Genomic DNA, 51,841 nt, shown 5'->3' with positions numbered 1-51,841 from the left:
TGGGGTGGGGGTACCATGAGGGCACTGAGCCAGGGAGGGCCGGCCCTGGGCAGTGGAGCACCCGGGGTGAGTGTCTGTGCAGAGGGGAGGTCGGAGGTCACCTACCTCACTTTGGTCCCTCTCTCTCACCAGCTCAATCAGTAACCGTCCATTGATGCTTGCTAAATGCTTCGTAGTATGCCCTGCTACGGGTGACACAGTCCCACTCCCCTCAGAAGGTAACACACTAACTGGGGAGGCTACATAAGTCCAGGCCATTGAAGATTTAAGTAACAGTTTGTGATTATTATAGAGGCGATGTCACAGGCTGCTCACAGTTACCAAAGAATGGCACTTGCAACACATCTCAAATGAACTCACTTAAGGGTAGGCTGGTCTGGGGAGGCAGCGTCCATGAACTGAGCCTTGAAGGATGGGTATAATTTGATGAGTACTAGCGGGATGGGACGGAGAAGGCAATGGCACCCCACTCCAGTACTCTTGCCTGGAAAATCCCGTGGATGGAGGAACCTGGTAGGCTGCAGTCCATGGGGTCGCATAGGCGTAACTGGACATGACTGAAGTGACTTAACAGCAGCAGCAGCAGCGGGGTGGGAAGAGCATTGTGGTTGAGTAGAAGGAAGAAAAAAGTACAGAGATAGGCAACTCTGACAGAAGCACGTGCAAAGGTTGGTGAATCCATCCGTTTGACTGGAGCAATACAAGGGGCCAGGGGAGCAGTGGGAGGTGAATGGGGAAGAAGGCTAGGACGTGATGGGGAAGTGCAAAATACTCCTGGAACAACTGCCCTGAGCCATCAAGTGCTCCCCCATCCCTCCTCCAGGACCCCTGGATTGCCTTGTGAGTCAGACAATAAAGGGTTAATGCCCAGCCGCTAAGAACAGATTGGAGGTTAAGGATTTTGAGTATCACCCCCATTTGTAGGCAGTGAGGAGCCCCAAGAGACTTTTTGGCAGAGGAAGAATAGAGCTGGTGCCTTGGCAGGTTGGAGGGGGTGACTCAGATCACACTGGGGGGCTGCTGATATGTCCAGGGAAGGGGATAAGTTCTGGGGGAGGCTGCACAAGGCTGGAGGCTCTCTGCAAGTGTGGAAGAATGCTGGATTGGAGAGATGTGGCAAATCACACCAGACTTGAGGCAATGAGGACGGGGCAGGGTCAAGTGAACGCAGCCAGCAGATGGCTCTGAAATGTCAAGCTTAGAAGGTCAGGACAATAACAGAAATAGGCAAGTCATGACGGCCTTTTTGTCTGGAATGGTTTTGTGTGTTGGAAGACTTCCAAAAATCCATTTTTGATAGAGGGACAATCTTTGAGGGCCTGACAAGCATCTAGGTAGAACTATCCAGCAGAAATGTGAGCCAGAAGCCGAGAAGAGTAGGGGCTGGGCCCCTAGATTCCATACCCAACCCGAAGAGCCTCACTGGAGCCAGGATGGCTGAGGCTCGTGGGGTGCCCACAGTGAATGTAGATGTGGAGCTAGCAAGGGCACAGAGGGTACGGAGGAAAGGGAAGTAGTGTCATGTGCTGCGAGGGCTCACAAGGGGCCAAGAACTATGAAGAAAAAATTTGACATCACCTCCAGGGTATCAGTGACTTCAGACGAAGAGCTCTATGGGGTTTGGGTGAGGGGGCAGGGCCACTCCTAACCCATGTGGCACCTTTCCGTAAAGTTGTTTTCAAAGGTGACCCTTTCTCAAGATGTTTTGCTCTCCACCACCAGGAAATTGTCATCATAAGCTGATTTTATTAGAAAAAGGGACATTAATGCCAAGTGCTGGAGACATGGAAGAAATACACCCGCACAACCATACAAGGTTCCCTCCCAGGGTGGAGAAGGGGGAGATTAAGAGGTGACAGAGCATGATAATGGGCTTGGCAGTGACCAGAAGGAGAGAGAGAAGGGCAACCAGGGGAGGTAGTGAGGTCAAGTGGCTGGTTTCGTGTCAAGGACACAGCAAAGGTCCTGAGGCACCAATTCACAGTAACCACATTCACTAGATCCTATCACTGTTTCCAAGGCTGACATAGTAGAGCTCTCAGCCTTGCTCCCAAACCTGGCAGGAGAGACAAAGGCAAAGTCATAGAAGAGAGAGGGGAGGGGATCAAGGCCCCCAGCTGAGGGGTGGACTTTAAGAGTTAACTGGCTGACCGCCTTCTCAGAAAGAGGAAAGGTGGAAGGAAGGCATGTGGAGGGATAGAAAGGACAGGGGGTCACAGGTTCACACTCCATCTTCGTGGAGGAGGAGTCAGGGTGAAGTGAGAAGGCTGGCCATCCAGGACCTCGGCCCACTGGAGGAGGTCGACTGCAGCCATAGAGGGAGTGGGCGGGTGGGCAGACCTGTGAGGGGAACAGAAAGCAGGCTGACCAGCAAGGAGGCTCGAGCAGGGACGGAGGCAGACCCCGAGCATGTGGTTACCCGACGTCCCCTGCACCACCTGCCAGCAGTGAAATGGCAGGGGCGAAATTAATCAAGAGGGAAGCCAGGATTTGGGATGCAGAGCAAGGTGGCCGTGAAGGCTAGAATTACAGCCAAAGCCCTGGGTGCAAACATCCATTATTTAGTCCCCTTCCCCTGGGGGCCTTGTGGCTGAGTCTGACCCTGGAGGGGTGCAAAGCACTCTGGGGAGATTAAGGATCTGGCCTGCTAGCAAATGACTGGTGGGCAATGAGGCTGAGCCCAAGAAGACCTCAGTCTAGCCTGCGGGGCTGCTCCACAGGGCTGAATTCCTTCCCTCTCTTCAGGGTTTTATCCCACATGGCTTTCTCTTTGTCCCCTGCAATTCCGTCTTCCCCAACAAACACACCCATCAAAGCTGTCCTCCCCAGACCTACCCCAGCTCTGTGACATCTCTCCGGATTTCGGGGCTCCAACCTGTACCCCATAGTCTCAGAACAACCGAATCTTGGCTTGTACAAAGGGAAATGGGAGAATGCTTTCCCTCAAAACAGAAAATTCCCCATCTCTGTGGCTGACCCCCAAAGAGACACACACCCTTGAAGACCTCACAGCTACACCCCCATCCTCACCAAAGAAACAGAGATACAGACGCACAAGTACACACAAATACATACAGAGCTATTCACATATGGGATAGTAAATACTCTGCAGAAGGAACGAAGACGGTGGAATACAGCCAGGTGAAAAGACTCTTCTCATGAAGCCCCTACCCCAGCCCTGGTTACAAACATCTCAGAAGGTTTGCCTCCATCAGCAAGTCAGCCCATTACCCCAACAAGAGCATATCCCCTAATACTCTTGAAAGCCATGGTCTGACACCAGGGATGCTCCAACTGGGCCTGTCTTGGCCATGGTGACACCAGGCAGGGGTGGGGCATGGGGTCTGGTGTATTGACACCCTGCTGAAATGTAAGGGCTGGTGTGCTGCTTCGGTCAGTCTCTCTTAGAGGAAGTCCGTGTACAAATGCTGCTCAACCTTGCCTGGCAGTCACATTTCCCCGACCCCCTCCATTTACATGTCATGAGGCTCCATCTTAATGAGGGAAGTGGGGTTGAATGGGGAGATGGAGGCTGGGGTTGGGGATCTAGTCAGCAGGCTCCCAGGTGTGCTTATATTAGGCTCAGCCGTAAACAGGGACCCTGAGCTTGAGGAGAGCTCAAGTTCAGCCACTGGGGTCAGCCCAACAGTGGGGCGGCTGGGAGGAGAGAAAGTCTGGTTTCCCAGAAGGCTTGGGTTGTGGGAAGCCCTTGAAACTACCTGGCTTGGAAGTGGCTGAAGGTGAGCTTGCTCCCTCAGGAGTTCCCTCAGGGTCTCTTCAGAAACCAGCAGGCCCTCCATGGGGGCCCCAGTCATCATGCCCTGCACATAGGATGAGGACCTCAGTGGCCCTTCCTTGACCCCAGGGGCTGCAGTGGCACTGGAAGTTCTGATGAAGGCTGCAATGACAGTCCCAGGGGCCTGAGAGCTGGGCCCCGCTGGGCCAGCTCCCATGACTGAGGGTGGTGCCGGATTGGTCGGACGGTTGGCCCCAGCCAGAAGCTGGGGGAGGCCACTGAGAATCAGCGGAGCCCCCGGTGCTGCCACCTGGTTCTCTTGGAAACTGGTGTTCAGGGGGAAGGAGGTCTGCAGAGTGAAGGTGTCCTTGAAGGTGGAAGCAGGTGGAACACTCTGGAGAACGAGCTGGGTTGAAGCAGTAGTACTGGCAGGAGGCCCGTTGGTCAGCACTGTGGTCAGCGGGATGGTCTGCAGGGTCAAGGCCGAGCCCGACCTGACGGGGGCCACTCCTAGGTGGATGTTGCTGGGCACGGAAGAAGTACTGAGGAGAAGCAGAAAGCACATTTGGTTCAGGGAGGAGGCGTGGAAGGAGGGCACTGGGGGAATGGAGCAGAAGGTGTTTCAGCCACTGTTTGTTGGGGCCTTAGCTTGGGTCAGGGATCATTCTAAATGGTTCGCATGTGGGATTTCACTCCATCTTCTGATCAGCCCATGAGTTGAATAAGGTTAACAATCTGATTTTCCTGCATGAGGAAACAGGCACAGAGAGGTTATGTAGCTTGCCCTAGACCACACAGCCAGCAACAGGGACACATCTAGGCTTTCTGCCTCCAGAGATTGTGTTTATCACCGCTGTAGTGTACTGACATCCCTCTTCAGAAGAGCATCCCCGTGGCCCACATCAGCATAGTAATAGGTACACACGTATAACCCAGACAAAGGCCAGACTTTTCAGGGAAAATTGGAGGAGCCTTAGTGTGGACGAGTAGTAACAAGAGCTTTCCTGGTGGGCTTGGGAGGGCCTGAGGAAGGCAGAAGGGCACCTTCTCTGCTGCCTCTTTTCTGGAGTAGAGGAGACTTGTGGGGATGGGCCCAGGAGTGGAGGTTCTTGGGGAGTGCCCTGGGGTAATAGGAGTAGCCCCAGCTGGCAACAGAAGACGCCCCAGGTCAATGGCTGGCTTGGCCATTTGTTATTTTGGTGTGTGACCTCAGTCAAGTCACTTTTCCCTCTTTTAAGCCACGAGTGTCCCACTGGATTCCCAGGGATGCTGTGAGGGTCCCGGGAGTAAGAGACAGAGCAGAGCTTTGCAAGAAGCTGAAAATGTCCCCATCCCTAGGGGAAGACTCAGAACGACCTGGGCGCCCTTACCTCACAGCTTTGGTGACTTTGGCCTGGCTCTCTGGTGGAGAGACAAGCATGGCGGAGGTAGTGGGGATCTCTTCGTCTACAGACAATCCCAATTCCAGACTCGCAGATGGCTGGAGACCAACATGCTGCACCTTCGGCTTTTCCCAAGAAGTGTCACCCTTGCCCTGCGGGACAGCTCTAGACGAGACCCGGGAACTGGCTCTCCGGGAGCTGCCGCCAGAGGAGGTGGAGGGAGCAGAGGCCTGAGGGGATGTGGCTGTGACCTCGCTTCTCTCATCCTCGTCTTCGATCACCACCAGGTCCTTGGGCATTTCCTTAAACTGGTACACCAGCCTCTGCCCTTCCACTTTGGCCAGGATGCCTCGTTGGTAGTAATATCTGGGCAGAGAGCGGGGAGTGTCAGGAACATAGTGCCCTCCAGGGCCGGTGGGGGGGATGCAGATGGGCGCCCTGGGCAAGGGAAGGGGCACTTTGGACTTAGAAGGCTTTTATGAAGTTTCTGAGATCTCCCTCTGATGACTCAAAGGGTCCATGAAAGGGGATTTCCAATGCTGACCCTCATGCTGCTTTGGGACAGAGGATGGGGTGAGTGAAGGATGGGAGGGGGTGGAGGATGGGGGTTCAGCCATCCCCCAGCCTGAGAGACCGACTGTGGCTAAGTCAGACCCATCTTCCTCAGTCCCTGGCTTGCAGAATGTGAAGGAAGCCCTTCTTGGGGATGGCCCTGAAATTCTCTTTCCACTCTAAAAAGAGAAAAGGCTAGGACAGAAACACAAGAAGGGGACTGTCCCTCCCAGATAGGACCTGGGAAATGGGCTGGGGGGCAAGCAAATGGGAGAGTCACAGGAGACTTGCGGGAATGGGCCCAGGAATTCGCTCCACAGAAGAGTGTCTAGATGACCCACGCAGGAGGAGCAAGGTACTTACTCATCACCCACACAGAGCCTGATGATCTTCTCAGGGAAAGTTGGAGGCCCCTTAGCAAGGGGCTCCTGGGACAGAGGAAGAAGCTTGGGGAGCCCTCTGGGCAGGGGCTCCTACCTGAGTGCCCGGCCCATCGTCTCATAGTTCATGTCAGGCTTGTTCTTCTGCTTCCCCCACAGCTTGGACACTGCTTTAGAATCCACCAGCTTGAAGATGCCTTTCTCTCGCTGGGTCCACTTGATGTACTTGGGGCAGGTGTTCCGGTCTTGCAGAAGTGCGAGGAGGAATTCCCACAGGTAGATGGTGCTGCCTACAGAGCAGCAGGGTGGTGATGGGGTGCCCAGACCCCACCCACCCCCGCCGGCTCCCTTCCCACCTCACCCACCTCCCCACTGTACCTTTGCCATCCTTCGATTTCTTCCGAATGGGGATGCTGAGGTCAGTGACGGGTGAGGTACTGCGGTTGCCCTTGGTCTTCCGAACTGAGGGTGGGGGGAAGGTGGGAGTGGGCTGAGGCTACAGGGCTGGGCTCCCGAGACAGAGGGCCCAGGTGCTTACCAACTGAGGGGCACCCGGCGAAAAGGAAGAGGCAGGTTGCCTCGGGGCTGGAGGCCTGGGGTCACACTCCACAGGCATCGCACTCAGGTAGCTCCACCCACCCAAGGGCCCACCTGCATTTCAGGCCCCAAACAATGTGGGGCCATGGAGTGCTAGCAATGAGTCACCTTTACAAGCACAGAATCTGCCTCACCTAATTTTTGAAACAAAATGGCAGTCTGAAGGCGTGCCTGTTGTGCAGATAAGTGTGGCACCAGGCTTTGGCTGCCATACTGACACGGCAGTATCGACCAGCCATCATCTGAGTAAATCAATAACATGGGGCTTGGGAAAGCCCAGAGTTCTCTACCATATACAGTCTTGGCTCCGTAAGCTCCAAGAAGGAAGCTAAGAGCAGAGAGTGAGGCAGAGGCCCCCAGAGGGCCAGGAACTGGCCAGGGGGCCAAGGCTGGTGTCTGAACACTCAGTGCAGGATTCAACCCACTGAGGTCATAGGCTTGCTAATAAGCATTTACATATCTGCTGGGCAGACAGGAGTGGCCTGGAAAATGTCAGGCTTTAGGCAAGCTACCTGACAAAGCCTGGCTTTCCAGAAGGTAGGACTTTCCATCTGTCTGCCACACCAGAGAGCTATGCTCTGAATATGTCTGTAAAGCATGGCACTCACCTCTAGCCATGGTCTCCCTGAGCCCTCTCCTACTGCCCAGCCCCTTGAAGAAACACACACACTCTCTGCCCCCCCTCCCCCATCTTACTTCTCTTCTTTGATTTTCCAGTCTTCTTAGCGCTCTCTTCTCTGGGGACCTTCTCCTCCAGACAGTTCTCCTCCTGGTCACCAGTGTCACCAGCCCTGTTCAGGGCGTCGGGCTCAGAGACAGGAAACAGGTAGTTGGGCAGTGTCATGGCTGGAGCAGGGTCTGGCTCTGGAAGCATTTCGGAGGTGCTAACTGCAAGAAGAAAGGCCTGAGGTGGCGTGGGCCCAGGACACGGTAGGAGTGTGGTCTCCCCATGTTCAAGAGAACAGTGGGTTCCTGGGGGGTGGGTGTGGGGGCGAAGTGTCATTCCCCACAGCCCCAGACACAGGACACGTCTGAAAATGCCTCCTGTGTCTCACGGCACGAGGAGAGGAAACATCTGCAGAGCTGTGGGCACGAGCTGGCCCCAATCACAGCACCCACATGTGCAGCCCGCCGCTGGTGGTGGGAAGTTCCAGGTGACACCCAGGGAAAAGGGCAACCTTCATTTAGTCATCTACTCATTTTACAACCAGAAGGGCCCTTAGACCTCATTTAGCCCTGATGAGGAGACTGAGACCCAGAGATGGCAGGGCATGTGCCCAGGGTCACACATGCCTGGTATGTGAGGGTACTCAGTAAATATCTGTTGAATCCTGAGTGAAAATTAGTGCCAGAGGCGGGATGAGGAATTGGAACCTGCAGCTTCATGGCTGTTTTGCCACCTTGTATCCCAGCACCTCCTTGGAAGGTCAGTTGGAGCCAGGAATCTTCCTGTAGAGTCATGGCAGATGCCTGGATGGGGGTATTTACTGAGGGAGGAGCCTGCCTCATGGGCCATCGCAGGAGGTAGGGGCCAACCTCCTAGAACAGGGAAGGGATGAGGAGGATCCAGCCCGGTGCATTTCTAACTAAGCCACATCTGGCTCAGTCATCCTGGGAGCTCAGCGAGACAGCAGAGCGGCCTGACGTTACCCTGGCCAATAGCATTCTGCCTTAAAAAAGGAAGTTCTGATAGGTGCTACCCGTGGATGGACCTTGAGGACATTATGTTAAGTAAAATAAACCAGTCCCCCGACAAAAAACAAATACTGTGCACTTGAGCTCATCTGAGGTCCCGGGAGGAGTCAAATTCATTAAGACATAAAGTAGAGCAGTGGTGGCCAGGGGCTGAGGGGAAGGGGAAATGAGGGGTCAGTGTTTCATGGGAATAGACTTCAGGTTTTGCAAAATGCAGATTTCTGGAGAGGATGATGGTGGCTGCACAACATAACAAATATACTTAATACCACAGACCCAAACACTGAAAGATGGTTAAGGTGGTTAATTTTATGTTATGTGTAGTTTGTTGTTCAGTCGCTCAGCCATGTCTGACTCTTTGTGACCCTATGGACTATATAGCTCACAAGGCTCCTCTGTCCATGGAATTCTCCAGGCAAGAATACTAGAGTGGGTTGCCATTTCCTCCTCCAGGGGATCTTCCTGACCCAGGGATCAAAACCTGTGTATCCTGCATTGGGAGGTAGATTCTTTATCACCAAGCCACCAGGGAAGCCCTATGTGTATTTTACTGTAATTTAAAAATTGGAAAAAATAACCAGTCAACCTGGTTATAAGAAGTTATAAAAAGTCACTCCATCTTCCTCCTCGTCTGCAGGGGCCATTCTGCCCCATCCCACTCCACGCACAGCTCAAGAGCATGTTAACAAGTATAGGGGTGGTGTGGGTACATTAGCCTGCACACACAGGCCCCTGAGAATCCAATATGCAGATGTGATATTTTAAAATGGAATTTTGTGTTGCCGCGAGTTGAGGCACCACAGTTCAAACTCACAGATCTGCTTGTCATCCAGGATGTTGTTGGGAGACTCGACGTTGAGCAAGACTTCAGTGGTTGACACGGTTTGTGAGGTGGTTTCATTGTCATCTGGTGCCAGGTTCCATGGTTGGGAGAGAAGAAAATTCCCTCAGGACATAGGGCAGTGGGTGCCGCCAGAACAAGGCTAAGGAGCCCAGGTGCAGCCGGGAAGGTAGCAGCATGCCTCCCACCCTGATTCTCCACCTTTCTCTACACCCATCCCAGCAGAGCTGGTCTCCCCTCACTGTTCCACTGCCTCTCAGGAGATCATGGATCCATTTAGCTGGCTTTCTCCTCTCTACAGTGGTACTACCTTCTGTTTATCCTAGTTACCCCATCTAATTTCCAACTATTGGGGGCCTTGCTCCTGGCTGCATGGGGTCACTAGAAGCCTCAGTGGGCTACTGTTACCTGAAGACAGAACCCCTCCCTCCTCCACACCTTCCCTGCCCAGGAAGGAAACAGACCTGCCAGCAAAAAACTGCCCTCCAAGATCTGATCCTGTGTCATGCACAATGTCCCATCTGTTATGATGCCATTGTGAACGTCATCCAGCTCCAGGCCTGAGTACAGGTGCAGTAATTCGGGGTAGGGGACTTGCTCCACAATCACAGCTGGAAACACGGAGGGATCTTCTAGCTACGGAGAAGACAGCGATCTGGTTCAAGGCCTACCCACCTCTCCCAGGAAGCCCTCCGTACCAGAATCTGGCCCTTCTTGCAATTCCTAACTCTTGGATCCCTCAGGGGCTGTTCTTTGTAGGGCATGACATTGCTCTGGGTCCAAACTCACTAGTGGGGTCTTGATTGGTAGAAATGGGTTAGCTCTGTACCACCTTCACTCAACCAAGGGCAGGCAGTTGTAACTGGTTACAGTTATGGGTTAACCTGTGGCCAGGGTTAGTTAGGCTCATTCTGAAACCAGTGGGAAAGGATTTGTCAATAGCAAGGGCAAGGGGCTCAATCTATAGCCAGCTGAGGGACTCAACCTACGCTCAGGGTTGGGTAACAGGGTGAAGGGCTCAGATCGCGAACATCTTAGGGCTCAGTTTGTGATGATAAGAGTAGGAATGAAGATGGAAGAACAGAGGAATTAGAGACATAAAAAGTTAAGGGCTGGGAATTCCCTGGTGCTCTGGTGATTAAGGATCCACCCTAGTTGGGCAACTAAGCCCTCGAGCTTTAGAGCCCACGCAACACAACTAAGACCTGATGCAGCCAAATAAATAAAATAAAATAATTTTTTTTAAAAAAAAGGTAAGAGCCTGGATGGGGGAGAGGGTTCCGATTTCTGGCTTGATTTGGTGGGCGCATAGGGGTACTGTTCTTGTTAAGGGGGAAGCCAGAAGGAAGAGGAGCGGGTTTTTGGAGAAAGATAAGAGAGCAAGTGTCTGAATATGGTCAGTTGGAGGTACCATTGAGATATTTAAAATGGAGATACCTATCAAGGAGTCAAAAATATGTATCCATGAGCTCATCACTGTGAGTGGGTAAAATCATCAGGTTGAGAATTTGACCCCTAGAGGACACAGTTATTCTAAAATCAAACAAAGGTAAATTTCTAAAATAAGTGTGAAAAAAATAAAAAATAAAATAAGTGTGATTGCAACTGTTGTTTAAAAATTATTTATAGAAGGAAATGTACTGGAATGTTCATAATAATTATATTTTGGTTGTGGGACTACAGGTGATTTTTTTTTCCCCTTTCTACTTTTCTGAATTTTCTTTCATGGGGCTATTAATTCTTTCTTCATGAAAAAGGAATGAGAATGCTCAGTTTTACCTAATGTTCCTGAAGGATCCAGAAGAATAAAAATTGATGAAACTGCCTTTGGGTTTGGCTGCTGGGCAGTCACCTGGCTAGAGCATTTTCAGGGGAGTGCTGGGGTCTCAGAGAAGACGGATGAAGGGAGACAGGCAGGTGGGTATAGTGATTAAGGCCAGAGTTTAGAGCTGTCTGTGGGACTTCCCTGGTAGCTCAGAGGGTAAAGCATCTGCCTGCAATGCAGGAGACCTGGGTTCAATCCCTGGGTCAGAAAGATCCCCTGGAGAAGGAAATGGCGACCCACTCCAGTACTCCTGCCTGGAAAATCCCATGGACAGAGAAGCCTGGTAGATTACAGTCCATGGGATTGCAAAGAATCGGAGACGACTGAGCAACTTCACTCGATTTGTGCTGTCCAGTATGGGGCCATGGGGCTATGGAGCAGTTGAACTATGGCTGATGCAACTGAAGGACTGAATTTTAATCTTGAAAAACTTTATATTTACATTTAAATAGTCACCAGTGGCTAGCGGCTACCGTGTTGGACAGACAGCTCTAAAATGAAGTGAAGTCGTGAAGTCGCTCAGTCGTGTCTGACTCTGCGATCCCATGGACTGTAATCTACCAGGCTTCTCCGTCCATGGGATTTTCCAGGCAAGAGTACTGGAGTGGGTTGCCATTTCCTTCTCCAGGGGATCTTCCCGACCAAGGGACTGAACCCAGCGACTTCCAACTTCACTTCACTTTAGAGCTGTCTGTCCAACACGGTAGCCGCTAGCCACTGGTGACTATTTAAATGTAAATATAAAGTTTTTCAAGATTGAAATTCAGTCCTTCAGTTGCATCAGCCATAGTTCAAGTGCTCCATAGCCACATGGCCCCCTACCGGACAGCACAAATCTAGTGAAGTCACTTAGTCATGTCTGACTCTTTGCGATCCCATGGACTGTAGCCTACCAGACTCCTCCGTCCATGGAATTTTCCAGGCAAGAGTACTGAAGTGGGTTGCCATTTCCTTCTCCAGGGGATCTTCCCGACCCAGGGATTGAACCCAGGTCTCTCACATTGCAGGCAGATGCTTTACCATCTGAGCCACCAGGGAAGCTAAGAGCACTTCTAGAATATCAGAAAACTCTACTGGACCATGCTGATCTACAGCCAGACTGCCTGGGTTTGAGACCAAACTCTGCCATTTATGAGCAGTGTGATCTTGGGCAAGATACCTTTCTGTGTATCCGTTTCCTCCTTTATAAAACTGGGGTTATCATATTATTGACCACATAGGGTTGTTTAAATGGATCAATGTACATAAAGCACTTAGAACAGAGTCTGGCATACAGTAGGTTCTGATTATTTGCTTTAAGCATCAGGGACTCCGAGGAGACTATTGTAGTGTTAGTCGCTCAGTCATATCTGACTCTGTGACCCCATGGACTGTAGCCCACCAGGTTCCTCTGTCCATGGAATTCTCCAGGCAAGAATACTGGATTAGGTTGCCATTCACTTCTCCAAGGGATCTTCCCAACCCAGGGATCAAACCCAGGTCCTGCTTTACAGGTGGATTCTTTACCATCTGAACACCAGGGAAGCCCCTTAGGAGACTAGTAACATTTAATTTCTTAACCTGGGTGGTGAGTTAATGAGTATTAATTTTATAGTTATTCTAAAAATATTTTTTTTCAGATTCTTTTCAATTACAGGTTATCTGTTTTATATTCATACTGTATTTTGCAACAAAAAGTGTTTCCTAAAAACAGTGAGAGAAGGGAGGTGAGAACATAAACCCAGATGATGGAGGTCACACTGGGGAGAAGAACAGAGCTAAGGAGGTGGTATGTTAAAGAGGCGGGCAGAAGGGAGGGAGGGTTTCTCTTAGGGTTAGGGGGACACGAAGATGTTCTAGGTTGAGGAGAGAGGTCTGGGAGGTGTGAAAGACACAAGAGAGACAGGAGGTGAAGGATGGTGTGAGGTCTGGAAGGTGGCAGGAGAGAACAGATTAAGCCCCGGGGTAGGTGTTGCCCTTGGAAGGAAGAGGGCCACTTCTTTCTCCCAGGCCAGCAGAAAGGAAATAAGAACAGGTGATGTTGTTGCTAAGAGGGAGGGAGGAGGGAAAGTGAGGGCATCCTTGGCTTTGAGCTCCGCTGTGGATTGGAGAAGAGGCTGTCTCAGAGGGTGGAGGGGCAGCTGTGGGTTCAGGAGGTAAGAACAGCTTCTAGGAAGAGCAGCTTCTAGGAAGAATAGAAAGAATTGTTGAGTGGTCTAGAAACAAGTAAAAGATGACTAGCCACACTGAGAACCCAGGTAAGGTTAGATTTTTCTTCCCTTGTTTCAGGAGGCTAGGCATGCCAGAGGTGTTGGATAAAACTGAGCCACTTTAGGTTACCATCTAGCAGGACAGAAAGCACCGTGTGCTCCAAGACCACTAGGGGGCAGCCTTTGGTTGGTCACTAGAGACAGGACGAAGTTTCCTGTCCTCACAGGGATCTGACTAGGCTGGGGTGCCCTTGGAGATGATCCAGCTGGACCTCCTCTTGATGAAGATGGGGAGATGGCAGCCAGATAGGGCAGGGGACAGGTCTTGCCCAGGAGACACTGTGGCCACACTGGGATCAGAACTCAGGGCTTTGGACCACTAATCTTCCCTTCCTTCTGCAGTACCTGGCTGCCTCCTCTTCTCCAGTGTGTGGAAGGAGGATGCTGGGCAAGGGATGCAGCAGCAGGGGCCTGAGTGCCAGAATTCTGTCCTAGTTTCCAATTTCCTCTGACCAGAGGACCCAATTTCCAGTTTATTCTGAATCCTTAGATGGTGGTTGAAAAGACAGTTATGGAAAGGCCTGTCAACCATGCTAGGACAGGAGTCTGAAGGTGCCAGGGGATGGACTGTACCCTGCGGTGCCAGCTGGCAGTTCTCCGTCCTACTGTGTGGTTGTCTCAGCACCTTTCTCACTGTGACATGGGGTGAAGTGGCCAAAGAACGCACATGAAGGTCAGTGTACACGTGTGCACTCAGCCCCCCATTGCTGATTGACAGATCAGCTAGTGTGCATAGCAGCTACTTGGCTGACTTGGAAACTGTGTGTGCCCTGTAATTGCATGTTGGCCAAACGAGCTCACTAAGTGACCGCCTGATGACTACTGCCTGGCCACATGGGACTAGCTGATGGCACAGTCTGCCTGGCCCACCGCCGCCATGCCTTGAACCTAGTAGGTGCTTGATCAGTATTTGCTGACTGGTAGCTAGCCAGCCAGCCAGCTATCTGCCTGCCTGTCTGTACCTATCTGATCATCTGTGCCGGCTGACCAGGCTCTGTTCTCTGGGGCCATACCTGGTGGATGTCATCCATTCCGTTGCTTGCAAACTCAAAGATCAGGTCACTGGGCTGCAGGGCAACAGCCATGCTGTCTTGTCAGAGAGCTGACTGTGGGGCCTGCAGGGCCCACTGGAGCCGCGGTGTTTCCTTGATGAAAAGATGCTATTCAGATACCTTGAGCCTAGCACCTACTCCTTGAGTCACAGTACAATAGGGGCTGTAGAGAACTGGAGTAGGCGGTGGCCTAACCCAGGTTCAAGGCTGCATGCTGGGCTGGGCCAAGCGCAGGAGCGACCTACGGAGAAGGGAGAGATGGGGGCAGTGAGCCAGTCACCTTCCTTGGGTCCTGTTCCCAGGACAGACTGCCAGAAGAGGGATGGCAGGAAAAGGGGAAGACAGTGGGAACAGAAGGGCTGAGCCTTGGTGCCCGTCTGGGTCACGGGGACCTACGCCTGAGCGGACCCCAAAGATACACAGTCTAACTCACTTACCACCCCATGTGGACAAGATGAGACAGAGCGGGACTTGGCGCACTCTCCACCCTGAAGATTAATCCCCAGGGTGTGGCCACAGGGGAAGCCAGGACAGCCTGAGTGGCCTTGTGGATGGAGCGTGAAGAACCCTACAATTCCCTTGGCTGGGGAAAGGACCCCTGTGAGGGATCTGGGGTGGGGATATCTGGGTGCACAGGATGGTCTTCTAGACTCTGCCTGACTTAGTCCACCTTGGGAGTAGGGGCCGCTTAGTTCTGAAGGGCAGAGTCCACAGGGGAAGTGATCTCTCACTATAAAGGTTGTGCTGTCAGGGCCAGCGACAGCGGATGGCACTCTCAGACTCGGCCACGCCTCCAGAGAGCGTGATGTCAGAGGGCCGGGGGGCCACATGCCCTGCTCTAGTCACCACCCAGCCACCACCACCCGCTGGGGATGCCGGGCACAATGGCCTCTGTGCTGTATGTATGTGGCTTGGGCTCTTGGTTTAGCTTTGCTTTCAGTTTCAAGAGTGAACTGTCACCCTGGGAGAGCCCCAGCTGGGGGAGGGGCCCACAGGAACCTTCCCCAGCCTCCAGGGCCAGCTCAGGGCCCCCTTTTCCAGGAAATCTGTCTGCTGCAGCCCACATGTCTCCCTTTTCCCAGAATGCCTCTGGCACTCACAGTCTGCACCTCCGGCCCTCACATGGCACTGGGCCTCTGATTGTTTCCTGTGCCCCCTGCCCTTCTCAAGTCATCGGGCGCCACACCAGCCTGGCTCCCAAAGCCCCAGCTCCCCTTCCACACCCCTCCCACCAAAGCATTCTCAGCATCTCCACCCTAACACTCAGGCTTCTCCATCTCCAGGTACCATGGCTCTGGCCTAGAGGGTTTGGCTTTGTGTGGCATCCACATGGTGTGTTGGTGTGGCGGGCCTATGATTGGCTTGGTTCAATCACGAGCACCTGAAGAATCAGCTCCATGCACCAGAGGAGGAGCCACACACTTGACCCCTGCCTCCTCGGCACTCCTTTGCCAGTGCCAAGGTGGCAAAACCTCCTCCTGGCCCAGGAATGAGGAACTTCAGAGAGGGGCAAAGGGGAGGAAAGGGAGGGGGACCACGGATGACCCTCCCAGATGACCATTCTCCCCGACAGGAGACACCCAGGCCTCTTCCACTTCCTTTCCGTTAGCCCACAGGGCTGGCTCCGCCCTCTCCCCACCCCCACACTCACCCCCACACCTTGCCACCCACCCCCAACCAAAAAACTTTGAGAAGTCACTTGACTCAACCTGGCAGGTCTGAGTTTCCCTTCGGGTGAATGAGAGGCCCAGCACAGCGAGGCTAGGACGGCCTTCCACCACCGGCGCCCACCCCCACCCCACCTGCACATGACCCACGTGACCGGGTGTCTGTGGCCTCCCAGAGAAGCCTTCCAGGGCCATTTATGCTTGGAAGGTCTGTCTCCCCCAGCCAAAGCGCCCCAAGGCCTGCATTCCGCAGCTCCCGCCCTCCCACAGGCCGGCTGTCTGCCCCCAGGAAGCGTTCTCATACTAATCAAATGAAAGGTGATCACTTTCACCTAATCCCACTTTGTGTAAACATGAAACTCCTGTGTCTGCCCCTCTCCCTCCAAGGTCATTCCGCCATGGCCTTTCCCTGCAGGTTTGCTCATCGCTCTGGCTTCTTTTCGCAGATCAGTGTTTGATGTTTGTGAGCTCTCTGCCTGGGGAACTTCTGGGTGCCTTCCTTACCTCCCCCATTAGAAAGCGGCTTCACTGAGGGCAGGGATGCAGGTGCTCCTCACTGATGAAGCTTAGCATGTGGTAGATGCCCAATGTGTGTTGGTGGAACGATCACAGTAATGAATGACACTGGTCAATCGGTACCAGTGAGGTGGGGTGTGTTCTCTGGCCTGTAAGTATATGCATGTGTATACTGGGTGTGGGGTGGGTGTCCAGTGGTCTAGGTTACAGGAAAGAGAGAAACTTGTGCGCTGTGTGTGTGCTATGTCTGTGTATTTTTGCATGGTAATTTACAACCAGGAGCAGGAGTTGGGGAGGGAGTTCCCTGTGGGTGTGCGAGCACACTGCAGATAATATGTATGTGCCGGGTGTGGGGACAAGTGCGTGAGAGCCTCTGTGTGTCAAAGGGCTTTGGTCCTGGTCGGGCCAGCAGAGCCACAAGCACGGTCATCAGTTCCTCCTCCTCCAGGCCTGCCTCCGTGAGAATGACAAGCTCGAGCTAATACTAGCTGCTGCCGGCTGGTAGAAGCTGGCTGTGGTGAAGTGGGCTGGGGCGGGGCCTAGCGGCCACCACCGCCCAGCGCCCCCCCCCCCCAACATGGAAAATTCAAAATCCTCTTGCTTCCCAGGGAGAGCATGCCAGAGCAGAATGTGTATGTGGCCCATGCATCCTAGGGGTGAGCCCCCAGGGTCCACTCTGCTGGGGGGGTGTGTGGTAGGAGAGGGAAGGCAGCTCTGCACTAGATTGGATGGAGCCCTTAGCCATCAATGCAAAGAGAGATTTGAAATAAAAGAAAGGCAAATCCAGTTGCCTTCTCTAAGTATCAGCATATCTCAGTATCTAAATTCAGGATTCTTCAAGTCTGAAGCTAAGGTGAACTGTGTGTGTGTGTGTGTGTGTGTGTGTGTGTGTGTGTGTGTGTGTGTGTGTGTGTGTGTGTGTGTGTGTGTGTGTGTGTGTGTGTGTGTGTGTGTGTGTGTGTGTGTGTGTGTGTGTGTGTGTGTGTGTGTGTGTGTGTGTGTGTGTGTGTGTGTGTGTGTGTGTGTGTAGGGCGGGATTGGCTGTCCTACTCTCTTGGTCAAGGCTAAGAAAACTCTCCCTTCACCCCTATGGAACCTTCCAGTCCAGAAGCTTTCACCCTTCCCCCTTCAGATGTTTGAGGATTTGAAAGTGAGAGGTGGGGAGCAGTCATTTGCATGTTCACTCACTCTCCCCCAAGTCCCTCAAAATAACCTCCCTCTCCCAGGAACCTGAAACCAAAGAAGCCACCAGCACAGAAGGCCCGCCCTGCTGGAGGCCAGAGAGGCCCACACAGGGGCTCCCCTCCTCAGAGACGCTCTGGGACACAGATTCAGCTGCCTAGAGGCCTGGACACTGCCTTATCGGTGAGTGGGAGGCTAGGGAGGTCCACAAGGACCCTGGGCTCACCTGGTAACCCATAGTAACCGGTGCTGAGCTCCTCCCACCCCACCCCTTCATTGCAAAGCTCACAGCTGGCTCCAGTCAAAGTCCACTCCCAGAGTGGCAAGAGCTCTGCTCCCTTTGAGGCCACTGCAGTATCCCTGGCTCCCAGGGCCTGTCCTGCTTGGGCTGAAAGCAAAGCCTCTGTGAGAGCATATGGCCCCAGCTACTGAACGTGTGTGTGAATGTGTGTGTGCAGGCACACCACAGGAGGGAGCAAGCAAGCGAAGGCGCCCACATCCCGGGCTTGCAATGCACACCTCTGGCTCTCTGTGGTTGTGACTGCATTTCAAAACCAACATAGCAAAATAGAAGTGGTTTGGGCTGTTTCTGCGTCATCACAGCTGGGCCCCCTTCAGACCCTCTCTAGGGCTGTCACTGGAACACGTCAAGCGGTGTCCAGCACTCACCCATTGGGGCCTCCTCCACAGGAAACAGCCCCAATGTGAAAGCCACGTCCGCAGTCTCCGTGGAGCAAGTTTAAATCTACAGCCGCTCAGCCGAGCCAATGGCTCTCACAGAATCGCTAATAACACCCGTGGCATTTTCACACACGCCAGCAAACATGGGGGCCAGATGGTCAGCCAGGCCCGCAGAGCAGCGTTCTCACGTTCCTCATCCTCTCACAGCCAGCCCTCACTCCTGAAATACCCCGTCCTCCCTGAAACCTTTCTGGAATTCTCTGGAAAGGAAGTGACAATTTCCTTCATGCCATTTCCCACTCCCTCAACACTCCTCCCCCACAACCACAAACAAAGTGGAAACTACCCCAGGAATAGCTGTACCCTCCACTTAAAAACAGCCCCTCCTCCGGCTAATAGTCATCAAGCAGCATATTTGCACGCGGCACCACGTGATCAGCGGCGTGTGTTTAAGAGACAGAAGGTCAGACCCAGGGGTCCAGTCTGCAGCCATGGACCAAGCAGAAGTAGCCCAAGTGTGGGACTCCCCTACAATCTTGGTCCAACTAGGGCTGGACTCCAGTCAGCCAGCAGAGCCCCCCTCCTTGAGCAAAATGCCCAGTGAAGGGGCGCTTGCCACAGCGATTTTGTCAGCTTCTTCTACTCTGTTCCTGCCTCCTACCACCCCCTCCATCTGAGATGAAATCAGGAAGAGGGAGGGAAAAAAATAAATGTTTTGCAAGCTCTGTTGATTGGGGTTTCTCTGTGCTCATTTACAAGAAACCCAGTTTCCTTCCTTGGCCCTCGGTCACTGCCTGATTCCTTGTAGGGTTTGTCAGAGCTCTCACGGTGAGGCAGGCCCGGAGCTCTTCTCCCACTGTCCCTGCCCTTTCTCAGCTGCAAGCTTGCCCCTGCCTTCCCAGCCCCACAGCTGGCCCCATGGAGGGGCAGTTAAGGCTCCAGGCTGCAAGCACAGAGACGCATGCTCCTCTTTCTCCAGGAGACCATCAGCCTTCTCCCGGCTGCATCCCAACAAGAGGTGGGCCCACAGAGAAGTCAGCCATCTTTCTGGGCTCTGCTTTCTGTCATCCTTAAAGTGGGTGAGGGCCGAGGGGAATCCAGGTCTAGTAGGGGCTCACCAGGGTGTCTCGGGTGAATGAAGATGGTGGTAGAAAAGTGCTTTGAAAATTAACACACTCATTCAGATGACAAGTTACAGGTGACCTCCCAGAGACCAAAGGGGACTGGGGACCCCATTAAGCTCCCGGAAGTGCCCCCATGGCTCTAGAACATAGACAGGGTGGGCTGCAGGCTGCCAGCTGTCGCCTTGGAGGGGGCTGGCTCCTTTGCTAAGGTTGGGGGCCTTGCAGGAGGGACAGGCGGCTGTGGTTGGAGGGGTGCTCCCAGTCCCCTGTCCTCACCACCTCCACCCGGCCCCAGCCCTCTGGGTTGTGGTTATGTGGCAAGAAGAGCACTACAGAAGCCCCGGTAGGGGAGGAGAGGTGGGGGAAGGGTTATGTCAAAGGGAACCTATTTTCTCAGCTTCCCTGACTCCCACGGGCCTGACCTGAGAAAGCTGAAAGAGCACCCCCTGGAGGTGCCTGCAGCCACCACACCCTCCTCTCCAGAGCTCCAGGAACCAGGAGGAGGCCGAGAACTCCCGGCAAGGGGAAGAGAAGAACAAGTCAGTGATGAGGAGGACAGGCTGCAGGAAAAAGGCCAAAGCCAAGTCTGAGGCAGCTCCAGAACCCCCAGGGGGGTGCACTGCCAGCCACAGCCTAGGTGAAGACCTCAGAGGTTTCTGCAAACCGTAAGGGCACAGGCGAGAAGCTTTGCCTTGGGGCTTAGGTAGGTCACCTTCTTCCTCTGTGAAACGGGGACACCCTCCCTAGCACAAAGGGTCATCGTGGAAAGCCAGAAAGTTAACATAGGTGAAAGCTCTGTTACATTCCAAGTGTGTTTTTAGATTTCCGGGTCAGATTTGTGTCTTTCAGGCTGAGGTCATGCATTAAGCATTCATGATATCTTTACCTACATGGACAGGAAGAAAGGGAAATGGAGGTAGTGGGATGAAATGGACACTGAGGGGGACATAACCAACCATTATCAAACATGGTAGAGAGCAGAAACAAGTTTGACTATGGGGAGGGGACCACAGGGAAATCAGGGGGATAAGTGCATAGGCCTCGATCCAGAAAGCAACTGGGAGTCACTGTTGATTCTTGAGCAAGGGAGGGGCACAAAACAAGCAGTTCTCTAGGAAGATCAGTTTGATCTGACTGAGTGGAGGAGATGGAAGGGGACCAGATGGGTGGCTGGAACCAAGGAGGTGACTCCCGGGTCCACCCTGAAGGAATAAAATGACAGAGGGTGGGGTCATATAGACTTGTAAAGACCCCAAGGTCGCAGCCAGTTCTTCCCATGAGAATGGTAAAAAGACAGAGATTAAGGCAGGAAGTATGGCAAGAACATGAGTTCAGTTCGGACATTTTGAAGTCGGGATGATCTTAAAAAAATCAGGATTAATAATGGAACAAAAGACGGCCCAGAGAGTCATTTTTGCTAAACACACACATCTACACATCTCCTGGCAGGAGGAGTTTCCATGAGCCTTCAGTGGCCAGATAAGCAGGCCTGGCCTGGTGAGGCTTACATTCCGAACACTGTGGCAGGAAGCCACGTGTGCTGAATGAAAGATGCTCTGCCACCCCGCCCCTGCCCCTAGGAAGTCTATCTGCTTCCATGGTGGGGGCGGGACATGGACAGACACACTGACCAGAGGCTAATTAAAGTTACTAGTGTTTTTTTTTAGAAGCTGGGGCAATCTGTGAGTAGATACCAACAGGATATTAAGTCAGATAACTTTTATTGGAGGGACAGCGTTCTTTGTTGAGGTCCCTGCCAGCACGTGTCCTAGAAACAAATGCAGAGGCTCCCCGCTCAGATCGAGGGCTCCCCCAGTTGGGAGGGGCGGCTCCAGGTTGAGACCTGCTTTCTTCCAAATGCCTCCTTCCACTGCGGGCCACTTTCCAGGTGAGCAGAAGCAAGGGGCAGTCCAGTATCCTGTGCACAAAGGATAAGGTGGAAAAGAGCCCATGGGTGGGGGTGGGCAGGCAGGGAGGGCAGCTTGAGCCCCGATGTCACTGTGAGCTCCTGGGGCTCCTCCCCACAAAACTGAAAGCCTCTCCTTGATTCAGTCTCAGGATGTGAAAGTTAAAAGGGCCCTGAAAGATCAGTGCATCCATCCTTCCTGTCATCTGGCTGCAGAGTTCTCGAGGAAGAAGTGACTTGCTCAAGGTCACACAGCTAGTCGCTGTGACTCCTAGGTGACCTTTCTTCCTCCCCTCCTCATTGTCTCTAGGCAGCCTCAAAAAAGCCAACCCTTTCTTCTGGTGAGGACAGACAGCAGCCCGAGACTCAGGACTGGCAAACAACGAGGCCACACATGTGCAGAACGCATTTAACTTTTGCAATTATTTCCCCACCTCTGTGCCTTTGTTCACACCGTCCCCCAGGCCCGATATGCCCTTCCCCAATTCCTGCAGCTCTGATTCCCATCCGGCACTCAAGATCTGAAGCAAATGTCACGTCCTGTTCAAAGCTTTACCTGCTTTCCTCTCACCTGAAGAAGGCTCACCTCCCTCACCACCTCCTCTTCCTAATGCTTTACGTGCTAAATTCACCCCACCATCTGTTTTTGTGTGTTTGGTGAGCTAAGGATGGTTTTTACATTTTTTTTTTAAATGATTGGGGGGAAAAAGTCAAAAGAAGAATGATATTTCATGCCACAGGAGTATTATATGAAGTTCAAATTTCAGTGTCCACAAAGAAAGTTTTATTGACACGCAGCTACACGCATTCGTTTATGTATTGTCTGGGTGGGTTTTGCATCATGAGTTGTTGTGACAGAGTTCCCATGGGCCATAAAGCCTACATGATTTACTGTGTGGTCCTTTAAAAGAAAAGTTTGCTGACTCCTGGACTAAAGGCTTCACTCCCCTTCAGAGGGAATACATTCATCAAGTTCCTTTCAGAGAAGAATGTCACAGACTCAGAGGTGCCTGGAGGGAGCCGTGGAACATCAAATACAAACTCTAGATTTTCATCAGAATGTTCTGGCCCACGATGTGACCTTGAGTAAGTCACTATTGCTTTGTGGATCTCAGTTTCCTCAGCCGCACAACGAGGCGAGGCAGGGGGTGGAGGGGGGTGGGGTGGGGGTTGGACAGCATGGCCTCAGGCCCTTTCTGGCCCTGTGATTTAGAGACTCAGCAGTGTCCTGCATTTCCAACTCACATACTTTTGAGCAGGCACCATTCTGATCATTTTCTCTCAGAACAAGACCTCACAGAAGGCGCCCCTCCTCAGCTGTGGTTTTCCCTACCATGTGGGCCCCCCCGCCCCGACCCTTCCCTTCTGCTGCCCTTCTCTCTGAATTCTTCTCCCTGCAAAATGAAGACGGCCTCCTCTGAGGAAGCACCCCCACCTCAGTGGTCCAGGAGCTTTACTGCGGGGGTGGGGGTGGGTAGAGGAAAGGAGAGAAGGACTCTCAGCTCTCCTTGGCTCCCAGAGCCCACAGCAGACAGGCAGGAGACAGGGCCAGCCCTCCCCGCACCCCTGCTCTGCCAGAGGAAACAGCCCCTCTCTGCCACTTCCTGTCCCAGGGGTTTCAGCAGTTTCCCCTTCAGGGCCTGCTGGCCCTCCCAGCCCCGCCCCTGCCCCACACAGGTCAGAGAGTGCAGAGAGGGGAGGGGCCCTGCGAGTGAGTGAGGACGATCCCTAACTGGAAGGCTGAGGAGACAGCTGTCTACACAAGGGGGCGCCCCAGCAGCTCTTCTGCCAGCCTGCTTGGGCCAGGGGAGCCAGGACCTGGGTGGGAGGTGGAGTTGCCTCCATAAACCCTCTCCTGTTAGCAGATACGTAGACGTGAGCTCATCGCTTCACCTGGTGATCACCTCAGGGAGCAGAGTGCGCCTGCTGGGTAAAAGACTGGGCTGTAAATGCTGAGGTCAATGTCCACCTGGGCAGCTTCACATGGGGAGACGTGTTGAAGCAAGAATGCCTGGGGATACCAGGCCAACCACAGGGGTTATTTCGGAGGAGCAGGTGACACTGAAATGAATGGCACATCATAACTTTGCATGATTTTGTCCCTAGCACTGAGGGCAGAGGCAACAATGGAGAGCAAAGTATTCTATTACATGCGAGTCAAGGGTGGTGGCATTTTCTAGGTGATGGAACAGGAAGCTATCACATTCCATAGCTGCTGCTGATTTGGTGTGGTGACTTCTACTTGTAAATGCCTCCCAGTTGCCTTTGCAAGGCGGTACTCCTAGCAGTGGGGCTGGATGCCCCCAAGGGACCAGGGCAGGTGACCCAAGGCCATGGGTCAGAGGAGCAGCAGCCACCTGAGGCTCTGCACATCTGCCCAGTTGTTAGTTCTCCTGAAGACAGGTTAGAAGTACATGACAATGGTTCTAGAAGCCTCAGTGCTTGGGATGAGGTCCTCATAGTGGGTAGATGCAACCACCTCAGCCCTCTGTGGTAATATTGTTCCATGAGGTTCAAGTAGCAGTGAGCAAAGCTAAGGGGACCCATAGAAATGGTGGCTCTGAGAAGACCAACAAAAATGGATTGGAAGATGGTCTTGCTACCTCTCTCGGCTCTGAGAGATCATCTTCTTGGGCTTTTGACCAAGAGTCCAGCCCAAGCAGGCCTCCTGTCAAGAGAGCAATCTGGCTTTGCCCTCTGCCCTCTCCCTCTATGCCTCCAGGGCCAAAAAGAGCCAGCACCTCTGCCATAGGACCCATCGCCCGTGAGGGGACTGCCTGCTCCGCCCCGTGAGTTGGAGTGAATACTGCTTCACAGCTGGTATGGAAGATGCCAAGGAAGCGTCAGAGACAACATCTGGATGTGCACCTGGGCCCCTGCCAGCCCCTCCCTACATCTGCAGTGCAAACCCAGGGCCAGGGCTTGGTTACGAGCCCGACTCAGAACTGGTGGCACGTGTTTGGAAAGCACATCTGACTGGGCGGAGGAGGTGGAAGCACTTGAGATCACTGCCAGCTCAGGGCCAGCGCTTGCGGGGTTGGCACCAATCTGAGCTAGGGCTGGGCCCAGGGTGGCGGGTGTGGCCGCCGTGGCCTCGGCCGTGGGCCTGTGGCAGGAGGGGCAGGGGGGCATGGGTACTTGTTTAAAGCGGGCAAGGTTTTCCTTTTGCGCCCTCGGATATCACTCCGGGCTGCTTCCTCTGCTTCTGGGGCAGGAGACCAAAGAGTAACCATTACAGGGAGACAGGACAGCATGGATTTACATCTACTGGGTACGAGCGTGGGCTTGATGTCACACCAGGCACTTTCCATAGGCTATCTGTTTTCATTCTTACAACATCCCAAAGTAGCTAGTGACTGGCAGAGCCCAGGTTTGAAGCCAGGTTTATTTCCAACTACTGTGCTCTTTGAACTTTGTTTTCAGTTACATGTATTTTGGTAGTAATCCTGTTTTAATAGTTCCATTTTACAAACAGCACAAATGAGACCTAGCAAAGATGAGGTAACATGACCAATGTCACACTGCCTGTCAAGAATGGAGGCAGAACTCAAACCCAGGTCTGTGTGACCTCAATGTCTGTGCTCTTCCCATGCAGCCCCATGCTGGCAACCATCTGTTCAGGGTCCTAATTCTATACCCAGGGTTGAAGGCTCAGAGCCCCTATGAGATCCTTCAACTAAGGCTTCCCATGTCCTAGTCCCCTTTAGGCTCCATGTGATAGGTGAAACCTAATTTCCTGGGCAAAGATGCACCCAAATGGAGACGAGTTGAGCCCTTGTGGAGGATAAGTACTGTGGAGTAGGAGTGATGAAGTTTCTGGTGATGAAGGAGTCTGCCCCTATTCCTGTACCTTAGGAGCCTGTTTCCAGAGGGTTCCTGGCTCCAGATCCGGAGTGGCCTAGGCATGGTCCCTGCCCCATAAATACACACTCACTCTCGACTTACACATAATTTAAGTCTGGGTTCTTATCTCAGGGTGTTGGTTCACATATTTACTCAAATATTTATGGAAAGTCAGAACTGAACACCTCATAGGTGCCAGGTCTGTGGCCTGGGGCCTATCGTTGGGCCCACCCTATTCTCTGTGGTAAGGTCTATTCGCATGTAACCCCCCCCCCTACCCCAGGCGGTAAGCTGGGTTAGCACATCTGCCTAAACGATATTGCTGGGGTTTTTCCCCTCAAAACACTTCTATAGCAAGTGTCTCTTCAAAATTGAGGCTCGGAGGCTGGGGGAAAAGGGCGAGTGACTGCTATTGGGTATAGTTTCGTTATGGGGTGATGAGGATAGAACTGCTCAGACCACACTCCAAGTCTTCTTACTTCTGACTCCAAGGCTCCCTTCCTCCCATCAGCCTCCCCATAACTCTGAGCAACCATAACTGCTGAAGTTCAGCGACTGTGCAAGGCAGCATGAGGCATGGTGGCGGGGTCTTAAGCAACATGGTAGGAGTAGAAAATGCTCTAGAGCTGGGCCTTTAACCTAGGTCTCCATGAGCATGGCCAGGTCCCTGCCCCTCTCTGAACCCCAGCATCCCCATCTGTTAAGTGAAGTGGTTGAGTTTGGTGATCCTTCACAAAAGGCTCCACCAGCTCTGACCCATTGAGGTTCTCATTATAAAGCACTGCAGGATGGAAGAGACTGGCATGTCGGATACCGGATTTTTCTTGGAGTGCTGCAGGGAGCTGGCTGCGACTAGGTATTCCAGCTGATGCTCCTCACAGGCATGGTGACAACCAGGACTTTCCTGCAAAAGTCACAAGCTCTCGGAGGATTTCACCCCTTGGTTTCTCTATGGGGGGATGAGGCGGGGGCTTGGACCTGATTTCACTCCTCCCCACCCGCTGCCCCTGCCCACCCGCAGTGCTAGGTGGTAGAATAACCCTTCATGAGACTCACTGATCACATCCTTTGGAGATGTCGTGAACCAGGTTCCTGGCCGAGCGCCCAGGCCACCCCCAGTTGGTGTGGAGCTTGCCTCCGCGGTGGAGGGAGTGATCGCTGCCGGCCACCAATCTAGTCCCCGCTGGACAGGATGTTTCCACATCAAGCCCCACTTCCTGCAGCTAGGCCTGGGCTCCGGTTTCCCCCTTCTCCTGCCATCTGGTCGCCTGCCCTCTGCCCCTTCCTCTTGCTGGGTGTTTACAGGCTGCCTTATCAGCCTGGGGAATCTGGGCCTCACCCAGTCGGCTGCCCCGCCCCGCCCGGCGCAGCCGCCCCGCCCAGGGCCCTACCTGCTGTGGTTTCGTCACTCTAGGCCGATACCCCTCCATCCCCTCCCCACCGCAGGCAGGCCGGGGTGTGGATGAAGGCTTGCGCCTGCCAGAGCGAGACCTGAATATTCATAGCGAGCCGTCCACCTGGTCCAGGCATTCTCTCTATTGCCACGGTCTCTATCTGCAGGCTGTGGGGATAGAAATGAGGCCCTCGGGCTGCAGAGGAGGCCAAGTTTGGCCTGGAGAGCCTCCGCCGCCGACAGTTCTCTTCTCAGCCACCCAGAAATAAGCGGTGCCGGGCGGGGGGGCAGCACGAGGGTGGAAGGCTCTGAGGCTGTTTTGTTTTTAACTGAAGAGTACTCCATGCTCCGGGTGAGGCCGGGGAGGACGGAAGGCTAGGGAAACTGGGCACAGACTTGAGGGCCTCCTGGGTTCCACCGTTGTCTCAAGCCCACCCAAAGGCTAGGATGAGGCCTGAGCTAACCACTGAGCAGGTCTGATGACTTCCCCTCAGAGTACAAACACCTTAGATTTTTCCATTAAATGAGTTTGAATCAAGGAAGGAGACTGTGGGGGACACTGGGCAAATGAGCATGCAGGAGGTGATGGATTTCTTTTCCAGCACTTTGGGCTAAAACCTTGAAACTTCAAGTTCTGACCTGTCCCTAGGCAGCTCCCACAGGGACAGAGCCTGCTTGCTAAAGCTGACCAATCCCAATAGCCAGAATCAAAGCCACAATCCAAACCCGGATCCTCCCTCATCTTTCGGTTGCTTCACTGAGAAGTCAATTAAAATATGTTCAGGCGGTAGATTGCGGGCATTCACAGTATAGAAAAAAAATGCCATACTTCAATGAACTTGTATGAAACTGTGTTTTTCTAGGTCTCTGAGATAGAATTTAATAGTTTGGGGCACTTGGGTGGGAAAGTTTGGAAAAACTCTGCTCAGGCAATTTTGCCATTAATGGGCTATGTAACCACAGGCATGCCATGTCACATGGCTCTCACAGCCCCGGGCTTCCCCCGCCCCCTCCACCATAGATTTCATGCTACTCAGAGCTTCTCACAAGCTTACTGACCCTAGTAGCAGTCAGGGCTCCGCAGGTCATCCCACCTCCCCAGGAACAGCTTCCCACCACTCAAAAATAATAAACCATTTAGTGTTAATGTGTTAATGGGTGATACTGGGTTAATGTGTCACCTCTCTCCTCAACACATTTTCATTTTAAAAGGCCATCTGGAGCTACCCTGCTTTAACTTAAGGAGTGGCTCTGCAGGTTAATAGGGGGGCAGGTGAGCGAGGGAGTATTTCTTGCTGACTCTGCCTCCCGTCATACCATTAACCCTGGAGCAGGCCTTCCCCATCTCCTCCCCATGCCTGTAGTTTCTGTTGGGAAGCTGTATAGAGGGGATGTGAAAGTCTTTGAAAAGCTAACCAGCCCTGGGGCAGCAGAAAGCCCATTTGACTGGGCATGAGGAAGAGTAAGTTCCAGGCAGGGCCCTGCCTCTGCCGAGCTCCTCCCCCAGCCTCTGAGCTGGCGCCAGCTCCTACTCCAGGGCACACATTTAGATCTATGGCTGTGGCCACACCAGCCATGCTCAGCAAGGCCTTACAGTCCAAGCTCATCTGCTTGGTTTCCAAAGGTCTTTCACAGTCTGACCCCACCCTACCTACTCAGCCTCATTTCCCATGATTTCCCAACTCAAGCCTGGGCTTCAAGCCCAGTGGTCTCCTCATGGTCCCCTGAGGGAACATTCCAGGCTCATTCACGGAGTTTCTCAGGCCTGCCAGGCCCTCGCTGCTCTGTTTTAGTTAATCAAACAGTGCCCATCCAGCAAGGTCCCAACCAAGTTCCCCAAATCCATGGAGCTGGTTTTGCCCTGATAACTAGCGTCCACACCCATGGGGCCCCCTTCTAAACTCCCAGAGTCCTTAAATTCCACCACAAAATCTCTTAATCCCAGGCAATCTCGAATTGCTCTTTAATTATTTCATGTGTATGTCTTATTTCCCCAACAGGCTGTAAAATTCATGGGATCAAGGTCTATTTTATCTTCTCCTGACTCTAACACAGGTCTGGGCATTCATGAACTAAGCCCATGTAAATTCTCAGCCCAAGTGAAATCTCTGGAATAGAGACCCCAAGTCCTGCTAGATCTGAGGGCTATAGTCTAGGGGTGGGAACAGGAACAGAATTAGGGAGCAAAGGTCCCCAGGCTCAAATATTACTTGTCTTCTCTTGCTTCAGGCCTCTACTAATGAAAACACATACCAGCTAGAGTCATTTATTCCAAACATCATCAAGAAGGCAGTTGATCAATCAGGTCATCATCAAAGCACTCTCTCTTTGTACAAACCACAGTGTTTCTACCCCATGAATATTGGGTGCTGGTCTGATCACTGAACCCTCAGGAAAGACTTCAAAACACTGGATCAGTTCTAAGAGCTAAAATGATTCAAGAGAACGGGATTCAAGGATAACTTTTTTTAAAAGAGGCCTTTCGTTTGCTAGACAGACAAGGTTGAAAAGGGATAGATGACTGGCATCTAGAAAATGATAATCATGGAACACTGCACCAAAAATAGGTATAAATGAAGGGCAAATAATAAATGGTTCTATTTTGCAAATGTAAGGTTAAGGAACTCTTTACTGAAGGATATCAATGAAAAGAATAAGCATCTTCTAAAAATGATAGTAGCATCAGGCTCATCCATGATTATAAAATAAGATCACAATAGCACAGCTAAACATATCTGTTATAACAATTAATGTAAATAAAATAAATTCTCAAGTATTAAAAGAACATGATATTATAAATAATCCATAAGGATATATTGCACAGCACAGGGAATATAGCCAGTATTTTATAATAACTCTAAATAGCATTTAACCTTTAAAAATTGTGAATCACTATGTTATACATCTGAAACTTATATGCAGCCCACTCCAGTATTCTTGCCTGGAAAATTCCATGGACACAGGGGCCTGGCAGGCTGCAGTCCATGGGGTACAGAAGAGTCAGACACAACTTAGTGACTAAACAACAATATATCAATGAAAAATTATATTGACAATCTGATTCTAAAATTCATATGGAATTGCAAGTGACTTAAAATAGGCAAAACAACTTTGGTTTCTTTGTTCTTTTTTTTTTTTTTTTGGCTGTGCTATGCAGAATGCGGAATCCTAATTCCTCAACCAGGGATTGAACTCACGACCCCTCCATTGAAAGCTTGGAGTCTTAACCACTGGACCACCAGGGAAGTCCCCAAAACAACTTGGATAAAGGACAAAGTTGGGGGACTAATACTATCTGATTTCGAGAATGATTATAAAGGCTACAGTAATCAAAACAATTGGTACCAGCATAAAGATAAACAAATAGATCAACAGAACAGAATATAGAGTCCAGAAATAAGCTTACATAAGCTGGATGAAAGGACAACTGTATTAGACTAATGATAGCTTTTTCAACAAGTGATGCTGGAATAACTGGATACCCATATTTTAAAAGAAATCAAATGGATTTCTACGGCTCACCATAGAGAAAAATTAACTTGAAATTGATCAAAGACCAAAATGTAAAACCTAAACTATAAAACTTCTAAAACAAACTGTATAAGACAAAATATTTGTGACCTAGGGCTAAGCAAAGCATTCCAAGATACAACACCAAAAGCGTGATCCTTAAAAGTCAAAATTGATTGATTGGACGTTATCAAAACTGAAAACTTCTGCTCGTCACTGTGAAGTGAATGAAAAGATAAGGCACATACTCAGACAAACTCTTTGCAAAGCATGTATCTGATAAAGGTCTCCTACCTAGACTATATTAAAAATTCTCAGAACTCAACTACAAGAAAACAAAAAAGTCAATTAAAAATGGGCAGAAAATTGAATAGATACATCACCAAAGTAGATATATAGATGACAAATAACAACATGAAAAGATGTTCTACATCATCAATCATTAGGGAAATACAAATTGAAACCACAGTGAGATACCACTGCACACCTATTAGAATGACTAAAGTTTGAAGACTGCCCACACCAAGTGTTAGCAAGGATGTAGAATAAATGGAACTTTGATAAATTGCTGATGAAATGTAAAATGGTACAATGACTTTGGAAAACAGATTGATGGTTTCTTAAAAAGTTGAACCTACAACTACTATATGATCCAGCCATTCCATTCCTAGGTATTTGACCAAGAGAAAAAGACACATATAGCCATAGAAAGATTTGTACAAAGAAGTTCACTGAAGCTTTGCTTGTAATAGCCAAAAACTAGAAAAAAATAAAAACAACCACCAAATGTCCATCAACTGATGAACAGATCAACAGTATATGGTATTATCCAAACAATGGAATTCTACTTAGCAATAAAAGAATGAAATATTGATGTAGAAAACAACATGGATGGACCTTAAAATAAATGTGCTGGATGAAAGAAGCCAAACAAGGAGAGGATACATTCAATATGATTCCACTTATATAAAACTCTAAAAAATGCAAACTGTTACAATGAGTACTAAATAAGCCCTAGAACTCAAATGCACAGTGTAGTAAATGTAAACAACAATATTGTATTAATAATCATCAAACTTGGTAAGAGACTAGAATTTAATCATTCCAATCACTAAATAGAGAGGATAATTACGCAACGATAGAACTGCTAATTATCACTATGATATATAATCATGTCAAATTACCATGTTGTACACCTTAACTTTACACAATGTTATATGTCAAATACAGACGGTCCGTAACTTAATGATGGTTCACTCAAGACTTTTCAACTTTACAATGGCATAAAAACGTTACACACTCAGTAGAAATCCTACTTCAAATTTTGAATTTTGATCTTCTGTGATCACAAGGATAAACAACCAATACACTTACAACCATTCTGTACCCAGACAACCATTCTGTTTTTCACTTTCAGTACAGTATTCAATACACTACATGAGATACTCAACACTAATACTCTGGCCACCTGATGTGAGGAGCCAGCTCATTGGAAGAGACCCTGATTCTGGGAAAGAGTGTGAGCAGGAGGAGACGGGGGTAACAGAAGATGAGATGGTTGGATCGCATCACCAACTCAGTGGACATGGATTTGAGCAAACTCTGGGAGACAGTGATGGACAGAGGAGCCTGGCACGCTGCCGCCCATGTGGTCATGAAGAGTCAGACACAACCTAGTGACTCAACAACAACAACAGTATTCAATAAATTACATCAGATATTCACTCTATCACAAAATAAGCTTTGTGTTAGATGATTTTGCCCAACTGTAATTTAATGTAAGTGTTCTGAGCACATTTAATGTAAGCTAGGCTAAGCTATGACACTCAGTAGGTTAGGTGTATTATATGTATTTTCAACTTCCGATTGGTTTATCAGGATGTAACTTTATTATAAGTCAAAAAAGATCCGTACATTTCAATTAAAAATGCATACTAATTGACAGTCACATAAAGTAGAAAAGTAGTTGCTCAGGATAGGGGCGCAAGGAAACTCTTGGGGGTGATTAGTTTCATGAGTATATACATATTGTCAAATATTATCAAAGCGTACACTTTAAATATATGCAGTTTATTGTGTGTCAACATTGCCTCAATAAAACTGTAAAAGAGGAAGAAAAAGGTCCTCAGATTGGGTAAAATAACAGCAGCAGCATTTACTATGTAATTTTAGCAAATAGTATTATTGCATAATTTAACTATGCAGTAATATCACCATATGACAGCAGTGAAGACAAAAGAAGCAAGAATATGCATCTTTCCTGAAAAACACATCCCTTGGTGCCACCCGTGGAGACGAATTCTGAACCTGGGAAGTTACTGAGTGTACTGACTCGAATGTGTTTTGTTGTTTTATCTTTGGCTCACTCCCATGCCTACTTCATTGTCCCACCGAGCCTGGAAGGCCCCTAAAGCTCAGCCAACGTGCTCTCTTTCCTCCTTTGAATGGCCATGTGCCCTCTCACCTCCAGAAAGCCTTCCCCAATAAAGCTAAGGAGGGAGAAGAAAGATCTTCCTCTAGGTATGCCCTCCTTGAACCCATTATTACCTATTCTTCAAACCCTAAGTGCCACAGGCTTGTTGGCACTTCAGCTCCTGCCTGTTGTGAAGCTAAGTGCATGTGTATGACCAGAGCTCCAGAATCAGGTTTAGGTTTTAGTCCCCACAGGGGCCTGGGCCTACTGTGTTTTTTTTAGGATCAGGGTGGCGCCAAGAAAGTGGTCACTTAATGAGACAGGTGTTTTCTGTGCATGGAGTCTCACAGAATTAGTAGAGCTAAACTAGCCTCTCTGGGGGCATTATGGAAAAAAGGCATTATCTGCTAAATCTATGTCTTAAGTACCTCCTTGTTATCAGGTCATCAAGAATCTGGGGAGGTTAAGACTAATTGCCCACTCTCCCATCCCTCAAGGCCTAGGGGCAGGAACCAAGGGACAGAGTGAAGCAGCTCAGGGGTGGTTCAAGGGTGGTCTAGGGCCTCCTGCCCCTGTGGGTGGCCACAGGCACCTCAAGCAAACACAACCCATTTGCAAGCAGATGGAACCTCCAAGTTACTTTCTGGGAGGCCTTTGGAATGGGAATGGCCTCCCAGCACCTCAGGAACTCTTCTGGGCAAAGGCAGGGTCCCAGCCCCAACCCAAGGCCTCAGTTCTAGTGAAAGAAGGGAGAAAGTGAGCAGTGGTTGGCCAGTTGGCTCCCAGAATTCTACACTCAGTAGGGTAAGAACAACAAACTGATGATTGCTAAATACTTGCCAGGGGTGGAACATGAGGCCTCCTCTCAAACGAACAAATTCACTCTTATTCCTGCAGCGAATGAATATCGAGATGAACATGGTGACGAGATAAAGATGGCAAAGTTAATAAAAATGTTCAAGACTTGATTTCTGCTCTTTACTACAGCACTCCCTGTAGTAAAGAGAAAGATTTTATTCTGATTTTTTTTTATCAGAAAGGTTGTACTACACACACACACACACACACATCTTTTTCCACATCCCTCTTTATCTTGTGTGATGGCAGAATTAACAAAAAGTTAGCAGAAAGATGTAGAAAATCTCCCTGTTGCTTTTATGAATGAGCATCACGTTCCCTGCCAGCACTGCCAGAGAAGCAGTTGATCCCTGGAGCCTGGTAAAGTCAAGGGTGTGGGAGGAGGAAACGGTAAGAACAACAACAACAATAATAATAGCCACAGAATAATAGCAGCTCACACTTACTGGGTGGTTTCCATGTGCCAGGCATCATGCAAAGTGCTTTACGGGCATTATTTCATTTAACACTCACTCCATCCCTAGGAGATTGATTGTGTGATCAGTCCACAGTCACACAGCCAGTAAGTGACAGGCCTGGGATATGAATGCAGAGACCCTGTGCTCTTCCTCCTCGGGACAATACCACACAATAGCATTCTTGAGAAGAATATAGGGCTCGACTGGAAGAGGAAGGGAGCTTTGGGAAGGGCAGGTGGAGTGAGAAGTGGGAAATGGCAGCACTGGGACCTAGGGCAAAGCTTCCTCAGTCTGGGAAAGTTGATCTGGCTGAGAAATGTTCTGGCACTTTCCCTGGCCGACCCTCTTGCATCTGCCAGGGAAAGTGCTGCTCCCTGCTGCTTAACCCTCCTCTAGGGTCTCTGCCAAGAAACTCACCTTAGGACACAGTTTCCCCGGCTGAGAAGTCAGGGTACTCTGGTGTGTCTCTGTGATTTTGCAATGTGCTGGAGAGGGCGCATGCCCAGAGGGCAGAGAGAGGAAGACTGATGCCTGGGGTGGGGAGGGGGGTGGTATACATGTGTCCAGGTGATTTCATCCAGTTAAATCCAACAAGGATCAAGTCTCCCCGTCGTGTCCAGCCAGGAGAGATGCAAAAGTCACAGAACAACTACACGGCTAGTCCTTGCCCTTGCCCAGGGGGTCCGGACAGAAACATGTGGGACTCTCTAGACCTTTTAGCTCTTGGCTGGCTGAGAAAATGAAAATCTCCATCCTCTACCTGAACCTCTGGGCTGCCAGAGAAATCCCAGGACGCTGGGGCAAGTGAGACTCAACCAGTCGCCGCTGGTTGTGCACACCTGTGGTAGGGTAGTCATCCTGCCACTTTGCTGCCCTCTGCCTCTCTTTTCCTCCTCTCTCCCCTCCAGGGCCTGTGTGTGTTGGGGGGACGGGACGGGGGGAAGTTCAAAATGAAATCCCCTCCGCCTGGGAAAGCCTGGCCACCCTTTGTGTCTCATCCATCTGCGCTGGGCCCTCCACTTTGTGTATCTCCCAGAGTGGCTTTGCACTGAGCCACCCACACTGGCTGTCCTGATCTTTTATGTGACACACATGTCCCAAATGATTACCGAGGCTTCGAAGGTCAGTATGTAGCCAGGGAAGAGAAAGGTGGCTTTTCTCTCTTTTCGGCCTAGCTAGATCTCCCCCACACTGCCCCACCCCTTCAAGGTCTAGCTCAGAGTCGAGGCCGCACAAAGCCTGTCCTCGCTCTTCCTCCAGCTGCTGCTGATTTCCAAGCCCGGCCACCTCTGGCCCCTGCTCCAAGGAGCACAATTTAGCACCTGACCAGCCACAGTCCTGGCAGCTTGTCCTCACCTTGGATTGTTTTCAGTGTCTTAGTCATCTCCCACCACCCCCTTCCCTTGTCTCCCCCACAGCGCCTAGCAAGGGTTGGGCACACAGTAGGTGTTAATAAATGTCTGTTGAATTGAAACTCAGTGGCTCCTATGAGGTCAGAACCGTCATAAGCACCCCGACCAGCAGTTCCTTGGCAACCAGCACTGGGGTCCGAGCTACAGGGCATGAGCAGAGAGGCCGCTATTACAGGCCACGCAAGACTCAGCGGCTGGAGATTTGCAGGCAGGTTGGTGTTGATGAGAAAAGCCCCTGACCCTTAGGAAAGCGCCCATGGGATTCTGAGTACCTTGCATGAGTTTCTTTTCTCCCCTGCAGAACTAGTTTTCAGTCTGAGAACCACAAAGGGAATAAATTGGCAGTGAAGCCAGAAACCTCTTTGCAGTTTAGAAATCCTGGAGAGAGAACCAAGCCTGGGTTGGGGTCAGGCCCAAGACTGAAGGAAGAAGGCTGCCCAAGGCCCTTCTGAGCTTGGTGGGGGATCTCAGGGTGGGGGGTGGGGGATCTCAGGGTGGGGGGTGGGGGGTGGGGGGTGGGGGGTGGGGGCTGGGGGCATAGCAAGTAGGGGGTTAGAGGGGCATCTGGGGGTGGCCCTAAGTAATGCCATCCTATCCTGGAACCCAGCAAATCACAGCACTAGATGCTTGCCACCTGTGGTCCACACAGGAATTGGGTCTCCTCGTCCCTCTTGTTCACCCAAATCTCAGGGCAGGCCTCTGTCCAGGGGTAGAATCCTGACCAGAGCCCAGCCTGTAAGAAGCCTCCAAGACTGGGGTACCTGGCTCCCCACACTGGCTTTGAATTATGGTTATTTATATAGATGACCTAGCCATCCTCTCTGGTCCTCTCTCACATCCCCCACACCGACTCTGGCCCACACCGGAAAGTACACACAGTTCACAGTGGTGTCTTCTTCACCTCTGCATTCCCCTCGCTCATAACTCAGTTGGTAAAGAATCCACCTGCAGTGCAGGAGACCCCAGTTCGATTCCTGAGTTGGGAAGATGCCCTGGAGACGGGATAGGCTACCCACTCCAGTATTCTTGGGCTTCCCTGTGGCTCAGCTAGTAAAGAATCCACCTGCAATGCGGGAGACCTGGGTTCAATCCCTGGGTTGGGAAGATCCCCTGGAGAAGGGAAAGGCTACCACTCCAGTATTCTGGCCTGGAGAATTCCATGGACTGTATAGTCCATGGGGTTGCAGAAAGTCGGACATGACTGAGCGACTTTCACTTTTACTTTTTACTTTCAGTGCTGGGACTGCTTCTCAGCAAATGCTTGCTGAGTTAAATGTGAGTTTTAGGCCCCATATTAGACAACACCGTAAGGCTAGCTTGCGCTTATGGTTCTAAATAAACAGCTTATGTGTATTGACATATTTGATCCTTGGCAAAACCTTATGAGGTAGATCTGATTTGACAGATGAGGAAACTGAGGCATACAATTAACTGGGATCACACAGTTAGTAAATAACAGAGCTGGGATTTAGACCCAGACAGTCTGGCTCTAGGGATTGGAGGCAAAATGAAAATGTTGAGGGAAGAGAAGGGGGTTGGCAAGGACCAAGGCCAAACTTCTGCGCAGGGATTTCCCTGGGAAAGCAATCCCCTCAGCCTGTGTCTGGCTGGGCCTCTCAGGGAGGCCCTGAATTTTGCAGGCTAGGAACATTTTGGACATCCCATTAATCAGGCCCATGAATGAGAGGTCACAGCACCCTCATTTTGAGATTCCAATACAGGACAGAGGAGACAGAAGCCCACCACTTAGCTCCAGGCACGGAGAGGACTGCTTTCAGGCCTCCAGTTTGTCCAGGGGTGGGCGCCAGTTCCTGAGCAACGGCGCAGCAAACAGCGCAGCAGTGGGAGGAATGCCAGACATAGTTGCAAACAAGCCACTCCTTCGGCTCACAGCTAGAGGCTGGGCGAGGGTGGCAACGTGGAGCCTGCTCAACGCCCACCCCTCACCGCTCCGCGGCTTTGAACCCAGAGACAACCACTTGCAAGGCAGCCTCTTCCCTACACTGACCAGGAGAGGAAGTCCTCCAGGATAGTTAAGTCCTTCACTTAACTCAAGAGAGCTCCCCTTCAGGCTGTTACTGCCAAGGGTCCGCTGAATTAATGGTTGAGAAAGCACCTTCTAACCGGTAAAACCCTACCGTTCACTGTGAGGAGAAATTTGCATTCTAGTCCTGCAAACGGGACCCTGGGTATTTTCAGTCCCAGTGTATCCTGTCTCCCCAAAGCAGACAGCCAGATCTGATCCCTTCACCGACCCCCCAACCTGGCACTAGGGCCAGGGGTCAGCTCGCTGGGGGTGAGTCCCTCATGGGCGTGCCCACCAGCTGTTGGGGCCGAGCAGTGGTGGCTCAGGCCCTGGGGTGGTGACTTCACTTCCGCTCCGACCTCCCCAGCACTCCTCCCCTATGAGGCCCCACCAGGCCAAAATCGAGAAGTCCAAGGTTAACTGTTCCTCCCCACTTTAAGAGCTAATTAAAATGATTAGCCACAATGAAGTGTCAAACATTAACCAGAAGAAGCTGCAGGACCAGACAGGCCTCTATCTCGGGCAGAGATGAGGGTCAGGACCATCAAATCCAACGGCTGGGATGTTGGCGGGGCGGGGGGCGCGGGGGGAGTCGGGATGGGGGACGCGGGCGGCGAGGTAGAACCTGGCCGAGGCGCGGAGGGGATTAGGGGGTTAGGAGGTGACCCTGGTCAGGAGGGCCGGGCAGAGAGGGCAGGGCGACAGAGGTAGGGTGCGATGGAGGGACAGGCAATCCGAAAAGCAGCCGCCTCAGCAGTCTCCCAAAGCAAGGCGCGGTCGGCAGGGGACCCGGCGCTGCGCGGCTGCCGAGTCCACGAGCCGGCGGCAGAGGAGGGAACACAGAGGCGGGAGAGCGGGAACGCGGGAGCGGGAAGGCTGGCGGCCGGCTCACAAGGAGACTCCAGCCCCTGCCAAGAGGTCTCTATTTTGGCGATCCAATTATCCAAGTCATAGGTGTGTGTCTGTCTGTGTGTGTGTGTAGAGAGAGAGAAAAAGAGAGAGTGTGTGTGTTACCCTAAGGCGCCTGGTCCCAGAAGCCCTAGGGGCCGCCAGATCAATCTAGCAGCCCCGCCACAAGGAGGCCGACCGCCTGCCCTCGGGCACCGAGCTGCTGGGGCGGGCTGTCACAACCGGCCCTATCACGGACTGCCCGGGGAGCGGGCAAACCCGCCCCCACCCCGACAGGGGAAATCGACTGGGCTTCCAACCCGGGACCGGCAGCCCGGCTTCCCCAAAGCACACGCGATGGGGCGAGGCAAGGGCGGGACGCAACACGCCGCAGCTCTCCCACCCTTCCCTGGGCCCCTCAGCCCCTAATGCCCCGGGGCCCCGGCGTCCCTGTTCCCGCTCTCTGGCAAACTTTCCGAGGGCCCCGAAGGCTCGGAGAACCGGCGCCATCGACGTACCTGAGACTGCGGGGGCTCCGTCGCGGGGCCGGGGTCGACCGCCGCGGTCCCCTCCCTACTCGGAAGGCCGAGACGCGGGGTCCCCAGCCCGGCCGACCCACCTTCTCCCCCTCGGAAGCCAGGCCGGGCGAGTGGCGCCGGGGCTTCGGCGCCGGTGAAAGGAGAAGTGGAAGTTGAGCGCAGCGCCGGGTCGGTCCCCGCGGCCGCCGGGGCCACCGTTCCCCTCCCTCCTCCCCTCCCTCCTCTCCTCCCTGCCCGCGGGCCCCCGCGGCCCCGCGCCCGTGACTCACCTCGGCGCCGGGGCAGGCTGGTCCGGGCGGGCGAGGCACAGGGCTCTCCCACACGTCGCGCCGCCAATGGCAAGTTGGAGGGCGAGATGCAAATACCAGGTGAGACAGCGGTGCCCCCTATAAAACGACTCCGGGGGGCGGGGTGGAGTGCCCGGGGAGCCCAGACGCCAGGCTGAGGGAGGGGGCGGCTGGGGCGCCCGCGGAGGGGGCGCGAGCCAACAGAGACCTGAGCCGAGACAACCGAGCGAAAGGGGAAATTGCGCTAGAGACACACACGTCCCCGCAGGCGGCGGCTGGGGCGGGCGCGAAGGAGGCAGGGCGGGAGGGAGGGAAGAGCCGGAGGGAGGGACCGACGGGAGGGACGGCGGGCGGGCGGGGTGGAGGAGGGCGAGAGGGAGGGACGAGGCGTCTTGGTGGAAACAGCGCCCCTCCACCCCCGGCCCGCCGCGGTCGCCAGCACGGCAGGGGGAGCCGTGCCAGGGGCCCGCGCGGCCTCTCCTTCCCCTCCCGGCTCGCTGGCCCCCGGGGGACGGCGAGAACCCGGCTCCCGCGGAGCTCACGTCGCGCGCCCGGCGCCCCCCACGTGGCGCATCCCGGGGCCCGCAGCTCCGGCCGGGATGCCCCACACCGTGTCTCAGAAAAAACAAAAACAAAAACAAAACCACTCCATTCCCGGGGGACTCCGGATGGCTATATCCGGCCCCCTTGGTTCCTCGCGCTTACCGGCTTTGGCCCCAGCCCCGCGCTCCGGATTGTTATTGAGCGCCTGCCCTGCGGCGGAACTGCTCGAGGGCGGGCCGAGCGGGTAGGTAAGGCCGGGAGATGCCCGGAGGATCCAGTTCGGGGACGGTATGCCAGACACCGCGGAATCCCGGGCCAAATGCCTAGTGCACTTGGCGCGACTAGAGAGTTTTGGGGATTTCTTAGGGAGGTCGAGCCTAGGGCTCCGGATGAGGGAGGCCAGGAGGATATGAATGCAGGGAAGGACTGGGGGGTGAGGGCTGGTGCAGCAGGTGCAAATGTACCCAGAGTTAGGGTGCTGCAGAAAAACTCATCCCCCCTTCTGTCCAGAGCCAGGCTTCTCTGCTTGAGGCATCTATTTGAATCCCAGCCCATTCTACCTCCTCCTAACCCTGTCCTCTGATGTGCCTCAGCATCCATCCCAGCCCCCGCCCCACCCCCACCCCCACCCCCACCCCACCCCCACCCCCACCCCACCCCACCCCACCCCCACCCCCACCCCCACCCCACCCCACCCCACCCCACCCCCACCTAGGAGGCCCTAGGAGGGAGTTGACTGGGAATTGTCACTTCTAGCTCAACCCGGTCTGGAGGAGGGGCCCTGCTAGGCCTCAGCCTGCATCTCCCTTCTCCGCAGAGCGAAGCAAAGCGGAAAGGGCCCCAGGGGAGGGGGCCCTCTGCGGGGGTGGGGGTGGACTAAGGACCTGAGGTCCAGGGGCCTGCTCAGCCACCAGCATATCCGCTTCCCCAGCCTTGGGAAAGGAGAGTCCCTGGCACAGGACTGGGGAACAGGAGTGGTGGGTGACGCTGCCGAAGGTAGCTGCGGATTACCGGTTTCCAGGGAAAGACATAGGGGCTGGACTAGGGCACGCGAACACCTTGAGAACTCTTGGCCACCTAAAGCTAAGTCCCTGAAAGAAGTGCCCAGAGCAAATTTCCACTCCTTTTCTCTTGTAAATGAACACACTTTCCCCAGGGGATTCTGGGTCTGAAGACGCAATGTTCCTGCCAGTGAGGCTCCCCTCTCAAAATTGTGGTAGGTCTCAGCCATCCCTAGGGGGCCTTTACTTTGACCTTCACACACACATATACACACACGCGCGTGCTGGGGGAGGGGGCGCGTGCACAGGCTTTCCCATTTTGCTAAGAGTTCAGAGGTCTCTACCATCAGACAGACCTGGGTTCCTATTCCAGCTTCACCATTTACTGACTGTGTGTGTCTTTGGGCAAGTCGCTTAAACCCTCGGAGCCTGGCTTTCCTTATTTTTAAATTGAGGATAATAAGAATCTATCTCCCAAGGCTGTGGGGAGGCTTGAATGAGATAGTCTGTCTATGGCAGTGCCTGGTGCTTAGTAAGCCCTCAATAAACGTTAGCTGCCTTTAGCATCATCTCCGTCTCATCTCATTTTTCTCAGTCCAGCTCTTGGGAGAAAATGTGCAGGGCTGGAAGCTGCTAAGAATGGTGGCTGCCTCCTATGAGTGTTTATGGTTTAAACCAAGCTCAAGGCCTCAAGGTTTGGAAGTGCTAGAGGAGAGGTCTTCCTCTTGGGAAGGGCATGGAGAGAGGATGACACAGGCACCGTGAGGACCTGCTCACAGCCCTGATGCCTCCCAATGACCCGCAGCCCATGGCTTGTGGGAATCCCAGAAGTTCCCACCATCCGCAGCCACTAGGAACTAACCACAGCCCCGTGACCTGGGAGGTTCAGCCAAAGCAAACCCCACCCCCTTGATGGAAACCTGGTGCTGACCTCACCCGAGGGAGCCCTAGGCCACCTGAATGACCTTCCTGACTCCAGGTCAGCCAGGCTGCCTTCCCGATGACCCCAGCCCTGGACATCGGGTGAGCCCCAGCCAGGTGGGGCCAGCGGCTGAGATCACCACTCCTGACGACAGCCACCCTGTCTCTGCCAACGGCTCATTCCCCGACTTGGCAGGAATTCCCTGTGTATGCCCAGGCTGTGCCATCCAGCGTGCCCTCTCAGCCTCTCTCCTTCCAGCCCTGTTTCCCCTCACTCTCCAGCCCCAGTTTGATCCTCTGGAGCCTCAGCACCAGGGTCCCCTGGGGAGAGGTGGGACCACCTGGCTGCCCAGAGCCTGTGTAGGGCCACCTCCCCGCTTCTGTGCTCCACTTGCCTTTCCGCCATGGCCACTTTCTCAGCCCCTCTATGTCGCCTCTTTTAAGCAACGCGTGATGGCCTATGTTATCCTGCAAATCACCCCAGGTGCTCTGGGGACAAGGTGGCCAGCTAGTTCCCCCCTTTCCACCCCCCTGCACCACCTCCCTTAATCCCTTAGCCTCAACAACTTCTATTCAAACCTGTGGCCAGAACAAAATACCACAGTGCCGCAGCCTCTGTGGCCGTAGCCCTTACTTTCCATCACAGACACATGCTAGGAAGGTTGCCTGTCCATCAGACTTTCAGAATGTAAATCATATTCAAAAGGCAGGAGAGAAGTTATGGTTTAAGAGGAACCGTCTCCCCTGTAAAGCTGAGATGTCCCCTCTAATCCTTTCTATACAGCCAGCAGTCGTTCCTCTGTTCATTAACTTCAGATTCACCTCTATTGGATTGACCTGATGAGGCCTTAGATGCAAATGACGGACAGATTGTGGTTGGGTCTCATAAGGAGTTTTTGTTCTCAAAAGATTGTTGAGTAGCTGTAAAAGAGAAGAATTCCTTGGGATAGGTTATACCAAATTGCTCCCTGTCTGGCTCATACTGGGGGGCAACCGGGCTGAGGGGCCTAGGTCAAAGCACAGGCATGCAGGTGGGAGGATATAGTTGGGAGCAACTTCACAGATCATGTTCTGGCCAGCCACCTTCCTTGGCTGGGGCTCTGGGAAAGCCTCTCTCAGTCCTACTCCTCCCCGACCCCTGCCCTCATTAAAATGGAGAGCTTTACCTTTCCCCTCCAGACGTTTACTGGGACAGGCCCTGGCATCCTGAGAGCCCCTACAACAGTTCAGAGGAGTGCTGGGTTTCACTTCTTAGGCCAGACAGCAGCTCAGGGGCATGCCTGGAAGAAGATGACAGCCCCATATAGAAGGTGCCACGGGCCCTGAGCGAGTGCTCTGTGTGTCCTCTCTGGGCCCAGGGGCTGTTGAGAGGCGCTGTCCCCACTGCTCGCACAGCAAGGGGAGCCGGCCTAGTATTGGGGAAAACAGATTCTGTGCCTCTGGGTTGGCAGAGATCTGGAGGGTGGGTGGAGGGGGAGGAACCCAATCCTGTTGGTTCATTTGCAAAAAAAAAACAAGGAAGAACTGGCTTCAGGCAGAGTTCAGTAACTGAGGGCAAGGCCTCTGGAGTCTCTAATCCCACTGGTCCCTAGCCCCTATCTTGGGGCCTAGGCTCAGCCTGGAAAAGTCCCTTGGAGAAAAGCCGAGAACAGGCGCCTGCTCTGGGGCACCTATCAGAAGCAGCGCAGTATCCAGAATTTTTTGGCAATCATCCAGTGGAACCAGAGTTAACCCCTCAACCCCCGGCGTCTGCTGCCCCAGCACCCATCTTTTGTGGTGGGCTACCTTGCTGTGCCCACAGCCCTGCGGAGATTCCAGGTTACACTCTGAAGGTGCCACCCCTCAAAGCTGCAGGAAACACCAGTGGGCCTAGGGAGGCCTTGGCCTAAGGAGCTGCTGCTAGGGACCAGGGAGTGAAACAGAGGTGCAGATGGACGCCAGCGTGTGGAGGCCTTGCCGGAGAGAGCACCAAGTGATTTCTGTGGCCCTTGAGTGTGTGGGGTGTGGGGGGGAGACAGGGTCACAAGCAGCCACAGAGCTGGGCATTCCCTCCTCAGATGGAAAGGAGGCTCAGGAGAGAGGAGGGAGCCCCAGTCACGTTACATGGGGTGTTGGTATTATATACGGCGAATGGCGCCCCCTGGAGTTGTGCAGGGAGAGGGCAGTAAGGACCGACACAGGCGAGCACAGGGCAGGGGTGCTTGAATGCAGGGGAGAGAAAAGGAAAGCCTTGTTCTGGAACACCAAGTGGGGACACTGGGCCTGACTCCAGGTCCTCAGAACTGGACATGCTGGAGAGTGGTGGGGAGATGCTATGAGGGGGATTTAGCTCCCAATGTCACCCACTGCACATCCTGCCAAGGGGCGGTTCTGGGCTGAGGCTTGTAACAGGATGTAGAGGATTCTGCCCTTTCAAGGTCGCCCCATCCCACAGGGAGGCGAGGACAAGCTTGAGCCACAAGCTGGACACTAGATGGAGGCCCGTGAGGCCTGCAGGCACTCCTCAGTTCACCCACCCTGCCTCTAGGACAGGGGGCGAGGGTTGTTGTTGTTGTTGAATTCAGAAAAATACAACATTTAATGTCTATAAAGGTGCAGTATGAGTCATTTCACGGAATGTCTAGGCCCCTTCGCTGGCAGCAAACAAACTTTCCAGCCCTCTTTTGAGGAAGCCATCCAACTGGGCTGCTGCTGCTGGTTTCTGTGTGAGAGTGTGTGAGTGTGTGTGTGGGTCTGTATGTGGGATGGGTCTCTGGAGGGCCTTGCCTGCCTATGTGTGAGTCCGTGTGTCCCTCAGAGTGAGGGTGGAACTGGGGCCGATGTGCGTGTGTGCGCACACACACATGTACATACACATGTGCTCAACTCTCGGGTGTGTCAAGTCCCCTCGTGCACTCGTGTGTGTTTGTGGAGGGAGTGTGCATGTGTGTGTCTGCAAGGCAGTGTGGTGTGTGAGCCTGTGCATCTGAGGGTGTCCACGTGTACATTTTTTCCTCATCGCTGCCAAATTATCTTCCCATCTCTCCCCTCACGAAGCGAAGGGCTGGCTGAGGGAAGCTAGCAGTTGAAGGGAAGGGGGGGAGGTGCGGAGGGGAGAGGGGTTGGAGGGAAACCAAAGCAATTCCTCTCGTCGGAGGAAAGTGTCAGCCAAGGATGAAACTGAAACCGAGGCAGCAGCTCTAAGCGGCAGCACGCTGGGATGGTCCCGGGTCCCACGCTCCCCCTTCTCCAGCCAGCCGTGGAGATTAGTCAGCCTGGAATTCCCATTCCTGCAGCCCCGGCTTGGGGTTGAGGCCGTGGTTAGCATGTGACCCCATTAGCACCCATTATCACATTAACACAAATTAGTATATCAGATCCTCTCCCAGTCACCTAGTGGGGCTCACGGCCAGGCTGGAGGGAGAGGCCCCACTAGCTCGGGGAGGAGAAGCCAGTATGCGGGCATCAAGGGAGGGGGTAGGTTGAGGACTGCAGCAGGTCAGACAGAGGGACAGGGGACATCAAGCTTGGACAATACAATCATTTTCCTAGGTCGTGCTCTGGGAGGAGACACCTTGGGGAGGGGGTTGGTAGAAAGGAGGGGGTTTCCAGGAATAGCTGGGCACCGCCCTGTAGGAAGGAGGCCCGGGCTCTGAGGTCTGGGCGGGAGACAGACGGTATTTCTCCTGGCACACATTGAAACCTGGGAACGTTTAGGATCCTTTGGGGTTTTTTCTTTTTTTTCTCCCTTTCCTTTTCTTTATGGAAAATCCTTAGATAACTTTCTCAGATGGTTTTGGACATCCTGAAAGCAGGGGAGCTGTACTGATAGAGGACAAGACCCACCCAGACCCCGAGCTCAGGGCACAGTGTGTACATCTTTGTACTGATAAGGGAGACATACTCTACCCAGGCATTTAAATGTAAAGTTGTATCATGGGAAAAGTCAGCCATTGGAGCCTCTGGAAAGGGTAAGGCTTGCGCCCTCCAACAGCTTTTTTTTTTTTTTTTTTTTTTTAGTTTAAAGGTGTCTGGCCACAGGTTATTTTTGTGCCCTGATACTCTCAATATGTTAACTAACCAGCCACCACATAACCATGAACCAACACGGGAAGGTCAGCGGCATCATGACTTCTAGAGCTCAGGGCCTGCACAGAGGTAGGGCACAAAGCTCGATCAACCGAGGTCGAGGCTGCAAGTCTGAGCTCCAGATGGGCCTCTTGGCCGGTTTTCTTACATAGCTGCTGAATTCCGGATTGACAAGCACGGAATCCCTAACCGTCGCCCTCCATCCAGCCCAAGGCCGAGCCCGTGTCCCTCCTCCAGCACGAGCCCTGTCTCAGACTGCTCCCCAGCCCCGGCCACAGCCTGTCCTTCTGCAGAAGACGCATCCTTGGTCTCATGGGAGCCAGGCTGGAGGATGGCTGCTCAGGGAAACCCACTCCTAGCGCCCGAGACGCGACTCAGAGTTTCCATTCTACTGCCCGCGGGTCAAGAGCGCCGTCCCTGGAGAGCAAACGCTGCCCCTAAACCGCGGTCTCTTGGCTGGAGGCGAGTCTCCCCAAGCTCGGCAGGGCCCAGGAGGTGGCCCGAGGGACCCTGAAGAAGCGCGCACCAGACAGCCCCACGCCTGGACGCTAGCGCTGCTGGTCGGCTCTCTGGACTCTGCCGCCGCTCGGGTGGGAGCGCCGGGCCCGAGGGACAGTGGGGTCGTGGCGGCCCCTTCAGCCTTCCCCTCGCCCCGCACCCCTGGGCTCCCCGCGGCGGCCCGAGCTCTTCACCCCGACCCCAGCAGTGCGCCCAGGGAGCCTCTGCAGCGCCACCTGCAGGCGGAACGCGCGCCACGTCTTGGGCCGAGGCGGGAACAAGAGGCCAAGCGGGCGGAGGAGGAGAGGGGAGAGGTCGGTTCCGCGGCCCCGAGCGCTCCTCGCTCGCCCGCTGCCTCCTGGCGCCGCCCGGCCTCGAGCGGCCTGGCCAGCGCCTAGCCCCGTCCCGCGCCCCGCCCGGCGCTCGGACCTTCCACTCCTGCGGCCTCCTGCCCCAGGCACCTCTTCTCGCGAAGCAGTGAAGTCACACCGAGCTCGATCCGCTGACTCATGAAAATCCTCCCCCGTCCCCGGCACACCCCTTGAAATTTCCCCGCCGTCCCTTCTTTCCCGCAACTCCCTCCCTTCCTTGCGCCCCGTCGGGCGAGCGGGGGCGGCTCCGGACTCCCAGGGAGGGGCCTGTTGGGGTAGCTGCGAGAGGAAGGGCGGGCGGGAGTCCGTGTGAAGACCTCCGCGCTCTGCTCCTCCTGGCCCACCCCGCTCTTCTGGGGCGCACGCGGGCTGCCCCGGAGGGAAGTGCGCTTTTGCAACTATGGGCAAAACTCCCATCCGGGTATCCTTTTGCAATTATTCACCTCACGCAGGAGGCCTCGAGGCTTCAGGACCGGCTGGGGAGTTCGCTTGGAGGCTGAAATCTCTTTGGAACCTCCTGTTCCCGTGAACAACCAGCACAAGGGCTGGCGCCACCAAGGGGACAAACGCGGAGTGCTCTGAGCCTTGAGCTGCCCTCGACCCGGGCATTAGTGAAGTCGCTCAGTCGTGTCCCACTCTTCATGACCCCATGGACTGTATAGCCTGCCAGGTTCCTTCGTCCATTAAGCTGATCAAATGCCTGAGAGGTCGCTGTGGCCTTCCTCCTATGACTTGGTACTGGCGCAAGCCAGGCTGAGTTGGGGGTGACTTTGAGGCCAAGGATTCCTGTTTTCACCACCAGTCTTTGCCCCTGCACTGTGCCACTAGTTTGAGGACTCCCACTGGAGTGGGAGACCAGAAATTAGTTTCAACAAAGGTGGCAGAGGACCTCAGGCCTGGGCCAGGGAAGGCTTCAAGTTGGCAGGGCTCTGCAGCCTGCTCTGAAACACCTAAAGCTCCCCTTTCCCTCTGGAGAGACAAGAGATCCTTAAGCATTATTTGCATGTGTACCTAGGTACTTGCTAAGCTGCCTCAGTTGTGCCCGACTCTTTGCGACCGTAGTGGACTATAGGCCGCCAGGCTCCTCTATCCATGGGATTCTCCAGGCAAGAATACTGGAGTGGGTAGCTGTGCCCTCCTCCAGGGGATCTTCCCAACCCAGGAACTGAACCTGCATCTCTTAAGTCTACAGCATTGGCAGGCGGGTTCTTTACTACTAGCACCAACTGGGAAGCCCTAAGCATCCTTTCCCACCCAGAAAATCAGTGCTGATTTTCTTTCTTACCCTGTATGCAGTTTCCTTTTGTCTCTACAGTAAGGGTTGGGTGGTGAAGCTTGCAAGCTTCCTGGCCCACTTGTCACTGCATTTGGGGGCAGGGCTCTGCCAAGGCCATGGCTGATGTGGAAATGGCAATGTACTAACGAGCAAAGGGGGCCTGCAAACTAGTCTCGAGACTTGAAGTTTATGTGGCATGAAGGGGGTTTTCTGCGCTCATTATCTCAGCCTCAAGTTGAAAGCTGCTTGGTTAAGGTGGCTCTTTAAGAGCCAGCTCTTCAGGGTGTGTTTGTTGGGGACGGGGAGCCGCTGAATGGTTGGGTAGGAACATAGTGCTAGGATCATGGCTGAGAACAGTCTTACCATAAAGCCTTCCTGGGGCAATTTTGGGCTTGAAGCCAGCCTTTTTTAGGGGCTAAAGGATGCCACCTTTCATGAAGCAGTTTTAAGGCTGTCAGACTCTCCATGGAGAGCAAATCAGGCAAGGAGCAATTTCTAGGGGCCTAGGTCTAGGTGTAACTTGCTATGTCGATTACATGTAACTTGCTAAGTCATAAGCCTCAACCTAGAACAACCACAAAAACAATCTGTTGAGTCAAAGGGATAGCAGAAGCAATGTGGGGAAACATTTGCCAAGGGTTTGGGGTCCCATTAGCATCTGCTGTAGACCCTAGAGATGAAAGGCAAGTGGAGAGCTGAAGGAAGTCCTGGGTGAGCATCTGAGAGACTTTTCCATACACAGGAGGTTAGAGCTGAGGATGGAGGGATGATCTGTTTCCCTTCATTTTACAGATGAGGCTGCCGAGAGTTTAAGTAAACAGACTCATGTTCTGTTCCTAGAGGTGAGAGAAGATACAAGAAGAGAATGGAGGAAGAACCATGATTCGGTCAGTAGAGGAAAAGCTTGGAGTAGATGGAAGCAGAACAGTAATCCGAGGAGTGATGAAGATCTGATGTGAACTCACACGTTGCACTCCCAGCACCTCTGTTGCACTGATGGTTCCCGATGACCAGTCTGTCTGCCACTAGGTTATAAAGCCACTGAGGGCAGGGACTGTATATTAGTCATCATCTTATCTCTGGGGCCTGTTGTCCCACAGCATGCAGTAAGTTATGTCATATGTTTGCTAGCTGACCAATAAATCCATTTACAAATGTATGTATGCATGTATTCATAAATTCAACACCCACATTGGGTGCTCCTTCAGAAGCATTTCTGTTTTGCACTGCAAATGCCACGAGAGCACAGGCGGGAACCTGCCCGGGAGCCAGGCAGCTCTGTCCACACACCAGATGTGACTCCTGGGCTTCTCCAACTGACACAGACCTTGGAGACTCCACTGGGACCAGGAAACATCTTCAAGAAAGTATGAGACTAGGCAAAACTCACAGTGGGCCTCCTGAAGGTATTTTGGCTACCACGAAATTGTCAACACCTACCAGCCAAAGGCTGCAGTGAGGGAGGGTGTGCGCCCTGGGGACCCGTGGGGTGTCTCAGGAAGAGGGTGCTGGGAAGGACTTGTAGAATTCAGGCCAGGCTGGGTGATTTGGGGGAGGGGTTAAGGAAGCCAGGCTTTACTCTGAATTGGATGCTGTCAGGAAGTGTCTTACTGAATAAATCATATCCAATAGGAGGGCAGACTGGAGTGCGGCTCAATCTGTAATTGGTAAGGAAGCAGTCGTCACTTGGATTAGCCAGGATGGAGGTTGGTGTTTGCTCATTTCTGTGGTTTGGGCAGTGTTTGGCTTTTTTTTTTTTTTTTTTGCCCCTGTTCACACATGATTCTGGAATAGTCTTGTTTTCAGCTCCATCCACCATAGTCAGGATGGCCTCGTATGCTGCTAATGTCTCGTGAGCCTGTTTACATTCAACAGCACACCCAGGCCCAGTGGGGAGTTTTTAGCAACACCAAGGCCTTGCTGACAGTCCCAGGCCAGCTTCCAGGTATCAGGGGCTGTATTTCTCTTTCTCAAAATGCTCATTTTGAGATGATCCCTGTTTTCCAACCAGGAATTGGCAGTCCAGTATTTAAATATTCAGACCCTCCCTGTACTCTGACCCAGTCACACCCATCTGTAGAACCAGCCAGGCAGGGGAACGTCATCACTGGCCTGGGCTGTGTGTCTCCGTGTGTGGTTTTGTTTACACGTGTCGGTGCCCGCCAGAAATTCCCTGATAAGATGGGAAAGAGGCCAGAGGCGGTCTTACTTCACCTCTGGGGCTGGCAGGACTTTTCCTCTGCCCAGAGCACAGGGCACTGGGATGGAGCCCCAGCAATCTCTTGGGCAGCAAGAGTGCCAGGCTTCAGGTGGAGTCAGGGAAAGGCAGAGGGGATATTGTGGCAGCCAAACTTGTGAGGAGTGAGGAGCGGGAACGGGAAGGGGCAGTAGTGGAAGGGAGGGGAGAGTTCCTTTGTATAAACGGGTCTCTAGAGGAGCTGCTGGTTTTCCTTCAAGGAAGCAGCCTGTGCTAGATCACTGTGGGTTCCCCACCCCCATCCCTTTCTGCCCTAAGCCTCTTGTCTCCAAAACAGGCCCTGTTGATTAGAACAAGAAGAAAGTCCCACATGTTGACCTCATCCTCCACTAAGAGGCTTACTCTGACCCCTTTCCAATCAAACACACTCCCTCCCCTCAGGTCCATCTTTCCAGCTCAAGTATGAGGACATCTCTCACCATGTGTGTTGTACAGGTGGCCGGGGAAGTGTCAGCACCATCCTGAAGTGGGACCGAGGTATCACCAGGTATCATTTGTAAAATGGCAAAGAGAAGCGAGGCTGAGGTCAAGTGGGTGAGCCCCAAAAGCTTGATATTTTGGCAGAGCCCCAACTTCACAGGGTGTGACCAGCCCTGTTCTGCACTGTGCCGTGGCCCAGCTAATCACAGGCCAGCTATCAAGGGCCAAACCTCAGCTGGCACTGCTTGTCTGTAGCCAGAAACTGGTCCTTGGATTTGTTCCTTGTGATCCTTGGAGACCCAGACAGATGAAACACATCCTGGGCTAAGTAGCAGTGGGTGAAGTAACAGAGGTCTGATAACCTGGATTACAGAGAACTGAGGCCCCAAGGCAGAGGCTCACTTTTACAATAAGCCTCGTTATCTAGTATCATTCAGCAACCAAGGACTTGGTCAGCACTTTGCCAGGGTTTTCGGGGGGGATAGGGAACATTGTCTCCATCCTGAGGAAAAAATCTGCTCTAGGAGAGCTTACAGCCAATTTAGGGAGTGAACACTAATAATGAGGAGACTACTTAAAGGACAATCAAGTTCAAAGGCAGTAAGTGCAACTGAAGTTCAGAGATGAAATCATGTGTGGGCACTAGTCCAGCTGGTACTACGTCACCATGGTGGGATTTCATCCGGGCCTTGAAAGATGAGCGGGATTTAGATATGTAGAAAGGAACAGGGGTGGTGTTTCAGATGTGAAGAGCACAAACAAAAGTTTAAAAGTGGAGATAAACCAGATGTTTATGTGTGTGCGTGCATGCATGTGCAAAGATGGTCCGCAGGGCAGAGGGGGCCGAGGTCAGGACTTGATATGACTAATGACAGGAAGTCAGTGTATGTTGGTCCACAGGCTGTAGGGTGGGGGGACGTGGACCAAGTGATGCTTTAGGAAGTGATCCAGCAGCAGCGATTGACAAAGGACGGGTGCTCTGGCTGATCTCCATTCTTGGCGTGTCTACAGGGCTTTTTGTATCTTCCTGTGGACACAACTGACTATATTATGCTTCTGGGTTCATGTGTCTGCTTTCCTAACTGCCACCAGCAGCTCCTTAAGAGAAGTAGCCATGTTTTCTCCATCTTCCTATTCTGCCATCTACATGGCTCCTAGTAGGTATTCAATGAACACTGACTAGAAGAACAGATCCTTTCATTTTAGTTAACTGGATTATTATGACATTCCATGCAAGGATGGCAACTGTCAAAGAATTAGACTAAACTGCATCTAACAGTGAAACAAGGCAAATCACAATTTGATCTTTTAAAAAATGATTTGTGAAATGCTTCAGGATCTTACAGTGTTTTGGTACCATCTCTGTAAGCAGCAATTACTATATAATAAGTCCCGTTTCACAGAATACGAGATGAGTTTTCTACCTATGGATTTAGGTATGTCATACCTCAGATCATATTTCACTAAACGTGTA

General features: G+C 52.7%; 1 protein-coding gene across 1 annotated transcript; it reads right to left on the bottom strand.

Annotated features, from left to right (window-relative positions):
• Positions 1-3,102: 3,102 nt before the first annotated feature.
• On the bottom strand, positions 3,103-39,054 carry ELF4 (E74 like ETS transcription factor 4). Its single transcript, XM_052663533.1, has 9 exons — positions 38,995-39,054; positions 14,271-14,550; positions 9,648-9,819; positions 9,157-9,249; positions 7,344-7,535; positions 6,429-6,512; positions 6,148-6,340; positions 5,107-5,484; positions 3,103-4,278 (listed from the first exon to the last, which is right to left on the bottom strand). Exons 2-9 carry the CDS (start codon positions 14,340-14,342, stop codon positions 3,474-3,476), a joined length of 1,989 nt encoding a protein of 662 aa, XP_052519493.1. The 5' UTR covers positions 14,343-14,550; positions 38,995-39,054; the 3' UTR covers positions 3,103-3,473.
• Positions 39,055-51,841: the final 12,787 nt, after the last annotated feature.

The sequence above is a fragment of the Budorcas taxicolor genome, chromosome X, assembly GCF_023091745.1.
Source record: "Budorcas taxicolor isolate Tak-1 chromosome X, Takin1.1, whole genome shotgun sequence".
In the NCBI taxonomy this organism is placed as follows: Eukaryota; Metazoa; Chordata; class Mammalia; order Artiodactyla; family Bovidae; genus Budorcas; species Budorcas taxicolor.
This window is presented reverse-complemented; position numbering and strand designations above follow the sequence as displayed.

Coding starts and splice junctions, on each gene's coding strand:
- ELF4 (XM_052663533.1), bottom strand. CDS start 14,342: ATGGCTGTTGCCCTGCAGCCCAGTGACCTGATCTTTGAGTTTGCAAGC. Junction 9,820..14,270: donor GAATGGATGACATCCACCAG/GTATGGCCCCAG, acceptor TCTTCTCCGTAG/CTAGAAGATCCCTCCGTGTT. Junction 6,513..7,343: donor TGGAAAATCAAAGAAGAGAA/GTAAGATGGGGG, acceptor CCCCACCCTCAG/TTCGGAAGACCAAGGGCAAC.